Raw genomic sequence first — 72,089 nt, 5'->3', positions numbered from 1 at the left:
ACTGCATTACGTTGATAAGAGAAAGGAACATGCAACTTCTCAGATGTTTCCCAGTCCGACCCGACAGAGCCATGATCATAGGACGGTGTGGGTTTCTTGATCCGCAATCACTTGCAGATGGTAATTTTTTCATGGACTTTGCTTTTAACGGATATTCCAGATCACGTTAAAAACCAAGGATATTGAACGCCACATTGTGTGGATGTGTCACACACCGGCTGTGAACCACCAGCTTACCCGAATGCTTGTCATCCTGAGGCACACAGTCTTCTACCACCTGCCGTTTAACCTATAAGCCAGATGACAAGCTGCCTGGCCGATACCAATCAGCACACATCTTGTTTGAAACATTTGCTTCCGGTACCTGTTGAGGTTCAGACGTCGAGTCCTTGATTTCGTTCACACACTGGGGACACTAACTTTACTCAACACAGTTTCCCGAGGGACACTCAGGCACCCACTCCCGAAGTCGATCTGTGAATGTCCTGAGTTCGGTATGAACACTACCCCTTTTCTCTTGACCAAGTTAATTTGCTCACTGGAGTTGATACTAGACCACTTCGAATTTGATGATTAAGCCACCGATCCATTCAGCCTAGTCTGAGTTAAAGTCATAGATCATTGTGACTTTATCCATACGATACATTGCACATTGTTCACAGGCAAATTAGCGCCACTGATGAATTTCCCTTGATTTTATTTTATGAGAAGTGTGTGAGAAATTAAACATGTTGGGTTGAATGGCAATTTATAGGTGTGTTAGTGAATGGATAAATTGTATTTGAGCACATACGTGTTTTATAGTTGAAATTTAATATCAACGATAAGGCTTGAATTGCTTTACCTTGATACACAGCAGAAGTAATTGTTTACCTCTGCAAGTTTTTTTCTCTGTGCACTCTTTTTTGTCTGGTCTGTTTGTCATTTACAGATGATGCAATCTATGATGAACTACTGATTGCCTTTGTCTTTCATTTTTAAATTGATATTTATTAATACAATTGTATATTTGTTATAAGTTTTTCTGCCTGACAGTTGGTTGAATTTTACGATTTGCTACCAGATTTATGCACAACATAATGTTGCACTTTTTTGTAATTCCTGTGAATTGAAAGGAATAGTGTTCCCCCCTGAATTTGAGCACTGCGCATTAGCACTTGTTGTGTTGCGTTATAGGTTTTCACCTTGTTGGGGAGAAGCTGGACCCCCACCAGGGCAGTGGGGGGCCAGCAGCCATACCCTCACCAGCTATGGGAGACCCCAACACCTCCCATATGGCCCCCAGAAATGCAACAGAGTCCCAAGCAGGCAGCAGCATGTTCCAAACTGCATTTATTTCTGGGCAGCAAAAAAGAAAAAAAACACGCAGAGCATCGTGCACATTGAGAGTTCAGGCGCCATCTCCCCCGGGGCTGGCTTGCAAGCCAGCTTTGTAATCACACTGCAGGCTGACCTCACAGAATTGGATCAGCTCCCAGAAACCTATCTCCTCCTGCTATTGGCTGCTAAGTGATAGGTTACCTATGTAGCCCTTATAGAGAGCCTGACAATTGGGTGTTAGCCTTTTTGCGTCAGTGGGTTGATTTAGCTGTGCCAGCCCCCATTACCTAATTCTAACTTGTTACATTATGACTTTGTTCCCGCTAATTGGCTGGGCTGAGCGATTCTTGTTACAATTATGTTTCAAATGTTCTGTGAGTCCTTGAGAAAATGTCTTTCTTTCCAAGAAAGAAAAAAAAAAAAACACTGGGTTGCCGTGGTTTATTCGCATTTGTGGAGAATTAAAAATGTTCGTCTGCAGAAAGCAATCTTATCTTGAATGTGCGGCCTTGGCAGTTCGGAGGTTTTGCGAGGGAGGAGCATTGCTGAAGGCTTCTGCAGCCAGTGTTCAGTGAGAGAAATGAACTTGGCTGTAATTTTCCTGAAACATGGCTTTACACTGTGCAATTAGACCATGTTAATTCATATAGGCATTTGCAAGCCTTTAAACAGGGATTTTTGTGTTTGTAGATTCTGATATTGCAGCATTGATTATAATGTAGCATGGAAGTTGCACTGTTGGTGAAGTGGGTGTGTTTCACATATTTGTCACCCATAGGTGCGCTGGGGCCTGGTTCAAATGATAAGTGCGCTCCTTGTTCTTCCTGCTGTTCTTCTGTATATGCGCCTGGGGTGAGGGGGCATGGGTTTGATCTCGATTTTCCCTCTTCAGTCCCCCCTCTGGTCGACTTTGTCAACCACACCACCAAGCAACATTCACCTCCTTCTGGTCTGCATATCTTTGTCAATTCCTTGAAGTGTCCATAATTTTCTGCATTGTTGTTGATGAACAGTACATATAGGAGTGTTCTCCTTCTGTGTTCCACCGCACTCACTTCCCTTCATACTTCCTCTGATCACAGGGAGTGTCCACCTTTATTACTGCTGGAACCATGTTGCACACCGCTATCTTCTCCCTTAGTCCGGCTCTTCCTTTCACCATGTCTCTTATTTGCATTCCGATGTCTTCTTCTGTTGTTCTCTTACATCTTGCAATGTATCTCTATCTTGCACAATGATGCTGTGCTCGGTACTAGGCCTTCCGTTATCACCTTCAATCAACCAGGCAGTCATGATGACATCCATTACCATGCAAGCACTAGCTAGTTCTTTGCTTTCTCTTTTCAGATGCATTTTTGCTGATCATTCTTTAGTATGCTGGTACTTCACCCAATCATTCTTCTGTTTCGCTCGAGAAGTAATTCCCCCCTCTTTTTACTCCTCTGTCTGTTTCTCTTCTTCCGTTGTTTTCCATCTTGGTGAATGTGTCACTCGTCACATCTTCCTTGGTCATCACCAACAAGGGCATGCTGATGCGCACCAATGAACACTCTCCTCCCCAATTCAGTGGTAGTTTCTCTTGATCTTTAGATGCATGTGCTCAATAGTAGTCCATAAGCAGTGATGTTCCTGCTCTCATCTCGCAACTTCTCTCAACCTTCTTGCATCCAGAATGATTGTCCACTTCTTGTCACTGTTGTGCTTGTAACATAACGCTGGTACCTTAACAGCACACGTCCTTCTTCATTCTCCACCCAAGTGACTATCTTCGCTCTTTTGTCTCACTCCGTTAGGTACTTATCATATTTTTGTCTCTTTTATTTTATTTTTTCTTCTCTCTTTTTGTTTTTCTTTCTTCTTTTATTATTTATTTATTTATTTTTTTCTTTTTTTTTTTTTTTTTTCTCTTGCAGCTTGCTCACTGGTGCATTTGCTTGTTTTTTCTTCTCTCTCTGGTCACTTTCCACATACAGTTGTTCTCCAATATGTAATCATCTTCCATAGGGGATTACCCCCCCTTTTTTTTTATCAATCTCAATGTTTCTGTCTTCCCTTGCAATCTTCTTCGCACCTTGGCATACATGGGCGTCGTGCTCTGCTGTAGTAATTTCTGTTGTAATCAATTCTCTTCCGGCATATGTTAAAGAACAGTCAGGACAGCTCTCTCCAGTGGTGTCCCTACCAATTTTGTACATGTGTGCATGTTGTTGGTCACTTCTGCTATGTGTGTTATGTGTATGTTTTACTCCCTTTGTGTCTGCCCTTAATTCTCCTTACTTTAGCAGCAGCTTTTCCTCACCCACTGACGCCGTAACTCTTCATGCTTAGGTTAGGGAATGTTAGCAGGGGATACAGCGGTAATGCTCACTATTACAAATAATTTTCAAATTACCACCCCCATTATTTCGTTCATCATTAATAGTCCCATCGTGAAGGTAAAAGTCCTTATTTGCGTGCCCATAACCACTTACGCTGCTGGGTCCTTGCAGCTGATGAGATGATAAAGTTGCCCGCCTGAAAATCGCAAGAAAGGCGTTAATACGTTAGTACTTGTTAGTAACCTCAAGCTCCGCGAACTAAACAATCACTAAGGGCAAAAATCAAACCTCCCCCTGGACATTTCCTGTTTTCAAAATTTCTCAATATGGGTAGGGAAAATCTTGGGCTGTTTATTCAATGGAAGCAAGGAAATATACTTCAGGGAAACATGCTCTAAGGGGTCTGAGGTTCTTGATAGGGTGGGCAATTGAGTGGGGAATGCTTCACGATGTTTTAATCAGTAGGCCTCACAGTTTCTAATGGAAGATAACATTAAGGAAATTTCCTACACATTTCTAACAGCATACATACGCAACAACCTGCATGTGCGGGGAAAAGAGAAGGAACAAAACAGTGTTACAGCTGTAGGTGCACAAAATGTAATATGAAACTCAATTAAACTTTGGAAATGCCTGTGTCAATCCCTATTCTAGTTGCGAGTGTGCGTTGGACCATAGGATGGCCATGTTTCCCTAACTCGGGAGTGTTCGTGCTATTTTGCAGTTCATGAAAATCTCTTGCGTTGGCCCTGTTGATCGTTGCTCCCTCGTTGCCAGGGTGGCCACCGCTTTGTAGGGCTTGACGCCTTACACATCTAACAAAGTCTGTCAGGAGGGGAAAATGTCCCACTGTAGTCCATAGCCATTGGGTGTTGGTTGTCCGTTGTCTTCAGGCCTGCCCTGGGTCCTTTATATCTGGCGAGAAATGAAATGGAAGCGCTTGAGACCTGAGAATTTACATATTCTTCAATTTCTTGACCTAACCTCTCTGCACTACTCTCACACTATTCAGTGTCCTAGTGGGAGGAGCCAATGGTACACCTATGCACCATCCTGTCACCACCTGGTGGCGTTCAATGGCGGTCTGACTGTAAATTGTTACACAATTCGAAATGTACCCAGAAAATGGGTAGGCACTTAATTTATGTGAAGATACTCATTACACACTTGGATCATATATACGCAATTTAGGTGCTAGTGTACAAATGGGCCTTTGGATCTTTATATTTACTGTGCTTTTGTTGTAAGCTATTTATAGTGCGTGCCTTTGTCCCGTGGGGCATCAGGCACTGACAAGCTAAAGAGGGAAACATCAGGGTGGTACATTTGTCATATAGGGTGGCTGTGTTTCTAAATTAAGTGCACCATGTTACTTAGTTAAGATAATCGCAGGGTTTTTAAATGTTTTTTTTTTTTTCTATGGCTCCTCTCTCAACTTCTCAGGGCGTGCCTCGCAGTGAACTGCAGGCACTTTAAGCTGGTACTAATGAAATTCGCTACCAATTATTCGCTACCTGTCTCTCCCCACGCTTTTTTATTTATTTATTTATTTATTTATTTCCTCTTTTCTTTCAAACCCAACCCTCACAATTTACTCCCATTCTCTCTATCCCACCCCATGTCCACTTTTTAAACCCTACCTACTCTGTTAATTACTCATTTAGTCTAGTATTTTATTACTCCACTACTGTAATTACTGTTACATTTAAACAATATATTTATCCCCCCATTATCTGCTCTCAAATTTTAATACAACCATCATTCTCCAGTTCGTGCAGCAATGACCTCTTTCCCTATGTGTGTTGGCTAATGCATTTGTGCCAGTGCTATTTTCAAAAGCGCTAGTGGCATTACCACTTGCACTGTGTTATTTTGTCGCCAAATTCATTCTGTTGGGAACATGGATCATCCATCCTTTACCCCTATTTCTCTCCTCCCGTGGTGAACCGTCAATGAAATGTAGGCCTCCCCCTCAAGTGCACCTTCTTCCACCTTGTGTGTCTCATTTAATTGTTCTGTGTTATTCGTGTATTCATGAGCCCAGTCTCCTCGCTGAAAGATGTGTGCTCAAAATGTAGCTAAATGTACTCTCTTGTGATGTGCTATCATTATGCACCCCCCTCTGTACAGTGCACCCACATTATGCTTAAACAATCTTCCTTACTTTCAACATGTGTATGCCTGGTGTTTAACAAGTTATGGATTTCTCTGTTAATAAGGTGGTCATATCCACATCGCTCATGATGTCACAAATGTCTTTTCCCTAATGCATGGCCTAGTCGCCCCACTGTCACCCGGAAAAGAAAATGTTTTGATACCTATCACCACCCCTATGCAATTGTCCTCTGCATTATTGAGTGTGCGTGAGTGTGTGTGTCGGCGTGCGTCTCGCCCGCTCTGTCTGGGAGGTGGAGCATGAGTGTGTGTGGCAGAGTGAGTCAAGTCAAGTTTGTCTTGGGCTGTCCTATTAGCGGTATAATGTCAATCTATGTCCTTTGAAAGGTTTTTTTCCCATCAGGAAGACCCCTCCCAGTCATGTAACCGGTACCATTGCTATTGTATCAGTGTTCTGTATGGGTGCTTACTGCTGTGCAGTGCCCCTGGGTTGTTATTCTTGTCAGTCCTGGTGTAGTGGTGCTGTCATTTGTTGTGTCTGTACATGTAGTGGTGACAGTGCCTGCGTTGGTGCTTGTGGTGTCTGCTGAAATTATCCCGTCCTGCCCCATGTATCCTCCCCACATGGGCGGTGCATATTGTGGTGGTTGTTGACACTGCTATTGTGATGCTTGTGCGTGTGTGTTGAAGCTGTTTTTAACTGCCCCTCCCATTGCATACTTTAATAATTTATTTTGTGCCTACTTGTCCTCATCTGCCTTTCTCTGCCCCTGCCGTTTTATTTATTTATTAACCGTCTTCTCTTGCCACAATCTACAATGCACACAGTCAATGTCTAGCGCGCTATCCTCCCTTCCTCCCTTCCATAACCCCATGCATGCTGCACCACCCCTTACTGATCCTCTATCATGTTTGGCTGTGCTGTCTCGTTCAGTCCTTCTCTCCTCCTCCAATCCCTCTCTTCCCTTTCCAGTTCCCCCTTTCTGTTGCTATTGTTACTCCTTGCACCTCCCCGTTATCTTACCTTTAAATTGAATTCCTCTGTACCTGTGCCTTCAAATCTGCTTCCATGCATTGCAGCCCTCCCTTGCTCACTCCTGTGCTGCTAGTGGGTTGTTCTGCACCTTCCTGTTTGTTCGTTTTAGTGTATTGTGATTGTGTGTGTGTGGTGTTTAAATGTCCTTCTGCTGTTTTCAGTTCTCTCATGCAATGCATTCCTTGCTTACCATCTGTGTCATCAAATATTACACTCACGGAGGTTCAGAAGGGTGAGTCCCCTCTTCCCTCTGCTCGTGCTAGTTCAGCATGAGCTGACCCCTCGCATCTTCCCTTTCCTTCGTGCACACAGTTCAACTGTAGCCATGTGCTTTTAAAGCTATTCCCGTGTATGTGCTGTGTATGTGTGTCCTTAGCGATTGCTGCACGCTTCTGGAGAAGCCGCCTATGAGCAGCCATGGTCTTTTTTAATTTACCTTCAGTACTTTTGAATCTTTGCACACTATGTTTTACTGACTTATTTCAGCATGGAAGCTGTGTGCTACACAACAGGTGAAGGGGAGTCATTTCTGTATTGTGTGATACATTTTACCTCTATTCAATTTGAAAATTTCGATAGTCCGCTGTTCAGGGAACAAAAGTTAGAAGATAATTGAACATTTTTCAACTTCTGTGAGCCTTCTTTGCTCCGCACCTTAGCCAGTGCACTCCACGTGCAGCCCATCTTCACCAAACCATTGCCTTCTCCGGCACACCCCCACAATCTTGCGCATGTGTCTTCCACACACCGCCTCTGGGTCACCTATTCCCCAAATCCAAAACCACACCACTATCTCCTCACCATCAAAACTCTGTGTCCTATGCATCAATCTGAAGGTGACGTCACCAAACTAAAAACACAGTGCAAATGAACAGACAAATGTGCATACACAGAACAATAACCCATTTCTCCCAACCCCACAAAAATCCCAAAATAAAACCTCACAATCCCCACAGCTGTCTTCCTGTCTCAACTGGAACAAGGTAAACTACAATAAAAACTCTTATAATTGGACTGCACACGCTGCGTCGCCTCACGTGTGATACGCTCCTCACCAGGGGACCTTAACCAGCCAACTATCATCCACACACTGAACTAAAACGCTCAATTAGCAGGGAACCTCATCTACTCATTGATCTATAACGTCAATTCATAGGAAATCCAGACCCCGTACATGAAATCACCATCCAGACCAATCAGCGCGGCACTCCTGTTCTATATGTAGGGAGTCACTACCCCACCCAATAAGCTCAAAAACACAAGAAGAGACCACTGCCACCGCCCCAGTCCCAACTACAATTCACGTGCCGATCACCACCAATGCGCTGAATTTTGCGACAATGTACAATCACCCATCACCCAATTTACAATGCCTCCCCCAGTTTCTACCCAAACAAAATAATTTAACATTTCTGCAACATACTGATCAACAATGCATCATAATACTTTAAACATTTCCCCCCCTCAAAGCCCATGTTGCTGGTTGACTTACATTTCCTATGCTGCACTGGCATTTTCTCTGCTGCTGGACACCCCCTCAAGGCGCTTCACCGGACCCCTTCTCCTGCAGGGCTCTCACCTGCCCTCAAGCGGGGTATTTCCAAGTGGCCCCTGAAGCCTTTAGCCGGTTACGCGTTTTCCGGTGGTCTTCAGGTGCAGGCGAGGGTCCCACAGCTTCCTTGAGTCGGCGGCAGGGAGTTCAGTTCAATGCAGGGCTTGCGCAGACAGTGCTCATTCACCCATGTTACAATGAGCAATGAGCCTCACAGAGGGCACCAACTTGTTGGGGAGAAGCTGGACCCCCACCAGGGCAGTGGGGGGCCAGCAGCCATACCCTCACCAGCTATGGGAGACCCCAACACCTCCCATATGGCCCCCAGAAATGCAACAGAGCCCCAAGCAGGCAGCAGCATGTTCCAAACTGCATTTATTTCTGGGCAGCAAAAAAGAAAAAAAACACGCAGAGCATCGTGCACATCGAGAGTTCAGGCGCCGTCTCCCCCGGGGCTGGCTTGCAAGCCAGCTTTGTAATCACACTGCAGGCTGACCTCACAGAATTGGATCAGCTCCCAGAAACCTATCTCCTCCTGCTATTGGCTGCTAAGTGATAGGTTACCTATGTAGCCCTTATAGAGAGCCTGACAATTGGGTGTTAGCCTTTTTGCGTCAGTGGGTTGATTTAGCTGTGCCAGCCCCCATTACCTAATTCTAACTTGTTACATTATGACTTTGTTCCCGCTAATTGGCTGGGCTGAGCGATTCTTGTTACAATTATGATTCAAATGTTGTGCGAGTCCTTGAGAAAATGTCTTTCTTTCCAAGAAAGAAAAAAAAAAAACACACTGGGTTGCCGTGGTTTATTCGCATTTGTGGAGAATTAAAAATGTTCGTCTGCAGAAAGCAATCTTATCTTGAATGTGCGGCCTTGGCAGTTCGGAGGTTGGTGAAGTGGGTGTGTTTCACATATTTGTCACCCATAGGTGCGCTGGGGCCTGGTTCAAATGATAAGTGCGCTCCTTGTTCTTCCTGCTGTTCTTCTGTATATGCGCCTGGGGTGAGGGGGCATGGGTTTGATCTCGATTTTCCCTCTTCAACCTATTTTGGGTTATATTGCTTGTGTAGCAGTATAATACGTAGGTTTGCCCCTCTACCTCCATCATTGTGTTAAAAGTCTTACACGACTGCGCTTTCTGAAAGGACAGTTTTGCTCCGGATTTCTGCAACTGGGTCAGAACATAGTGTATTTCAGCTATGTGTTCCTCCACAGTTGAGCTCTTGATCAAGACATCATCTACAAAGACTAGGTGTCCACTTTCTCCCAAGTCGGGCATGGCCTTATATAGAAAGATGTTAAATTTGTTGCCAGAGTTTATGTATCCAAAGGGGGTTTGGGTCCACGTGTATTGCTACCCCCAGAACATAAAGGCGAGCTTGGGTCCTCCCTACTCACGAGTACGTTCCAGTCACAGGCATCAGCGAGATTGATTAGTTCTTCAACCATCTGCTTAAAGCCTGCAAATGCCTCAGTTTTGCAATTTGTCGGTATCCTTCAATTGGGTGGAGAGATCTCTTGTTATGGTGTTGGCCTGGACATGAGCTTTCAAGGATGGGAGGTAGTGAATGTTGACTTGAAATACCACCTCATCCTTCCTGATGTCACAAGTCACCTCTTACCCACCATAAGGGCAGGAGGAGTACACCAAGAAATGCCCCCCTTGTCGGATGAAAATCTTTTCCAGGGGGATATTGTCTTCAAAATTGTAACAGTCATTTGGAGTTGGTCCCATGATCTCACTACCTAAGTCAATAGAATAATGTGGAGCATCAACTGCCAATCCAATAAAGGTGTCTGAGCCCAGAGTGATACTTCTAGAGTCACCGTTATCCACCAATATTCGAATGATGTCATTTTCTAGGTCAACTAGGGGTGTCGGATGTAAATACAAACCTTGTTGTTGGAGGTGACCATTTATATTTATATAAGCATCCTTGTTTTTGAGGTTCTGTCCTCGCTTAATTTTTAGGGGAATTATATATTGTCGTACATGTCCTAGGATGGTGACCTCTTCTCCCATTTGAGCTTCAACCGCATACGGCAGCAATTGAGCTGACCAAAATGTTTTCTCAATTTTGACAAGGCCCATGGGGTTACCCCCCAGTCGGGACCAATCTTTGTAATTAATTAGTTCCAAATTAATTGAGAATCAATTGAGAATGTCACTGCCTAAGAAAAAGGTGGAGGAGACATCTCTCACAACCCAACAATTATGTTAGATGCTTTTGTCACCAATGGAAATATTTAGCATGACCGGCTCATGTACCCTGCAAGCATATGTCCTTTAAACTCACACACAAATGCATCACACATGATGTCTTATAAGGCACCTCAGCCTTATCCATATGTCCTAATTTTCTTTTTAATTTCACAGTTTCAAAAGACATGAGTATCACTTCTGGATTGTCCACATGTTTAGGGCAGTTACATGAGAAAACCATGTTCAAACTTTGAAAGTCCAGTGAGCATTTCTCTTAGCATACTGTCATTTGGATGAGGAAAAAATGGAAAAAGGAAATTATATTATTTCTTGTAATTTGCAATGTGCTACGTTTCACTTTATCTGCTGGAGCACAATCTGTTTTTTTTTACATTGAAGATAATATACACACTGCTGTCTCTTTAAGTAACAATGCAGCTCGCCATGGATTGAGTGAAATGGCATTGTCTGTCACATGTCTTTCTTTTCCTTGCTGAAAAGCTTTGCACATATGTTCGCACTTTTTATTCAGCCCACTTTCTTTCCTCGTTGATCTAGGCCTGTTTATGGTTCAATAGGCCTCATGTCTGACATTTCTGTGTGTGCACTTAGTTGAATGGGCATTTACAAATCACTCTAGCCTCCTTATTTGTGGCCTTCAGGGGCTATATTTCACCCCACAAGAGGGGCACTTTGGCTCACACAAGGACATTACATGCTATGACATTCAGGATGTAAAAGACATGTTTATTCACAATGCCAGGAGGTCCCTGCCTGCAATAGGCATATTTCTGGCCAACGTCCCCCACTCAGGAGAAAAAACATTCAAGAGAATTCACCACCTATCAGAAAGTATCCAAACCAACTCGATAGGGACCTGCCAAACGATTCCCAATCGTTGATATTCACCCGTGCAGGATAGAAGACAGGAAGTGAACGTGAAGCATGGCTAGCAAATTCCCCTAACAAAACATTCCATGAAATTCTAGTCTCGAAATAACCGAATCTAAAAGTAAATAATTGCAACAAAAAAGCGCACTATCACCTGCCATCCATGCTGGCCCTGATAAGAGTCTGGAGCACCAGCCAGCAATGCAGTCAAACAGTTCTGACTGAGGATAAAACTCACAGAAGTGGAAGTCAAGGAACTTGAATGGACTTTCTGAGAACATCTGGAAAGAACCATCGACAGATGAAGCCAGCAGGAGTGGCACGCTATAAAATCCAAACATCGCTGGTAATGTTAACCATTTGCAACCAGTGTTCCCCATTACAACGGTAGAGTCTGATTATCTCATAAACGGAATCACGGTTTTTGTCAGTACAAATGGCAGTCATAGTACAACTGTCAGTCGCCTTTAATCGCATCATAGAGGCACAATCTGAATGCTCTGGGTATATCTACGTCCAAACAAGGCATGCGGGACGCAGGATTGTGTAGTTGTTATGTTTTGTCAAATAAGAGTAGACACGCATGTTCTGTTCTTAGAATCACTGCGGCTGTTGTACTCCAACATTCGGCGGCCTGTCTTACTTGTATTCCCCATGGGCTAAATGGAAAACTATTCGTCTGGATTTAGCACCGCATACACCTCTTCAGCCAATGTGTGCATGTTTTATTGTGTAAGAGTGCTTAGGCGCAGTGTGGTTTACCTCGGCCTATTCTGGTCCCTGTAAAGTCAATGTAATGGGACAAATGGAGGACGTTTATGACCTTACGCCTGTAATTTAATGTACAGTGACCCTCTCAGGGCACCTTTGCTGTCATGGAGATTTAACTGTCAGGCAGCCACAGGCAGCCACATGCAGCCTTTGATCTTCTTGCCGAAATGACTGCCATTAAAGCTAAATTGAAACAAAACCTCTGAATCAGTGGCGGCTGGTGACTTTAAAAGGTGGTGGGGCTTAAGTTTGCGGGTCCGAATTTGGTAGTGAGCGAGCGCAGTGAGCAAGGCCAACCCACACCAAGGGTGGGGGAGATTGTCCCTCGACGAAAAATCTTTTGTAAAATGCCTTCCAAAATGTCCAATTTACTGTCCAAACTCACAGAAATATGATATAAATGGCATTAGGTTTTACATACTAATGGTGTTATATTATTCTTATGTGTGCAAGTGTGATGGTGTATTTTACAGCAGCTTGTATTTGAGAATAGCTGGTACTATGTTGTATTGTACAACATAGAAATGGCATATGATGAAATGGCATATGAGGAGGGTCACAAAGCCTGTAGTTGTTGTTTTGTTATTTGGCCACCCATTGCCTGCTAATGGTCCATTCCCCCACAGTTCCTGCCCTTCCCCGCACAAAACACCTCCTCACTGGAACTCTGAGCTTGCCATCAAACTTTGTGCTAAAATGTGCCTGCCAGCAGTGCTTTATGAAAGCAGTCTTCTGAGAGTTAATGACTTACAGGGTAATTCATAGAATTTCGCAGAAAAGTGTCGCAAGCGGCTGGCGCAGAGTGTCCGCGTGCGATTGGCTGCGCCAGGCGGTGCGCTAAAACCGATTTCCGCGCACAGCGTATTCATGGATTTTAGGCTCCCAAACCAGCCGTGGCGCAGAGTATCGCAGCGACCCTGCAGCAGCGCCAGTAACGCCCCCAAGAACGCCCTCGCGCACGGAAAAGCCATCAAAATCGCTAAATCATCGCAAAGGGCTGCGCTAACCCTGGACCAGTTTACAGGGCTGCCAAACAAGGAACGCAAAGCGGGTAACGTGCATATCAGGGGTACGCGTGAAGTTATACACGCGATTAGCCAGGGTGCCAGGGTACGTGTATTTCAGGGGTGCGCGGGAAGTTCAACACGCGATAGTCCAGGGAACGTGTATTACAGGGGTACGCGGGAAGTTCAACACGCGATAGTCCAGGGAACGTGAATTACAGGGGTACGCGGGAAGTTCAACACGCGATTGTCCAGGGAACGTGTATTACAGGGGTACGCGGGAAGTTCAACACACGATAGTCCAGGGAACATGAATTACAGGGGTACGCGGGAAGTTCAACACGCGATTGTCCAGGGAACGTGTATTACAGGGGTACGCGGGAAGTTCAACACGCGATTGTCCAGGGAATGTGTATTACAGGGGTACGCGGGAAGTCTTACATGCGATTAGCCAGGGCACGTGTAATACAGGGGTACGCAGGAATAATCACACGCGATTTGGCAGGGTACGTGAATTACAGGGGTGCGTGGGAATTATCACACGCCAATTTGCTGGGTACGTGTATTACAGGGGTGCGTGGGAATTATCACGCGCGATTATGTTGGGTGGGTCCTCACAGGTGTTCCCTGTACACCCTCCACGGCCCCTGCAGGCAGCCCACAAAACAGGGGACTACCCTGCACACCTGCTCATGTCCCCCTGCACCCCCACCCCCCAGCCACCAGGGGCACCCACCACCAGGCCCCCACCCATGTCTCCTACCACCCCCACCCCCCAGCAGTGCAGGGGCAGCCTCCACCAGGCCCCCACTCAGGCCCCAACCCATGTCACCCACCACCCCCACCCCCCAGCAGTGCAGGGGCATCCTCCACCAGGCCCACACTCATGTCCCCTATCACCCCCACCCCCCCCCCGCCACCAGGGGCACCCTCCACCAGGCCCCCACTCATGTCTCCGAGCGTGCTACGTGTATTTCAGGGGTGCGCGGGAAGTCCCACTCGCGAATAGCCTGGGCGCGTGTATTTCAGGGGTGCGCGGGAAGTTCCACTCGCGAATAGCCTGGGCACGTGTATTTCAGGGGTGCGCGGGAAGTTCCACACGCGAATAGCCTGGGCGCATGCATTTCAGGGGTGCGCGGGAAGTTTTACACGCGACTTCAGCAGGGTACGTGTATTTCAGGGGTGCGCGGGAATTCTCACATGCGATTTGGCTTGGTACGTGTATTACAGGGGTGCGTGGGAAGTTACACACGCGATTAGGCTGGGTGGGTCCTCACAGGTGTTCCCTGTACACCCTCCGCAGCCCCTGCAGGCAGCCCACAAAACAGGGGACTACCCTGCACACCTGCTCATGTCACCCACCAGCCCCACCCCCCACCATCCAGGGGCACCCTCCACCAGGCCCCCACCCATGTCCCCCACCACCCCCACCCCCCCAGTCACCAGGGGCAGCCTCCACCAGGCCCCCACTCATGTCTCCCACCACCCCCACCCCCCCAGTCACCAGGGGCAGCCTCCACCAGGCCCCCACTCATGTCTCCCACCACCCCCACCCCCCAGCAGTGCAGGGGCAGCCCCCACCAGGCCCCCACTCATGTCCCCTATCACCCGCACCCCCCCAGTCACCAGGGGCACCCTCCACCAGGCCCCCACTCATGTCTCCCACCACCCCCACCCCCCCAGTCACCAGGGGCAGCCCCCACCAGGCCCCCACTCATGTTCCCTATCACCCCCACCCCCCCAGTCACCAGGGGCACCCTCCACCAGGCCCCCACTCATGTCTCCCACCACCCCCACCCCCCAGCAGTGCAGGGGCAGCCTCCACCAGGCCCCCACCCATGTCTCCCACCACCACCACCCCCCAGCAGTGCAGGGGCAGCCCCCACCAGGCCCCCACTCATGTCCCCTATCACCCCCACCCCCCCAGTCACCAGGGGCACCCTCCACCAGGCCCCCACTCATGTCTCCCACCACCCCCACCCCCCCAGTCACCAGGGGCAGCCTCCACCAGGCCCCCACTCATGTCTCCCACCACCCCCATCACCCCAGTCACCAGGGGCAGCCCCCACCAGGCCCCCACTCATGTCCCCTATCACCCCCACCCCCCCAGTCACCAGGGGCACCCTCCACCAGGCCCCCACTCATGTCTCCCACCACCCCCACCCCCCCAGTCACCAGGGGCAGCCCCCACCAGGCCCCCACTCATGTCCCCTATCACCCCCACTCCCCCAGTCACCAGGGGCACCCTCCGCCAGGCCCCCACTCATGTCTCCCACCACCCCCACCCCCCCAGTCACCAGGGGCAGCCCCCACCAGGCCCCCACTCATGTCCCCTATCACCCCCACCCCCCCAGTCACCAGGGGCACCCTCCACCAGGCCCCCACTCATGTCTCCCACCACCCCCACCCCCCCAGTCACCAGGGGCAGCCCCCACCAGGCCCCCACTCATGTCCCCTATCACCCCCACCCCCCCAGTCACCAGGGGCACCCTCCACCAGGCCCCCACTCATGTCTCCCACCACCCCCACCCCCCCAGTCACCAGGGGCAGCCCCCACCAGGCCCCCACTCATGTCTCCCAGCGTGCTACGTGTATTTCAGGGGTGCGCGGGAAGTTCCACACGCGAATAGCCTGGGCGCGTGTATTTCAGGGGTGCGCGGGAAGTTTTACACGCGATTTCAGCAGGGTACGTGTATTTCAGGGGTGCGCGGGAAGTTCCACACGCGAATAGACTGGGCGCGTGTATTTCAGGGGTGCGCGGGAAGTTTTACACGCGATTAGGCTGGGTGGGTCCTCACAGGTGTTCCCTGTACACCCTCGACGGCCCCTGCAGGCAGCCCACAAAACAGGGGACTACCCTGCACACCTGCTCATGTCCCCCTGCACCCCCACCCCCCAGCAGTGCAGGGGCAGCCTCCACCAGGCCCCCACCCATGTCTCCCACCACCCCCACCCCCCAGCACTGTGGGGCACCTGCCAGCAGGCCCCCGCCCATGTCCAACTTATGTCCCCCACCACCCCCACCCCCCAGCACTGTGGGGCACCTGCCAGCAGGCCCCCGCCCATGTCCAACTCATGTCCCCCACCACCCCCACCCCCCAGCACTGTGGGGCACCTGCCAGCAGGCCCCCGCCCATGTCCAACTCATGTCCCCCACCACCCCCACCCCCCAGCACTGTGGGGCACCTGCCAGCAGGCCCCCGCCCATGTCCAACTCATGTCCCCCACCACCCCCACCCCCCAGCACTGTGGGGCACCTGCCAGCAGGCCCCCACCCATGTCCAACTCATGTCCCCCACCACCCCCACACCCCAGCAGTGCAGGGGCACCCTCCACCAGGCCCCCACTCATATCCCCCACCACCCCCACCCCCTAGCAGTGCAGGGGCAGCCTCCACCAGGCCCCCACTCATGTCTCCCACCACCCCACCCCCCAGCAGTGCAGGGGCAGACTCCACCAGGCCCCCACTCATGTCTCCCACCACCCCCACCCCCCAGCAGTGCAGGGGCACCTGCCAGCAGGCCCCCAACCATGTCCAACTCATGTCCCCCACCACCCCCACCCCCCAGCAGTGCAGGGGCAGCCTCCACCAGGCCCCCACTCATGTCTCCCACCACCCCACCCCCCAGCACTGTGGGGCACCTGCCAGCAGGCCCCCACCCATGTCCAACTCATGTCCCCCACCACCCCCACCCCCCAGCACTGTGGGGCACCTGCCAGCAGGCCCCCGCCCATGTCCAACTCATGTCCCCCACCACCCCCACCCCCCAGCAGTGCAGGGGCAGCCTCCACCAGGCCCACACTCATGTCCCCTATCACCCCCACCCCCCCCGCCACCAGGGGCACCCTCCACCAGGCCCCCACTCATGCCCAACTCATGTCTCCCACCACCCCCACCCCCCAGCCACCAGGGGCATCCTCCACCAGGCCCCCACCCATGTCACCCACCACCCCCACCCCCCAGCATTGCAGGGGCAGACTCCACCAGGCCCACACTCATGTCCCCTATCACCCCCACCCCCCCGCCATCAGGGGCACCCTCCACCAGGCCCCCACCCATGTCTCCCACCACCCCCACCCCCCAGCAGTGCAGGGGCAGCAGGCAGTCAGGCAGCAGCAGGTGGGAGCGTGCTCGGGGCTCTGGGGGGCAGTAGTTCGGCCTTCCGGGCAGGAGCGTGGTATTCCGTGTGCGTACGCGTGGCCAGCTTGGTACGGAGTGATTTGGCACGTGAAAATCCTGCACGTCAGCGTGAAAACTGAGGAAAGGCCCTCAGCGCGTAAGCGCGTCTGTGACGTGACCCGCACAGGTGTTTCCCACACAGCACGTGATGACAGAGCACACGTGGAAAGACTGCACGTCAGAGTGTAATTGCGTGTGATTGGTGGAAATGGCCCTACACGCAGAAGTGACAAAGCGTGTGATTGGTGGAAATGGCCCTACACGCAGAAGTGACAAAGCGTGTAATTGGTGGAAATGGCCATGCACGCAGAAGTGACAAAGCATGTAATTGGTGGAAATGGCCCTAGCGCGTACACGCCGCGTAAGTGACGCTGGACGTGTGGGCCTGTATAAAAGGTACGTGTAGAACACGTTTTCCTTGTACGTGCTTTTCGTGGAGAGCGAGTGGGTGAATTCTGTACTTCTTGTCGTTTCACACGCGATTTACTTCACGGCGTTTCAATTTCGTATTCCCTGTTACCTCTGACAGCTTTTTCTCTTTTCTCTTTTACTGGTTTACCTGGGCCTGTTCCCTCAAACAGTGTTCCCTTCTACTGTTGTCCTGTCTCCTCAGACAGCGTACAAATCTTCTTTTGGCGGGGGTGTTGCCAACCAAACGTGCTCCTTTTACACGCTCGTTTACCAGGCAGACGGTGAGTCACGCACGTATCTAACATCTGTGCTTGCCCCGTGTGTAGCCTACCCCTTCAGAGGTCATTCTAGGCTGCGTGTGACACGCATACGTTCATTCTTGTGTTACTGGGTGCCACAGCGTAGTGCAGGTTTTTCTTTCTGCACACGTGGTCTAGGAGGGGTTGCGTGCACGTCATCTCCCTTTTTTGGGCCTCCTGTGCGTTGCGTGACCCGTCATCTTTCCCCAGGGGTTACAATCAGCCTTGCTAGAGCACTAGGGTACAATTACCATCTGGTACCCAACCCCTTTGACCCCCAATTGCCCAGGACAATAGTCTACATCCACTCCCATACGCACATTAACATCAGTGCCATGGCTGGGAGGCGAGGATTCCGTAAGGGTGGCAAAGGTGGAAGAGCCACAAGTGGTGGCCGTGGTGGATCCGGTAGGGGACGTGTTCGTAACTTGCAGGGTGAGCCTGTCCCCCCATGTGTGGAGGACCAGTCACGGGCACCCATAATCCCCCCCCCCTCCCGTAGAGGCTGATGTTGCTGACACCATCCATGCTCAGCCCTTGTTGGACCAGCCCATTGTGGCACCAGACCTGGCTGACTCCATGGCTGACTTCCAGGTCAGCAGGGCTACGACACGTGCGCTGGTGAACGTTGATGCCATCATGCCACGTGGATCTGGGGCAGCAAGGTCATCTGCTGCACCAAGGAGGCAGGGCGGAGAGGCTGCAGGGGCAGCTGCGGCTCCATCCACCCCAGCCCTCACACACCCAGCCAGGACAGTGTCGGTCCTAGTCCATGCTGCTGACATTCCCCCTGACACCATCACACTAGAGCCAATGCCTGCACCAACTCCCATGCTGAGTGTGCAATCCCACACTCCTGATACAGAGTCCACCAGGGTTCCTGCCCCTAGTGTCCAGAGCGGCGCAGGACACTCAGGATCACCACCACCTTCCAAGCGGAAGAGGAAGAGTGCTCGTCCGGCACAGGCTGATGTCCCAGACACGGCTACACAGTCCGGCCCGTCCCGGAAGCCCAGCTTCATGGATGACGAACTGAATGCACTTGTCGAGTATGTGTCCGGACATGACAACGAGATGGTCATTGTTGCAGGATCCAAGACCACACCTGCACAACGCCAGGCACACTGGCAGACCGTTGCAGACATCGTAAGTGCCCTTGGAATCGTGAGGCGCACAGCCAATGATTGCTATAAGCGCTGGAATGACCTAAAGCGCAGGGCAAAGAGTAAGCTGGCCTCAAGTCATGCCGCAACTCTAGTGACTGGAGGTGGGTCTCCAGTAGTAGACATGGAACTCACTCCACATGAGTCAGTCGCTGGGACCTACGTCACGGAGGAACAGATCCAAGGCGTGGGAGACCTGGCTGATTACGACGCATTGTCCGGTGAGTGCACATGCATGTGTGTGTCATCCATGTGCATGGTGTGTGTGTGAGGGCTTCTGTTTGTGTGCCAGGTGAGAGTGTGTGCGCCTGAGTCGTATGGGTCAGCCATGTGCTTCATGCAATACTTCCTGCGCAGCTGCATTTGGCCATAGCAGTATCCCTTCTGCCAACAGTAGACATCTAGCCCAACTGCACGCCAGTTGCCCTTGAAGTGTCACCTTGCCACAACATTGTTGCTTATTTTTCACTGTTCATTCAGTCAGATTGTTTGCATTCCCCCACTTTTACTAGCCATGTCGCTGTCCACTAGTCACATGTCTGACATGGCAATGGTGAAGTGGAGTGACTTTGTTACCTGGATATCATTTGTACACACATGTCCCTGTGCAATTGGACCATTTCAGACTGGCAGCTCCAGGTGAAAAATCTGACCTGTAAGAATTAGAAAAGCAATTACATGCGGGAACTGGACTGAATGAATAGGTGCTGCCCTCCTCTCCATCTTCACTCAATAGCAATGGTACATGCCATCTGTGTGATGGCATGTGTGTTTCACCTGGCAATCACAGGCCAATGTGTGATGCCACTGCCAGGCAGCATGCAGAAAATGTGTTCATTTTCCATCTTGGTGTCATCAGTGTGTGCCATTTGCCTGCACTTCATACGCAGTGAGGGTGCATGCATGGGAGGGTTTTAGTCATGTGGGACATGTGTCAAACAAGTACTGGTTCTCTTGCTTCTCAGCCCTCATTGTGTGCCATGGTGCTAATGCCTGTTTCCATTTCTTTGTTTTCATGTCTTTGCAGGGGAAGACGCACCTGATACTGCTGGGGTTGTGGAGATGGTGCAGACCCAGGAGGGGTCCGAGGGCCGACCAACCACCAGTGAGGGATGTGGTGTGGTGGTGGGGGAGAACCCACAAGTGCTGCAGGTCGTGCTCTCAAGGGGTGTCTCTGGCTGCACCTCCCCCGAGCTGTACTCAGGTGTTGATTCGGATGAGACCTACGTGCCGTCGCAGGTGAGTGTTCCAGGGAGGGATTCTGTTCTGTCTCACCCACCTGCACCAGGGTCAGAACCCTCCATGGGGATGTCAGTGTTGGCAGCTACACCTTCGGTGGTTACGGATGCAGGGTCACACTCCGCGACATCTGATCCTGTTCCTGGGCCAGCAGATCAGAGGGGGAATGCAGTCCTGCAGCCTCAGGCAGTGCAGGCACAGCAAGGCGCAGTTCGCCTTGCCCCAGAAGGTGTGGTGCCCGCCGACGTGGTGGCCGTACGCCACCCGGCAATACCGCATGGGAGCAATCCATTTACGGTATGGCAATCCAACAGGCTGCATCATCCGAGATGATGGCTCAGGCCATGGATAGGGTGGCCACTTCCATTGTCCCCCCAGAAAGGCTGATGGAGCGAGTAGAGCAGGCAACCGACTCCATCTGCCAGTCACACAGGGAGGACATGTTGGGGTCCAACAGGGACAGGCGGGCGGCACTGGCGACTCTGCAGGAGGCCATCTCCATTGAGTCCCAGGGCCACAGGGAAGCCCTGAGGCAGGAGCTCCTTCACCTCAGGACGACTCTTGTTGAGCTTGAGGCTTCAACACACCAAAGGACAGAACAGCAGCTGGAGCGTCTCACCCGTACGCTCTCAGCTGAGATGCAGGCAACGAGGGCGGAGGTCCGGGCATCCCGTGAGTTGTTGCATGGGGACCTCCGCACACTCATCCTCCAGAACCAGACCTACCACACCCGCATGCTTGCAGCCATGGAGGAGCAGACTAGGGCCTTGCGTGGGCTGCCTCCCATAGTGCAACCACCTCCGGATGCAGCTGCACAGGGTGATAATAGCGACAGTAGTGATACTCCCACAATAGGGTAGCCGTGTGGGCCATGAGCCCATGGAGGTGTTTTATCTTCCCAGGATCCACGCAGGTGGGTTCTGGTGTGCATCCTGTCCTCGGACCTCCTGGGTGGCCTCCCCAACCCCCCCGGGCCCATCAATGGCCATTTTTGATTGTTTCTTATTTTTATTTTTATTTTGATTTCTTTTATTCCCAAATTTTTTGGGACGATCTGTTGGCTTCCGTGGTTCCTGTGGGCATACGCTGCATTGTGGCTAGGCACATGCAGGCTTGTAATATATTTGGTTCCGATGCTTGGGTTTGAGTCACACACACCCCTCCTGCTTCCCGTTTCCATGGGCTTGCAAAGGGTGTGCCCAAGTGACAGTGAATTACACAGTGACGTTGGACTCCCATGAGCTGTGTGGGCAGTCTGTAGTCAATACTGTGTATACATTCCTAGTGCATATTGCTGTTGTGTTGTACACTGCATGTTGCATTGATGTGTAACTCTTCTTCTGTGTCTACCTCCCAATTTGCAGGTCCCTTCCTCATGTCCACACAAGGACCTCTACTCTGGAGATGGGGTCCATGTTGGCAGCAGTGCACCTACAACTCTACATGGCGCCAACACTGCACAGTTGGTAGTGGTGGGAGTGCAGGCATTTCCAGGTGGTGAGACTACTAATATGTAACATTTGTGATGTCATGTTAATGGTAGTACGTGCTCAAGTATGTTGTTGGTCCGGCATTGCTGTGAGCATTTCAGGTGTTGCAGGTTTCTAATAAGGACACTGTACATAGTGAGACTGATGTCATGTTGTGGGGATTACTTTGTTTACCTGCAATTAGCATGACATGGCACGGTGTGTCGTGTGGCGGTGCTGGGGTTGGGTTGGCTGACATGGCACTGTCCTCTTGTTGCATTTTGCAAGTGGGTATTCATTTTAGCTGCTTCAATGTGTAACTTCACAAAACTGCATTGGTGGTGTCTGTGTGGGTAGGGATGCACACATTGTGACACTTCCAGGTGAACAATCTCAGGCTGATATGGTATTCACGGTTCATTCTCCAGACATTCAGGATCAGTGTCAGGTTGAGTCATCATTGATTGTCAGATGGAATGTGCCAGGGCAGTGTGCACTCCACCGGGGTGTGATTTCTATGTGAAGTAATTAGCCACTAGCTGTGTACGGGCTGCCTCCCCCCGTGCCCTTTCCCCTCCCATGCGCAGCGGCTGTGCATGTGGTTGGGGATGTGGGGCCACCACCATGTCCACGGCCAGGCCCCGGCGTGTTGCAACGTTGTGCAGGACACATGCTGCCACTATGATCCTGCACACTACTGGGGGAGCGTATAACAGCTGCCCGCCAGAACGGTCAAGGGAGCGAAAGCGTGACTTTAGCACTCCGAATGTGCGATCCACTATGCCCCTGGTTGTAATGTGGGCTGTGTTATATCTTACCTGGGGTGGCGTGGTGGGGTTCCGAATTGGCGTCATCATGTGGGGGCTGAGAGGGTAGGCACTGTCCCCTGTGGAGGTGGTGATTGGTATCATTGGTGGGGTTGTGACCTTGCTCAGTATCCAACATGCATGCATGTGCAGTGGCATACATACTCACCAAGCAGCCATGTATCGCCATGCCGCCCAGCTTCTAGGTCCCGGCTTAGGGTGGACATTCGGTAAATGAAGCTGTCGTGGGTGGAGCCGGGATAGTTGGCATATACTGAGGTGATGATTCCCTTGGCATTACATGCTACCTGCACGTTGATGGAATGCCAGTGCTTGCGGTTCCTATAGATGTGCTCAGATGCCCTGGGGGGACGTAGAGCCACATGGGTGCAGTCGATGGCACCTAGCACTTTGGGGAATCGTGCCACAGCGTAAAAATCCAGGGCGGCAGCATGCCTTTCTGCAGGTGTTCTGGGCAGGTATATGTGCCTGCGGACTGATGGGCGTGCAGTGATGATGTTCAAGACCTGGTGTAGGCAGCGTGACTGGGTGGCCTGTGACACCCCACCCACTATGGCACTTGTCCGCTGAAATGATCCAGTGGCTAAGAAGTGCAGTACATTGAGGACCTTCTCCAGGGGGCTGAGTGCTTGGGAGCACAGGGTGGGTGATGTGAGGTCATCCTCCCACTCACTCACCAGGTCCAGTATAATGTGTGGTGGAAACCTGTACCTCCCATACACCTGGTCATCAGGCATCCCGAAAAGGCTGGTTCTGGGTGTGAATATTCTGGCCCTGACTATCCTCCTCCTCCTCCTTTGGTAGCCCACTGCCACTGCTGCTAGGAACGGTATGTTCATCCTGGCATCTGAGCTTGTTATTGTTAAAGTCCGCAAATTTATGCTTTGCGCGTGTTCTAGACGAGCTTGTGACCCGCGCACCCCTGGAATCCAGTTCCCAGTCCAATAGCGTGTGGAAATTCACACACACCACGGGATACAGCGTGTGACCCGCGCACCCCTGGAATCCAGTTCCCAGTCCAATAGCGTGTGGAAATTCACACGCACCACGGGATACAGCGTGTGACCCGCTCACCCCTGGAATCCAGTTCCCAGTCCAATAGCGTGTGGAAATTCACACGCACCACGGGATACAGGTTCGCTGACGTACTTGCGTGTGTAAGTGCCCGTGCACCCCTGAAATACACGTACATAGGCCAATCGCGTGTACGCGCTTTTTTGTCCAATTACACGCGATGACACTCTGACGTGCAGTATTTCCACGTGTGCCCCGTCATCACGTGCTGAGTGGGGAACACCCGTGCGGGTCACGTCACAGACGCGCTTACGCGCTGAGGGACTCTGGTCCAATAGAATCGCGTATGCGTGCTGACGCGCTTACGCGCTAAGGGCCTTTCCTCGGATTTCATGCTGACGTGCAGGATTTTCACGTGCCAAATCACTCCGTATCAAGCTGGCCACGCGAAAACACACGGAAGACCACGCTCCTGCCCAGAAGGCCGAGTTACTGCCCCCCAGTGCCCCGAGCAGCCTCCCACGTGCCATCTGCTGCTGCCTGCCTGCCTGCCTGCTGCCACCGTGCCCTGCCATTTGGTGCCTGCACATCAGCCATCTGCAGGGGTCCAGTTGCTGTGTCCACCCCTGCTGGAACTGAAGACTCCCGACTGGGATTACATCGCTCCACAGCCCAGCCCCAGGACCCAGTTGCCCACCCACACCTGCCTCTGGGGTTGCCATGTCGGGCACTTCCACATCTGGCACCAGTGGCAACCCCAGGCCAGAGGGGCAGAGGGGCACCAGCTTCACTGTCACCGAAGTTGGTGTCCTGGTGGAGCATGTCCTGGGGCAGTATGATGCCCTCTTTGGATCGTCCCGCGCCAGCAAGGAAGGACGGCAGAGGATCTGGGCCGACTGTGTGGTTGCCATCAACGCGGAGGGGGTGGCAACCCGCGACGTCCTGAAGATCAAGAAGCGCTGGGAGGAATTGAGGTCCAGGACCCTTGTGAAGGCCCGGCGCCTCGTGGAGGGGGGCCGGGGCCGCATGAGTTCCATCCAGATGAGGGTCCTGGAACGCGTACGCCCAGCGCTCCACGCCCAGATCCTTGAGAGGGAGGCCCGTCTGGAGTTGAGCGGTAAGTGTCCAAGCATTACTGTGTGAGACAGGGCATGTTGCGGTGTGCTGGTTCTATGATACGTGCCTGTATGTGTGCCATAGGCCATGTATGCATGTATGTGTGCAGGGACATCATGGTAATGCATGTGCGACCAGTGATGTGTGATCCACATGGTTGTTGCATGTGTTGAAATGCCGCATGGGGAGCCCTATGCAGATTTTGAACATGAGAGCATGCCAGTCTCTGTACCTGGACATGGGTGGGGGTGAGGGATGGGTGCTGATGCCAGGTACATATATGGTAGCCATGTCTGTGTGCCTGACCTGCGTGTCTGTGACTTGTGCATGCCATGGATGCATGACACATGTGTGTGACAATGCACAGATTCAGTGAAGCAGCCAAATTACCCTTGTATCCGCTGTGTTTGGTGTGTTTGGGGCCAGATGGATGTGACTGAGGTGAAGTGTGTGCATGTGATAGGCATGAGCCATGATGCATGTGAGTTACATATCATTGAATGTTTCAAGAGTCCATTGGACATGCATGGAAATGTCCATGGCATGCACCATGCCTGTTACTGTGTGTGTTTTGCCTGGACTGACCCATGTGTTGTGGAGGGACATGATGGAAGTGTACTTTGACAGTGGTGCTCATCTGCTATTGCTTCCTGTCTAGGGGACCATTGTACAGTGCCCTGATGCTTGTGTTCTTTGTCTCCCTCTACGCAGCGGCTAGTGAAGAAGAGGGCGGAGACGGCGCTGTGGAGCAAGGTGGCGGGGATGCCCCCACGGCTGCAGCGGAAGGGGTGGGTGAGCCCCCACAGGGGCCTGCTATGGTGGGAGACGGTGAGGAGCCATCCAGGTTGGTGGTTTGCACAGAGGAGGAGGAGGCCGCCACTGGGGCACACATGGGGCCTGGTGGGGGCATCCCTGCTGGTGCAAGTGGTGCAGTCCAGGGCCAGGGGCAGGAGGCAGCACAGGTCACCGTGGAGGGGCCTGTGCATGTCGCTGTCCCTGACCCTGTGAGTGCACCACCATGCACCAGCAGGGATGCCCCGTCCCAGGCCCGTCCGCAGGTAGAGGGGATGTCCATGTCACCTGACTCCCCTCCACCTGCGGACGTGGGAACCCCTGGCCGTGCGGAGAAGGTCCTGATTGGGGTCGCGATGCGCACGGCTGTGATTCGTGATGCCGTGCGTGCTTCCCGGGAGGAGCACGCACGGCATCACGAAGTGCACCGTGCCGACGTGGCCCAATTGGGATCGGCAATGTTCGGGGGTTTCCTGCATGTGTTGGCCAATGTGGCGGCCCTCTCCTCCTCTGTGCAGGCTATCCACCAGTCGTTCTCCTTGCCGTCTTCCAGCCCAGATGCCACCAGGACCCCCTGTGGACCTGCCCCGACCAATGCAGCCAGCTCGGTGGGGATCCCATCCCTGCCACAGTTGGGAGTCGGAGGTCCAGCAGGGGTGGACAACACAGCAACTGGACCCCAGCAGATGGGAGATGTGACAGCATCATCAGGCAGGGCACGTGCATGACGGCGTCGGTGGTTTCCATCAGCCTGGATGCCGTCGTGCTGGCAGAGGCAGTGGCGTCGGAGGCAGCAGCGGGCTCGACGTGGGAGGCATCATGGCTTGGGGCCATCAAGATCAGAGGGGCAGGCATCGGCCGGAGGGCAGGCCAACCCTGGGATGGTGGTGTCTTCCGTGTGGGAGCAGTTGGTCCAGCGGATAGGTGCGGAGCGGCAGCGGGCGGAAGAGGAGCGGCTCACCATGGTCAGGGCGGAGTTCTCCATGCGTCGGGCGTTGAGGCGGGCTGAGTGCCTCGAGGAAGCTCGCAGGGAGTTTGAGCTGGACATTGGGTTATCCCTGCGAGACCTCGGGGCCAGGACAGAGTCCCGTCTCCAGGACATCGACATGGAGTTCGATGATGCCCTGCCCAGCAACATCACCGAGTGAGCCGCAGGACTTGCCCGCTGCCTTTGTATATAGTTATTTAGTTAGTTAGTGTTAGGTTTCCTTTATTAATTTTTGTTTTTTTGGACCGCTCGGACAATGGCCACTTTTTTGTATATATTATTTTCATTAGGTAGTAGTAGGTTTCATTTATGGTGTTGGGCTCATGGACCCTGGAATTTTCGTGTATATAGTTTGCTTTTTGAAGAAACATTTTTTTTATTAATTATTGTGTTCACCATGAGGAAATGGTTTTTCATTATTTTACTTCCACATGATTTTGCTTTGGACAACATTTGTTTTTGGATTACTTTGTTTTTTTTATTTTTACATTTGTTCTGGGACATGGACCATTTATTTTGTTATCCCCATTGTTGTTTGTTTTATTTTTTAACTTATTTTTCATCTTTAATACATGTTCTTTTTAACTTTCACTTGTGGTATTTTCTCATTGGTTTCATACATGTCATGATATGGGTTTTGACATTGACTTGCACCCATTGTGTATGTGTGTGTGACGGACATGTGTTCATTTACAGACTTGCCATTGGGGTTGTATCATGTAATTGCATTCACTATGTGGGTGGATGCAATCCTTGCCTGGGTGTTTGTGCTGGGTATGCTGCCCATTACTGCCATGATTGAGTATCGTCAGGACCTGGGGGCAGGGGGACATGTGTGGGTGCCTGGTTTAGGCTGCCCCTGCACTGCTGGGGGGTGGGGGTGGTGGGAGACATGAGTGGGGGCCTGGTGGAGGGTGCCCCTGCACTGCTGGGGTGTGGGGGTGGTGGGAGACATGAGTGGGGGCCTGGTGGAGAGTGCCCCTGGTGGCTGAGGTGTGGGGGTGGTGGGAGACATGAGTGGGGGCCTGGTGGAGGGTGCCCCTGGTGGCTGGGGGGTTGGGGTGGTGGGTGACATGAGTGGGGGCCTGGTGGAGGGTGCCCCTGCACTGCTGGGGTGTGGGGGTGGTGGGAGACATGAGTGGGGGCCTGGTGGAGGGTGCCCCTGCACTGCTGGGGTGTGGGGGTGGTGGGAGACATGAGTGGGGGCCTGGTGGAGGGTGCCCCTGGTGGCTGAGGTGTGGGGGTGGTGGGAGACATGAGTGGGGGCCTGGTGGAGGGTGCCCCTGGTGGCTGGGGGGTGGGGGTGGTGGGTGACATGAGTGGGGGCCTGGTGGAGGGTGCCCCTGCACTGCTGGGGTGTGGGGGTGGTGGGAGACATGAGTGGGGGCCTGGTGGAGGGTGACCCTGCACTGCTGGGGTGTGGGGGGGTGGGAGACATGAGTGGGGGCCTGGTGGAGGGTGACCCTGCACTGCTGGGGTGTGGGGGTGGTGGGAGACATGAGTGGGGGCCTGGTGGAGGGTGCCCCTGCACTGCTGGGGTGTGGGGGTGGTGGGAGACATGAGTGGGGGCCTGGTGGAGGGTGCCCCTGGTGGCTGAGGTGTGGGGGTGGTGGGAGACATGAGTGGGGGCCTGGTGGAGGGTGCCCCTGGTGGCTGGGGGGTGGGGGTGGTGGGTGACATGAGTGGGGGCCTGGTGGAGGCTGCCCCTGCACTGCTGGGGTGTGGGGGTGGTGGGAGACATGAGTGGGGGCCTGGTGGAGGGTGACCCTGCACTGCTGGGGTGTGGGGGTGGTGGGAGACATGAGTGGGGGCTTGGTGGAGGGTGACCCTGCACTGCTGGGGTGTGGGGGTGGTGGGAGACATGAGTGGGGGCCTGGTGGAGGGTGCCCCTGCACTGCTGGGGTGTGGGGGTGGTGGGAGACATGAGTGGGGGCCTGGTGGAGGGTGCCCCTGGTGGCTGAGGTGTGGGGGTGGTGGGAGACATGAGTGGGAGCCTGGTGGAGGGTGCCCCTGGTGGCTGGGGGGTGGGGGTGGTGGGTGACATGAGTGGGGGCCTGGTGGAGGCTGCCCCTGCACTGCTGGGGTGTGGGGGTGGTGGGAGACATGAGTGGGGGCCTGGTGGAGGGTGACCCTGCACTGCTGGGGGGTGGGGGTGGTGGGAGACATGAGTGGGGGCCTGGTGGAGGGTGCCCCTGCACTGCTGGGGTGTGGGGGTGGTGGGAGACATGAGTGGGGGCCTGGTGGAGGGTGCCCCTGGTGGCTGGGGTGTGGGGGTGGTGGGAGACATGAGTGGGGGCCTGGTGGAGGGTGCCCCTGCACTGCTGGGATGTGGGGGTGGTGGGAGACATGAGTGGGGGCCTGGTGGAGGGTGACCCTGCACTGCTGGGGTGTGGGGGTGGTGGGAGACATGAGTGGGGGCCTGGTGGAAGGTGCCCCTGCACTGCTGGGGTGTGGGGGTGGTGGGAGACATGAGTGGGGGCCTGGTGGAGGGTGCCCCTGCACTGCTGGGGTGTGAGGGTGGTGGGAGACATGAGTGGGGGCCTGGTGGAGGGTGCCCCTGGTGGCTGGGGTGTGGGGGTGGTGGGAGACATGAGTGGGGGCCTGGTGGAGGGTGCCCCTGGTGGCTGGGGTGTGGGGGTGGTGGGAGACATGAGTGGGGGCCTGATGGAGGGTGCCCCTGGTGGCTGGGGTGTGGGGGTGGTGGGAGACATGAGTGGGGGCCTGGTGGAGGCTTCCCCTGCACTGCTGGGGTGTGGGGGTGGTGGGAGACATGAGTGGGGGCCTGGTGGAGGGTGCCCCTGGTGGCTGGGGTGTGGGGGTGGTGGGAGACATGAGTGGGGGCCTGGTGGAGGGTGCCCCTGGTGGCTGGGGGGTGGGGGTGGTGGGTGACATGAGTGGGGGCCTGGTGGAGGCTGCCCCTGCACTGCTGTGGTGTGGGGGTGGTGGGAGACATGAGTGGGGGCCTGGTGGAGGGTGACCCTGCACTGCTGGGGGGTGGGGGTGGTGGGAGACATGAGTGGGGGCCTGGTGGAGGGTGCCCCTGCACTGCTGGGGTGTGGGGGTGGTGGGAGACATGAGTGGGGGCCTGGTGGAGGGTGCCCCTGGTGGCTGGGGTGTGGGGGTGGTGGGAGACATGAGTGGGGGCCTGGTGGAGGGTGCCCCTGGTGGCTGGGGTGTGGGGGTGGTGGGAGACATGAGTGGGGGCCTGGTGGAGGCTGCCCCTGCACTGCTGGGGTGTGGGGGTGGTGGGAGACATGAGTGGGGGCCTGGTGGAGGGTGCCCCTGGTGGCTGGGGTGTGGGGGTGGTGGGAGACATGAGTGGGGGCCTGGTGGAGGGTGCCCCTGGTGGCTGGGGGGTGGGGGTGGTGGGTGACATGAGTGGGGGCCTGATGGAGGCTGCCCCTGCACTGCTGGGGTGTGGGGGTGGTGGGAGACATGAGTGGGGGCCTGGTGGAGGGTGACCCTGCACTGCTGGGGTGTGGGGGTGGTGGGAGACATGAGTGGGGGCCTGGTGGAGGGTGCCCCTGCACTGCTGGGGTGTGGGGGTGGTGGGAGACATGAGTGGGGGCCTGGTGGAGGGTGCCCCTGGTGGCTGAGGTGTGGGGGTGGTGGGAGACATGGGTGGGGGGCCTGGTGGAGGGTGCCCCTGGTGGCTGGGGGGTGGGGGTGGTGGGTGACATGAGTGGGGGCCTGGTGGAGGCTGCCCCTGCACTGCTGGGGTGTGGGGGTGGTGGGAGACATGAGTGGGGGCCTGGTGGAGGGTGACCCTGCACTGCTGGGGGGTGGGGGTGGTGGGAGACATGAGTGGGGGCCTGGTGGAGGGTGCCCCTGCACTGCTGGGGTGTGGGGGTGGTGGGAGACATGAGTGGGGGCCTGGTGGAGGGTGCCCCTGGTGGCTGGGGTGTGGGGGTGGTGGGAGACATGAGTGGGGGCCTGGTGGACGGTGCCCCTGGTGGCTGGGCGGTGGGGGTGGTGGGTGACATGAGTGGGGGCCTGGTGGAGGCTGCCCCTGCACTGCTGGGGTGTGGGGGTGGTGGGAGACATGAGTGGGGGCCTGGTGGAGGGTGCCCCTGCACTGCTGGGGTGTGGGGGTGGTGGGAGACATGAGTGGTGGCCTGGTGGAGGGTGCCCCTGCACTGCTGGGGTGTGGGGGTGGTGGGAGACATGAGTGGGGGCCTGGTGGAGGGTGCCCCTGGTGGCTGAGGTGTGGGGGTGGTGGGAGACATGAGTGGGGGCCTGGTGGAGGGTGCCCCTGGTGGCTGGGGGGTGGGGGTGGTGGGTGACATGAGTGGGGGCCTGGTGGAGGCTGCCCCTGCACTGCTGGGGTGTGGGGGTGGTGGGAGACATGAGTGGGGGCCTGGTGGAGGGTGCCCCTGGTGGCTGGGGTGTGGGGGTGGTGGGAGACATGAGTGGGGGCCTGGTGGAGGGTGCCCCTGGTGGCTGGGGTGTGGGGGTGGTGGGAGACATGAGTGGGGGCCTGGTGGAGGGTGCCCCTGGTGGCTGGGGGGTGGAGGGGGGTGGGTGACATGAGTGGGGGCCTGGTGGAGGCTGCCCCTGCACTGCTGGGGTGTGGGGGTGGTGGGAGACATGAGTGGGGGCCTGGTGGAGGGTGACCCTGCACTGCTGGGGTGTGGGGGTGGTGGGAGACATGAGTGGGGGCCTGGTGGAGGGTGCCCCTGCACTGCTGGGGTGTGGGGGTGGTGGGAGACATGAGTGGGGGCCTGGTGGAGGGTGCCCCTGCACTGCTGGGGTGTGGGGGTGGTGGGAGACATGAGTGGGGGCCTGGTGGAGGGTGCCCCTGCACTGCTGGGGTGTGGGGGTGGTGGGAGACATGAGTGGGGGCCTGGTGGAGGGTGCCCCTGGTGGCTGGGGGGTGGGGGTGGTGGGAGACATGGGTGGGGGCCTGGTGGAGGGTGACCCTGGTGGCTGGGGGGTGGGGGTGGTGGGTGACATGAGTGGGGGCCTGGTGGAGGGTGACCCTGGTGGCTGGGGGGTGGGGGTGGTGGGAGACATGAGTTGGACATGGGTGGGGGCCTGCTGGCAGGTGCCCCACAGTGCTGGGGGGTGGGGGTGGTGGGGGACATGAGTTGGACATGGGTGGGGGCCTGCTGGCAGGTGCCCCACAGTGCTGGGGGGTGGGGGTGCAAGGGGACATGAGTTGGTGTTCATTAGTTCAAGGAGACATGTGCCTTTGCTGGGGGGCATGCCCATGTTGGGTGGGCTGCCTGCGGGACATGACCAGGGATGCAGGGTAGTCCCCTGTGGTGTGGGCTGCCTGCAGGGGCCGTGGAGGGAGGACCCACACTGTCAAATCACATGTGGGACTCCCCGGCACCCCTGAAATACACGTACCGTGCAGAAATCGCGTGTAAAACTTCCCGCGCACCCCTGAAATACACGCGCCCAGGCTATTCGCGTGTGGAACTTCCCGCGCACCCCTGAAATACACGCGCCCAGGCTATTCGCGTGTGGAACTTCCCGCGCACCCCTGAAATACACACGCCCAGGCTATTCGCGTGTGGAACTTCCCGCGCACCCCTGAAATACACGCGCCCAGGCTATTCGCGTGTGGAACTCCCCGCGCACCCCTGAAATACACGCGCCCAGGCTATTCGCGTGTGGAACTTCCCGCGCACCCCTCAAATACACGCGCCTAGGCTATTCGCGTGTGGAACTTCCCGCGCACCCCTGGAATACACGTAGCCCGCTCCCCCAGGCCCGATCGCGTGAGGAACTTCACGCGAACCCCTGTAATACACGTAGCCCGCTACCCCAGGCCCGATCGCGTGAGGAACTTCACGCGAACCCCTGTAATACACGTAGCCCGCTCCCCCAGGCCCGATCGCGTGTGAAACTTCACGCGAACCCCTGAAATACAAGTAGCACGCTCCCCCAGGCCCGATCGCGTGAGGAACTTCACGCGAACCTCTGTAATACACGTAGCCCGCTCCCCCAGACCCGATCGCGTGTGAAACTTCACGCGAACCCCTGAAATACACGTAGCACGCTCCCCCAGGCCCGATCGCGTGAGAAACTGCACGCGAACCCCTGAAATACACATAGCCCGCTCCCCCAGGCCCGATCGCGTGAATAACTTCACGCGAACCCCTGTGATGCACGTACCCTGCTGAAATCGCGTGTGAGACTTCCCGCGCACCCCGGTATACACGCACACGTATTTTTTGTCAGCGGGTGTCCGTGTTTGTGGGTACCCCTTTGCACGTCATTTTTCCTGGAGGGCCACAGTATGGGACATTCATCATGGCAGTATATAGGTGCTATTTGTTGGCGCACATTTCTTACAGCCGCAGAGACGCTACCGCCTGCTTTCTTGTGGCGGTCGTGTTTGTGCCTGTGCGCTGGTTTAAGCGTGCGCTTTTTTCCCCTATTCTATTCCATGAATACGTGTTGTAGGCGAGCGTGTGGGCGTTCCGCGCACTTGTGCCCTGTACTTCCCCCGTGACGCCCACGTTTTGGCAAGTTGTTCCCCATTCTGAGTGTTACGCCCGTGTTCCGCCTACTTTTGTTGCGTGCGCCGCGCTATGTGCGAATTTCGCTGTGGCCTGTGCGATTTTCGCTGTGACCTGGCGCACGCTGTTAGATGGCCTGTGCGCCAACGTGCGCCGCACACTTTTTTATCGCACATCCGCTGGTTTTCTCGCGCACGGCCTTCCATGAATCGACGTGTGCTGCTTTTCGTGCGATTTTCGCACTTGCACTGCGATTTTCGCTATTCCACTGCGATTCGCACGTTTTTGCCCACTTGCGCCGTGCTAATTATTCCATGAATCGGCCTGTTAATTGGAGTTGGAAACCGGCTACGGGTGTAATGAAAATGTCTTAACCAGGTCTGCCTCCAGTCTGGACCGTAATTATGATTGGGGTGTCATATTGTTATGATATGATTTCTTCAAGTTTAGAGCATTTAGAGGCTACCCTTTGCACCTTTCTTTGTACCTAAATACTATGACCGAGAGATCAATACTGTCCTTCCTCAAACACTGGAGTCAGACTCAAGCTGCTGGGTCTTTCAGAGGGATGTGCACTGTAATTGGATCAGAGTAGAGATGCAGAGAGTCATCTGTCCATTCAGCACTGCCACAGCTGTCAAATGTCATCCCTTTGTACAGTTCTCACTGCAGGAGGGGCTGTGGCTCTTTTTCGGTTCTATGCTAGCCCAATGCAAATGTCCATTTAGCACATGAACATTGAAGTCTGTAGACACTTCTTTATGCTTATATGCAAAGTAAAGAGCCGTGTCTTGTGTGAATCTCCTGGAAATGGGGTGAAATGTGAGCAGCGAGGGAAAGGAGAAATGGAGCCTGTGAAATTATTTTCTTTTTCCTTGTTCCAGACTTTAAAGGATCTGCTAATGCCATACATTCCTGCAAATTAATATTATTTAATATGGGTTTGTTATCTGATGATATGTAATTTATAGTTTTGAACTTAGGGGAATCGGGAGCTTGGGTATAGTCGCCTAGAGCTAAGTGGGATAGACTGGTAGCTTCATCATGGTGCACGCGAAACAGTCACACGTAAATGCATGCAAGCTACATAGGCAGGGCAAGTGCATGTTTTAGGACCTCGTTCCAGAATAGGGACAGATATGGCAAGCTAACCACACACCAGAGCCAAGGAATATACTTTACTATATTGAATGTACTGTACTTCAGAGTGACAAGCAGTGTGGACCTGCAGAAGACGAGACTGAATAATATCTTTGTTTAACCGAACATGCATTATTTTTAATCTGTCAAGAAGAAGGAAACAGCTCAATTTCTCCTTCATGTCCCAATGTATAATAGAGGGACACTATTTCATTGTCTGTATATGGCCTTAGGCAGTTGTTCGCCTGTAGCAGCAGATTTCAAAACAGACTTTTTTGTGTGTGTCTGTAATTTCCCATTTTATAAAGAAGAACCCTTCAAATTGTTCTTTTTCCATTTGTCGTGCTTCAAACAGGCAATGCCCATGTAATTTGCAGCCTTGCAGCAATGCTATTCTGTGATCTGGACGACTGGCTTCCTTCTTTCTGGAGACCACACCTCATACCTGTCTGTGTTGGGTCACTGTGGGGCACAAACCCTATTTCAAATAGGTGACCCTAAAGATCAGTGCTCTACCAGGGGATGCATGGACACCATCCAGAGCATTGCTTGGTTTTCTGTCTCCGCCTGGCAATTATTCTAATGCTCACGACTGGAGTCTGACACACGGCATTGCTCTACATGTAATGCTCATGTGGTGCTGTATTATGCATGGCTATGCCATTAATATGATCACTAGCAAAAAATGTATTTTGAAAGGACACACCAATCACATGATAAATACATGTACCGCGACTGTGTAATTGGACAATTACGCTTGTGTGGGCTCGGCTTTAACATTTGCAATTGCTAGAAAACGGCCCTGTGCCAGGGCAGTGATTTTGTAGGCTGCAAGAGGAACCTTCTGAAGAGATGAAGATAGAAAGAGAGATATTGCTTGTACTTTGAGCCATCCCGGGGCTGCACTCTCTGCAATTTAAACATCACAGTCAAAATAGGAGCATGCTTTTCTCAGCGTCGGCAGTGTGAATTTTTAGTGCCTCATTGGTTCGGAGGGGGGCTCGCAGATGGTACACTAGAGCTGCATAGTGCTGCAGCCCGACACTAGGCCATTACACCAGAAATGCCAGAAATTATAATATCCGTGTGACCTGTTCTCAGTGCAAACTAGTGCTGCAGCCCGCTCCCAGGGCCGCACACTAGGCCATTACACCAGAAAGGCCAGAAATGATAACATTCGTGGGACTTGATCTCAGTGGTGCGTCAGCTGTAGGAGAGAGAGAGGTTAACAAAAACCAAACTTCGCAGGAGATGCAGTTCTGTGGTAAGTGATTAGTGTATTTCTCAGAATGTACATGCGTTGACAAATTAATGAGACTGTGGACAACCATAGTGGCATTGATTTGTCAACTCTTTGAAAATGCAAAAGGTGAATGCATATGCCGCTTATAGCGCCAATGCCATGGTACTTGGGGGCCCGGCGCTATGCACATTGGAAACGGATAGCAGTTACTAGCAGAGTTCCTTCTATGTGTTAGTGACTATCAGCAGAGACACAGTAAGGTCGGTTTTCTGGAGAATCTAACAAAAAATGCAAAATGCTAAGCAGGTTAGGTTTGTAATATTCAGCTTGAGTGACTGCCTAGATTATTTACCACTGAACACCAGTCTTTTCATAATGAGGCAAATTCCACCTCCCACTACAGAATCATTACCTGGCCATTCCCCCAGCCCTTTTACTGTATAAAGTAACTTCCCACCCAGCATTGCTCCCATTTCACTTTTCCCAAAAATTAATCCGCAGCCAAAGCCCTGCTGGCCAGGAAGTATGGGTGATTAGCATGTGTACTGTGAAGTGGAGTAAAAGTGGATACAGTATGTAATTCAATCCAGGCATTCAGCCCATACATTTCATTGTTGTCAAACCTTTAAACGATTCAAAGCATAAAAACAGACTTTGGGACTAAACGGCACCAACAAGAACACAATTATTAAACTAAAATCAGCTGTCCACTGGACACAATATCTCGACCGCAAAGGAATTATCCACCGTGACTGTATGTCCCCCTCTCAGTCGTGTCGATGTCGCCTATTCCCTGCTGCATCATGTCCACGACCACTCCTCTTAGAATGGAAGAGGAGGAGGACATGATGCAGCCAGGGCCTATTATGGCGTTGACATCGACACAGCCACTAGGCCCTCCCTGTCCCTGCTGCATTCCCCAGGGCAGGGCTCCAGGAGAGCACTGTCCTCCTGGCCTGGGGAATGATTGAAGGCCAGCCCAGGCCGGGCACAGTCTTTTTCTGAGTTCGAGTCGACCTTTTACTTACCGCAGTTACCAGCACACATAGGCTGTTGGACGGCCCTCTGTCCAGACTCCTGTTCTGTGGTCCGGCTGGCTGGGCAGCTGAGCCTCTTCTCAAATACTCAGTCAGCACAAAGTCAAGTGTGAGCCTGAGAGAAGTTCTAGAAGGAACGAGGCAACACGGACGTCACCCAGACGCCGGCACCCATCCATCACCCCCAGCCCCACCCACACATGAATGTCATTGGCTGGCAAACAGCCAATGACATTCAGGAAATACCTGTTGCTATGCCCAAGTCAGAGGCTTGTTGGTGGTGCGCTATTTGCGCACAGATTATATACTGGCGGGGCCACCCCTCTAGCGCCCCGCCAGTCTCCTATATTGTGAGATGTAACGTAGAATGCGTGGAGCTAAGAGCTCCATGCATCTACAATACAACTGAAGATGCGTAAAAGTGGACGCGCCCCTGTGTTGTTGGGCCAGGCCCAGTCATCAACATTGCAGAGCGCTCTGAGTCATACCGTGCTCTGTAATGTTAATGATTGGGCTTTGGGCCTCTCAGCAGTCACATTATTTATGCTTTCGTTTTTTTTTGCTGCCACAGAGATGCAGCGCTGCAAAAAGAAAATCCCCAAAAAGAATAAAATACACAGAACTTGTTCAGTGTCTGCACTCTGCAGCACACTATGGGGGGGCTCTGGGTGGGGGGGCGGCGCCCCCCCGCCCTATGTGAGCGGCGGCCACTGCTCTGAATTGGTGTGGCCATAATCAAACTCAAATCGCCGACATCGCTTTGTAATCTCTGGAGAGTTAACTTGTGAAATATCTCAACTGTGGACAAATCTTAGCTATTTCTTCAGTGCAAGGAACAAAGTCCAGATACACACAGTACGTGTATGCAGCGATTCAGCATGACCACCGAACATTGCATGCGTGCAGGTTTAACAGGGACAATGGGACAAAGTCTGCCCAGGCATGTTGAATGTTCCCAAATCAGATGAAAATGACTTTGGCGCCTTGCAGCAGCACACATAGACACATAGGCCCTCATTACGACCCTTGCGGAAAGCGACTGACCGGAGCGCCACAGCGTAAATAGCGTTTCCGCCATTGCACGAAGGAGCAAAGTGCGGCCCATTCCGACCCATCGGGCACGAGCACCACGCCACGGCGGAAGTGCAAAGTCCGCGATGGCGGAAATGACCCCAAAACGGCCCACACCGCCGCCGTACGGCGCCCTAGGTGCAATACCGCCACCCCTCTTAGCGGTCACCGCAGTGTGCGCCTACCGGAAAGTACGGTGACCGGAAATATACGGAAACGGAAGTAAAAACATGGGCCCGGAACGGGAAACATCCCGGCGTACACCTATAAAACCACTAAAACCACACAACCACTAAAATCACTACCCTGAAACACACCCCAACCCGTCACCCACCCTAGCGAAACCAAGACAAATGGGAAAAGTAGCGAAGAAAGCGTGCGACCGCAAGCGGCAGGTCCACTTCTCCCGCGAGGAACTCACCGTGCTAACAGAGACCCTCCAGGAGAATGCTGCCGTCGTCTTCTCCACGCAAATGACCAGAACGGCACTTGCAAACAAGAAGACCATATGGGCTCTGGTGGCACAGCGGGTAAGTGTGGTGGGGACCGCACCCCGCACCCCACAGCAATGCCGCAAGCGATGGGACGACCTGCGGATACGCGTCCGCAGCATACTCTCTGCCAACCGCAACATTGCCACAGCCACCGGGGGAGGTCCTGAATCACCCATCAAGTTGACCCCCTGGGAAGAAATCTGTGCCTCCACCATCGGAATGGAGAGCATAGAGGGAGTCGGAGGGATGGAGAAAGGAGTGCAGACATCCGAAGATTCAGGTAGGTGTACCAGATAAAACAATGCCAAATCCACACAGTCCATCCATGTGAAGTACCATGCGTCCACATAGTGCAACAGAAACACATGTCCAGGAGAACGGCCACACACATCGGCCTGATAGCGCACGTTAAAACCCACAATAAATACATAAATAATTAAAAACCCCTAATACACGCACTACACGTGCAGCAGGCACACCCTAACTGCAGGCTGCCAAACAACTGCACCCTCACTCCACACACAAATCAAAGCACCTCCAAGGACCCGACCCAAATCACCCTCACGTACCACCCCAGAGCATGTGATACAATGCCATTCCAATTCCCACAGACCCATCATTAACCCTCGCCCTCCTTTACTCCACCACAGGGTCCGATCCAAACGACGAGCTACAGGACACCCCTACCAGCACACCTGCAAAGAGGGCCAAGACCAACGGCCAGAGACCCTCCACCTCAGCTGCACGCATCAAGACACGGCAGCAGCACAAATCAGGTGGCAGCACAGAGGAGGGAACATCAACAGGCACCCCAGCAGCCAGCATGCCCACAACACCACCACCACAGGTCCCCCCAATGGATGCCACAGAAGGCACTGCCTCTGGTGGCAGCAGCACCATAGGTGACACCCCATTGATGGCAGCATGCTCCGACACAGAAAACGGGGATGTCGAAGTCAGATCCATCCATGACCTGTCCCAATCCCCCTGTCTGTCCCATCCCGTACAACATGAGGATACCACGCAGGGGCACCCACAAGACAACGACTGGCCATCCCCCACAAGCCCTGTGGCAAGGCAACATGAGGACAACAGCCCCTCTGTGACACCCCCGCAAATGGCCATGGCCCAGCAGAGGCAACAGTCCCTCGACCAGTTAATCGTGCAACATCAGCAAATGGCCACGCTCCTCAAGGACCATGCCGATGAATGTGGGGGCACTAAGGCAGACATAGAAACATCAACTGAGACACTTAGGGCAGAAATGGAGAGAGGCACAGAGACGCTGAGGGCACAAATGGAGAGTAGCACCGAGAGCCTGAGAGTCCAAATGGAGAGAAGCACCGAGAGCCTGAGGGGGGAACTGCATGCGACGTCCAAAGACGTATGTGCCGAACTTGCCGCAGTGCGCCGTGTGCTCACTGAGCTCTCGCAAACCCTTAGGGACATGCATGGACGTGAGCAGGCAGACACATCATCCGTTGCAAGTTCCGTCCAGGGCAGCCCCCAACGTAGATCTGGAAGGAACCTGCGCTCCACAGGCAGGGGTGCCCCTGATACCCGCAGAGGGGGCTTGCAATAGCGACAGCCCACTGACAATGAGCATCTTTGGACACTGGGGTTCGTGGGGGAGGTAGGAGGGTGGAGGGGGTGTGTTGGGCTCACTTGGGTGGCGGGTCGATAGGGTGTTCAACATGACATCACATATGCCATAAAAAGTGCACGATCAACCAATGAGATGTGTGGACATTGATTTCTGTGTACTAGGCCATCATAGGCGTACAGTCCATATTGTGCATGTCCCAGACACGCACAGTGCCACGAGTCCCGTGTCCATGTATCAGCCACCAGGCGTGAGTGCTAGAAGCATACATCAATGAGATGCTGACGAATGTCACGGGCCTCCGGTGCCTCGCAGACTCCATGAGGTGCTGCCACATCCCCACCCTCATCATGACCATCATCATGTGCTTGCAGTTCTGCGTCAGGGGGCATGGGCACATTTCTACGTACGCACATGTTGTGGAGCATGACACATGCCATGACCATCTTTGCAACCTTCTCATGGCGGTACAGGAGTGCCCCGCCAGACCTGCTGAGGCAGCGGAAACGAGTCTTCAGTAGGCCGAATGCCTGTTCAATGACTACACGGGTACGTGAGTGGGCATGGTTGTAGTCCTCCTCATGCTGGTCCCGTGGGTTCCGGACTGGTGTGAGGAGCCATCTCTTCAGTGGATATCCAGCATCACCTGTATGTGGACGAGAAACGTATGATGTGGAATGCCATTGCTACGTACGCACACCCCCCCCTTCCTGCCAGGTCATTGCCAAATCACATTCCCCACATAATCATGCATGTAATGAGACTCACCGAGTAGCCAGGATCTGTTCCCTGCGTGTCGCTCCATGTAGCGTGGTATTGTAGAGTTCCTCAAGACCATAGAATCATGGGTTGATCCAGGGAATCGGGCACAACAATGTGTAATGATCCTGTTGGAGTCACACACCATTTGTACATTCAGGGAATGAAATTGTTTTCTGTTGCGGTACTGGGCCTCCATGGCATGTGGGACGACCAATTCCACATGGGTGCAGTCGATGGCACCAATGCAACCCGGTATGCCGGCAAGTGCATGGAATCCCACTTTTGTGTTGGTAATTTCCTGCTCCGAGCGTGGTAGAGAGATGTAGTCGTCTGCGTGCTGCAGGAGGGCATCGAGCACTTGCAATAGTGTCCGTGAGAACAGTGGCTGAGAAATGCCATGCAACTGTCCGACTGTGTGCTGGTAGGTGCCTGTGGCCAGGAAGTGGAGTACAGACACCACCTTCAGTAGGGGTGGGATGGCGGTTGGGCTATCTATCATGCTGACAAGGTCAGCCTGTGTCATGTCCACAATGGCGGCTATGGTGTCCCGGTCCAGACGGTAGAGGGTGTGGATCTGCTCATCAGTGAGGTTGAACGGATGTGCTCGGAGGCGTGGGATTGCGGGCTGCCTGCGTGGTGGTAGTGGCTGTGCTGGCGGCCCTTGCTGGCCCTGCCTTGGCCTCCTCCTCCTCCTGCGTCTCCTTCGTGCGGCCGGTAGCACTTGGTGTTCGTCTTCTTCTTGGAGTTGGAGTAGTTGCAGTGCTATCAGGTCCCCCAGGGCCAACATCGCGAGTCCTGCCGGTAGCATTTCGGTGTGGTTGTGGGAGGAGACTGGCTGTGCAATTTATGTGTTTTCAGGCTGTATGGCCTCCACCTGTGGTGATTAATTCCACCTGTGCAAGCTGCTCTCCCCTTTGGCCGAGCACGTCCCGCGCACAACGCTGCAAATCTGGGAATGGCATCTTGCTATTGCAATCATGTATTTGTACCCGATGGCCGTGTAACATTGGTTGACATGTTCATTCTGCTGTGGTCCCATTGTTGCACATACTATCTGTGTAGTCGCGAACAGACTTGTGAAGGGTCAGTGGAACGTAGTACTCGAGTAACGGTGGGCCCTCATGCATCACTGTACCGAGTTGCAATGACGGGCGGGGCGTCCCATTTGTGGGTGAAGGCAGTTGCCATTTTCACACACAGCCGCACTCGATGGAATAATTAGTGATTTCAAACGGCCACAGATGCCTTTTCGGCGTGATGTTGCAAATGTGGAATTCCAAGGGCGGCGCTTTCGGTTTCCAGCTAGCGGCGAGGAGATGCCCACAGGTCTGACTGCAAATATAACGTTCTGTTGTTCAATGTCCTTGAGACAGGGCCCATGGCGAGGAAGCAATGATTGATATGAATAGTTTGGGATGCGCAATTGCTACGTGGGCGATGAGGCCGGCCGTTCCCACATACATGTTACTTCACAACACTGGAATTACGGGCTGGGGCACTGTGGATTTTGCAGGCTGCATAACGCACAGACTCAATGGATGTTTCTAATGTTATGTGAGTAATTATTCAGGCGTTTTGATTCCGGGATGAGGGAATGATGAATGGATGCATGGGCAGGTGATTTGATACAGAGTTTGCCATGTACAGGGCTTCTTGGGATCTATCCGCCTCCCCTACGCTATGTGATGCAGGGCTGCCATGGTGGGACCATCGTCTATCTGGCCTTGTTGAGCCCTCCCTGTCTCGACACGCCCTCAGACACTTGTGTCCATGCACATTAACATTCCCATCTGATGGATTCTGTTTTGACAGACGCATGCACAGGTACACTCGTTTGTGATGGTGTTTGCACCTCGATATAGATGGTTAGGAGTCGCAAGTGGTTTTGGGGTGGTGATGATCCTTTGGAGTGGGCTAGCATGCATATGGCTGTGGATTTCGTGTGATCATTGAAGTGAGTTGTTGGAATGTAGTTCTGATGGCCATTCTGTTCTTTTTCTTTTCTTTTGGTTGACAGGTATCTCCTCCCCTTTTGCCACTGCCATCTGTATGCCACTCCTGCAGATGGGTTTTACTCCCGACACCTGCTGCTTCGTGTTAATCAGTGGAGCAGCATTACGATCTTATGGGACGATCGCCAATGGCCCACATGCCCTTACGCAGTACTGGTGGCTCGGAGCAACATTTCGGCCTTTCAGCTGGACTAGTGCCTCCCCATTGGGACGGCCCTGCGGTTCTGTGCGCTTCCATGTTGCCTTTTCGTACGTGAATGTGGCTCTGTGTACCATGAGGGAACAGGACGACACACAAGTAGTGGCTGGTCATTTCTTGCGGATGCAGCCCACAATGGTGATTGGTGTTTAGGAGTTCATGGCCTGATGGCTGTATGGGCTTGGTGACTTTGATGTGCATTAAATTTCTATTCTGATTTGGCCCGTGTAGCGTTTTTCTTTGCAAGTGATGTGGCATATGCCTATTTGGGGGGCGATGTATTGTGAGGAGATCTGCATTGGGTTCCAGCTTTGGAGTTTAGTTGCGTGGTACTGTACTGGGCGCGTTTGCCTACTAAGCCCGTGAGGTCAGGGATGGGGGCTGCCAATATGACAGTTTGAATGTTGTCATGCTCAGGGGCGGGGGATTGGGTTTTGTGTAACAGATGCCGGTCAGCCAGGTGGACTGGTGGAATGATGTGATTCTCGGAATATGGCTGGTCACAGGTGCCTGTGTTTGCGTGCGTTTCTTGGTGGGGGACTGTGGTCATGTCCATTGGGATGGCTTCTGTATTCGTGCCATCTGTGCCCTGCAGCTCCCATTGGCCCCTCTTGTGTTTCTTTTGTTCGTTGCCATGCATGGGTGACTTGTACATTTCAATGGTTGCATTGTGGCTTCATTGCACCTACGGGGAGTTGTACTTTGTGGGCAGGGAGCGGTGTACAGGCACTCAGTGGGGCCGTTTACGGTTGATTCGCGATGCCGTACTTCTCACCATGGCGGAATGGTACATTACGCCATGCCTGATGGCGTTAGGTACATGTCCGCTAGGGTCGGAATTGGCGTACCGTTGCGCCATGGTGGTGTTTGCAGTTTCGCATGGCGCGCGCGCGCGTGCTTGGTGCAGTTAGCGTTGGCGTTCACTACGGTGTCGCTAATGGCTTCGTACTTTGCGGTGACGGGTCATAGTCGCACCGAGCGCTATTCGATGGCGGTATTGCATTTCCGCCATCGTTTTCCGATTTCCGCAAGGGTCGTAATGAGGGCCATAGACACTGGCCTCATGCGAGCATGTGTTAGAGAACAAATACTGAGCCCCTGTGCTTTGTATTCTTCACACGTCGGGCATGTGAATTAATCCCTTGCATTGTCATCTGCGGTGGAAGGCCACATAGAGGTGCTAGTAACTTACTCAACATGAAACTAAGGCCTGCCTTAGACTGACCCTCTGCTGCCATTTGTACTCGGCTCTGAAAACTGCTGCTGCTCTTGCCTATTGGAACGCACAGCTGCCTGCTCCTGAGGCCAGTCTCCGACACCTGTGACTGACTCGTGGGTCCCCTTGCTGCCACCTTTGACCTCCCCATGCCATTAGGAACCTCCCAGTATTGTGGGTGGGAGAACCGTGTTCTCTTATGAGGTATTGACCATCCTCGTAACCTCCATAGTCAAGAGGGAGACTCGTCAAATACCACTGTGAGTCCCTCACCACGAGAGGCCGATCACCAAGTCACCTGAGCTGAGGTCTTAGGCAGAAATGGCCTACACCAACGCATGCTTGCTGGGCTTAGGCTGTCTGAGGACTGGAGAATAGAAGCGGAGCTGTGATTCAAATAACATGTGCACAACACATACATGCCAGCAACAGGCATGTTTTTGTGTTGGGGTGAACAATTCTCATCTGTTTGTTTTGGTGCCCTGATGCTATCACTTATAGAGTTGCGAGTGTCTGCTGAGATCCACTTAAGCGCTCGTCTAGAAGCGGTCATGGTCACAGTCATTACAGACATCAGTGACTTCTTTGCAGAGGAGCACACAGAAGAATCCCATGTCAGGATTAGGGATTCTCGTCTGACGTGAACAAGCAACGCCAGACCTTTTACTGTTCTCGACCATGCCCCAGGATAACACATTTTCTGTGGTGTTCAGCGAAGCCCTGACGAAATTCGTCCTGATTGGCGGATTATCCCATGGGGCACTATTGTTTGCACACCTCTGACCTGCCGCCTCCATCATACTCTGATTCCTCCCTTTAGTATTTGTCATTGAGCCTAGATGGTCCAGGCACAAACATGCCTAAATCCTCTACTTTTTCGGGCTGGTAGTATCTAAAAAGCCTTCAGTGCCACTAGCGACTAAGAGAATATGTTCTGGGTGTATTCATCCAGTACTTTGTACATTCTAGTTCCTCGAAGTCCGCACTGCCTATAACAGGGCAGCATTTAAACGTTAACAAGGTTGTTCTAAATACAGTTAGTTGGTAAGGGTAGCAAGATACAATGGGTCGATAATTCACCAAATAATAAAACCCCCTTTGGGTGTCAGAACTACAAAGATAATGTTTAAGTTAATCTCCACTGACGTTACCTAAGCAGCTAAAGCTCTTTTACCCAGCACTGATATATGGAACACTCAATTTACCGTCCCCTGTCTTTGCAATGAATAGAACCAGCTAATGTGATGGGTTGAAGGTGGGGAATTTATCAAAACAACTGGAATTGCTCTGGGCAACCTTCCAGACCACTGTTTTTAATTTACCCCATTTGCGCCATTGCAGAAAGCACCTGCCATATGCAAATCAGTCTTGGCACATCCACTTACTGACTCATTTCCGGGCATGTTTGTAAACACTAGAACCTGGCCAGACATGTGTGCACTTATTTGCAGAAACATTGCGTATTTGATCAGGCTACACTGAATCTGCATGCATATAAAAGATCACAAACTCTATCTCTGTGACTTAAACCCTTTCTTAAATATACAAATCTTTCAGGAGTATTTAACGTTTCTTCCCCGTTGCTCTTTCCACTCCTCTGCTGCCTTTTCTATTCTCTCACAGACTAAGGTCTAGATACCTCTAACCTTGGCACAATACACCACTCTCCGACCAAACCTCAGCACTGCTTGATTGAAGCAGTGACTGGCAAACAACATTTTAGCATAACTTAACATAAAATAAGTGAGTGCTAAATTCTGTGCGGTTAACAAGAGTGTTTAAAGATGGAACAATGTTGAATTTCTCATTACGTCCGGATTCAGTGGCTCCCAATGAGAAGATCAAAAGAGTGCAGCTCACAATGTAAGATCACTTTCATGCTACCATAAAGTGGTGATAGTGTCTGCAATTCAAGATGGGACCTCCCTTGATAGATCCATATGCACGCTTAAGGTAAGCACAACATGTGTCTATCTATTCCAATCTTATTAGATGCAGTTCACATAGTTAAGATAAAGTCAGTTGGGGTCATTACCCCCAAAGTAGATATTGCATGGGGGGATTGGATAATTTCCACCATCTAGTGGGAAATGAAAATGCCTTCCACAATTGACAATTGATTAAGGCATTTACAATGGACTCCAATGGCGTCCATCTGCTTTAACCACTTGTAGAAATCAGGAGGATTCCATAGGAAGCCATTGGCTTAGTGTCAGCATATCAATGCTATGTTGATGTTAAACGCTCTGTTTTTGAGGCAGAGCAAGGACATCATTATATAAAGAGTTTTCAATTGTGTAAAGCTTTGATAAAGTAAACCATACACCATAGGCACATTGCTAATAACTTCCAAACGCATTTGAATAACAATAGACTAAGGGGTACTCCATGGCATGATAGAGATGGTAGGTCGAGGAAAATCTAAGTTTATACCATAAACAGGGAGATGAACATGCTTTTACACTCTTTGTGTGAACTTAAAAAGGCCTACAAGAAACTGTTAAAAAAGAAAAAAAATAGAATACACTGTAAAACAGTGGGATCAACTTGAGCTGGCAGTCCAGTGTAATGATAGCAAACAGTTCTGGAAGCTGGTGACTAGAGGCTTTGAGGGCCCTTTTGAAAACAGAACAGAGTATATCTCGGCCGAGGTGGCGGTCACTCTTCCAGAGAGCCTTCTCAGTGGACCTTAGCAAGAAGTGTTGACCTGGGCGCTGAAGAAGTAAAGTTCAGTGCCAAGGAGATTGTCTCGGTTTCGGAAACTTCACCCTCAGGCACAGCAACAGGTCCTGATTAGATGAATTCTTATATTATTAAGAGCTTTTCAGACTGGTGAGATCTGATTCGATTTAAACTTTTCAACGCAGTGATACTTTCTGGGGTATTACCTTGCTCACAGTCCCAGAGCATTATTGTCCCCATTTTTAAGAAAGGGGACCATAATGATCCCAATTGTTATAGATCTTTTTCTCTGCTCGATATTCTGGGCAGTGCATTTGCTAAGAGTCTATTTTCTAGGGTTGAGCATTGGGCTGACTCTTTGAATCTTCTGAAATCATCCCAGGCTGGTTTCAGAAGAAGAGGGTATTCTACAATCAATCACTGTTTGGTGGTCTCTACATTCATGAATAAATACTGTTTAGTGAGAGGTGGGAAGCTTTATGTGGATTTCATTGACCTGGAAAAGGCCTTTTACTCAATCCCAATGCATAAACTCTGGGTCAAGTTTTCTGAACTAAAAATGCTGGTTGGACTTCTGAATTTGCAACAACTCTGCTATGGAGACATGTATTCCTCTGTGCTCTATCCTCTGATGGATGACTAACAAACCCATTCCAAACTAATAAAGGTGTGAAGAAGTGCAGTACCCTAGTTACAATTTTATTTTGTATTGCATTTGTCAGATTTTAACCCAGAAACTATAAGATCTACAGTTAATCCGCTCTCTCTGCATGACACTTCTTTTGGATCCCTTCTGTATGCGGATAACACTGCCCTGATTGATTTGACTCCCGGCAGACTGCAACAGAGCCTTTTTTATGCCAAAACATAGTTGTCTGCACATGGCCTTAGATTGAATAAGATGAAGTCCAAGGTTTTGGTCTTTGGTAAGAGGAGAAATCATTCATCTTGGTCCCTTGATAGCGAAATGATCAAGGTAGTAAAATCATTCTGCTACCTCTACACAGTGAGTTAAGTGGTGTTGCCAAGTGGTTATTCCACGGAACAAAGTCGAGGAAGTCTGTTCTCCCTGCCACTGACTTCCCACACAGCTTTTAACTGGTGTCAATGGTGAACTAACTATTGATGCCCTCAAACTTGACATTGCATGTGAAGTTGGAAACATTTGGGCAGGTTGATGTTCATCCTGCAGCATGTTATCTCACCATGTATGTTACATGTGCTGTGTCAAAATATGTACCGTTTTTCCTCTGTGATTTTTGCTGCAAGTACTCCTCCCCCGATGCTGACACATGCAGAGGAAAAGCTACCACTTTTACCTTAAAACATGGGTCCTTAAAGAAAGCCAGCAAGTACTTATTGGTACCTTTAAATCAAACTAACCTGTCCAAACTTTGCTATGTTGGACAGGTTCAGCTATGTACAGATTGCCATTTAACCCTTGATCCCCATTTTTTATGCAACAAAGGTTGACGCCTTGCTATATTTGCACAGACATATTACACCTGGAACAATTCAACCTTCTAAAATACCTTCTGTAATGTTTGGGGGGATGACAAGACCTTGTTTGATGTGGGCGCTGACAGGATTAGTAATCCATAATTGCAGTTATTTGCTAATTCGTACGGCCGTGGTACGCCGAATACCACGGCCGTACGCTCCACTTCCAGGCAGAACCCAGCAGAATCAACATTGCTCCAGGCATCAAATGAGGCCAACAACCCTCACCCAGGCACCAGCAACTGGACTTATTATCCACAAGCTCCACTACGGGCCCACCAGCTCTATTACGAGCCTACTACCACTCCCACCTTGTCTTTGAAAAAGACTTCGGTCGAAACGCGCGTCAGCTTTGTGTTTGACCCTTTTCCTGGCACAACATGCCACATGAATTATGTTGTTTCTGAACAGCAATTAAACACCATGCAACTTAACTCAAGACTGGACTATCACTAGATTGTATTACAACTCAAGACTGGATATTCACTAGATTGTCAGAATTAGCAAATAACTACAATTATGGATTACTAATCCTGCCAGCGCCCACATCCAACAAGGTCTTGCCATCCCCCGAAGCATCAAATCACTCAGGAACCTTTGGAGTTGGTTTCCAGACAAGCCTAGTGCTAGGCTGCAGGCAAAACCACAACCACCAAGAAATGGTGCGCAGGGGACCTGTTGTCCCGACAACAAGCATCAAACCCCTTTGAAACTACCTTCTGTAATGCCCAGCAAATACATTACAGCTTTGTATATTGACTAATAGGTGAAATAACATTCTTCCCCATGAGAAATTTTTTATTTCATAAAAACATACCACAGGCTATGAGCTGTCACTATGTTAGCACAGGCACTCTTATAATCGTTTATCTTTCAAACCAGTACTTTGTACATTTAGCTGGCATTTTAAAACCTACATCCAAAAAGTGGTCACAGTTCTAACATTTAACATTTAGGGTCTGATTCATGGTATTTTCTGCACAGCAAATAGGACTTTGTGCACCAAACTGTGTGCAAAATCCCATTAGTCGATTCATGGAACCGACTGCGCAGGACTTTTTTGTACTTTGCAGGGTCTTTGTGCAGGCATGGCATGTCGCTGTGAGCAGTCAATCGCTATGCACAAGACACCTTGAAGAGCATGGGCGTGGCCTTCGCAGAGGCCAGAGTAGGGGGCTGACCATGCAAAACGGGGAAGAACATGGGAAAATGTGGGCGTTACAAGGGATGGGCTGCAGGCAGTCCAACACATGCCCATAAATGCCCAAAACAAAGCGTATTCATGGATCTGACCGTGCAAGCTCTTGTCGGGGAAAGGACCCCGCAAAGCCCTCAGTCTATCCGCCACCCAAAGGCAGGCATACGGACACTTGTGCATAGGAATCACCTCTGGTGAGATTGCATGTTGGATTTAGGGGTGCGTGCACGCAGAAAGGGTTAGGAACTAATTTAGGGGTGTGCGTATGCAATGTAGCGGGGTGAATGAACACTTCATGGGATTTCGCATGCAGATTTTCCAGAGTTTTACCTGAGTTATGGAAATGTGTACACATGTTGTCGGGTGCCAGTAATAGTTATGGCCTACCCCGTACAGTGTCACTGAGGTGCAGTCCTTGTTGGCGGGGAACTGCATGCACTGCATGTGCTTGCACAAAAGGAGCACACAAAGCTGGCTGCTTCTGTCTCTTTTTGCTTTGCGTGGGGGCATGTTGTGGCTGTTCCGGCCACGACTTGCGTATACGGTCACTTTGCACAAACAATTCTATGAATATACACAGCGCAAAGAAAAGCTTCTGTGCACAGGCTCTCACTGAGGCGTTCCCGGCACGCAGTCTTCGCAGGATCTCTGCACACTTTTCCAATAATCGGGCCCTTAGAATGTTGCATGAGTGCAGCTTTACAGAATGTGATGCTGTTTCTGTTGTGCTACAACCCTGAAGGGGCCCGAAATCGCCTTTGCAAGTAACGTTTCATTACTTTGGGAGAACCTCTTCTTCTCCCACAACTCTGTTCTGCTTATCTTGCATCCTTCCAGTGGCAGGTAGCAGAAATTTAGGTGCCATAATATCTATTTGCAACCAAATTAATTATCTTTGAAATATTCTGTATAATTTGCCTTAAACCCCCACCTTACCTTTATAGACAAAATAAGTTGTGGCCTTGCTGTAGCATTATAGCACACAGATTTAAAATCCATAAAATGTCAACCTTTAAAAAAAGTAGGCAAAATAGAAATTCCCTGTGCTTCCTTCCACCTCTTTCCAAACCAGGAACCATTAACACTAGCCAGCCACTGTGTCACTGATTGTGAAATTCCTTATCAGGAAATATCCTGTGTTAATCCATATAAGCACTTCTCATGACCTAGAAAGAATGATACTACCATGCTTATCATGTGTTGTGTTGGTGTAGTAAGCTACCACTGCAGACAGCGTAGCTTATGTGGAGGTGATTCTGTGGAACACCACCCTCAGTGTTTCCGTTATTATATATACAGATGTGCCATCAACAGGAAAAGACACAGGGTCATCAAATGCATAGATGTTTGATTCCTATCTAATGGACACTTCACCTGTGGGAAAGGATGATGACCTGCACAGTGTTGGTTCAGCAAGTTGTCGGTATGGATAGCAGCACATGCATGTGTGAAGTTTGATAGAGTTTTTAATGGAACTGTGGCTTTCGTCTCTAAATACAGGAGCTGCCTCTCAGTGCTGCTGGCCAGTTCACATCTATCTAAAAGAACAAGTTAATTGCAAAAAATCGTGGAACAATGTCTACCCATCCCTAGCATGCCAGTTAGGATGATGAAGATTATTTGTTTGTAGGTGCATGTTGGCAAATTCAGATTTCTGACATAAAACCCCTCCAAAGTTTTCCCAGGAAGGAAATAAGTAGAAGCACTCTGGTGTCGGTGTTTTCTTGGGCACGGTTCCACCATGCCCAGGTTCACCATGTGGTGAGTAATTTCCAGACACATGCCCTGGCGTGGCAAACACCTTCCCCCAGCTATCTCTACTTTCTGCACTGCGCCCCATAGAATACAGTTGAGTTGCATGATACATTCTGTCCCATTTTACACATAACTCCTCCACCGTTTCCTTCCTGAGCATCTTATCCATCTCCCCTCCTCATCCCAACTATCTACCCGACTTTGCTCCTACCTACTTCTATGTTGTATCATAACTCTCTTTTCCTCTCTTACAAAACACTTTAATGACATACCCTCTGGTGGGGGCACTATACAAATGCATGATAACATAGGCTATCACATTGTTGTGTCATAAATCACTTTCTTTCTTGCTTTACATCATTCCAACATGTTTGTGTCACAGCACAGTTTAATACTGCGTGCCTGTTACAAGTGATACAGGGTTGCATCTGCTGAATTGTGTCCCATTAGTGTATGAGAGCCAACAATCCAACAGTAGTAGAGGTGAAACACAATGCACACTTGGGACAGCAAATTTAAGGGGCATGTATTTGATAATCTCAATGCCAAGACCACCTTCAGGGCACTACATGAGACTAATGGTGCCTTGCAGTCCACTGCCGAGAAAGTGGGCAGGATTGATCTGCTGCTTTGCATCTTCTGCAATAATGTGCCAGTATTCGGACGACAGCAGACCCATCAAAGATGGATCTGGCCGAAGGTGACACACATTAAAAACTGTCAAGGTCATGTATACAGAGTGGATGGGTCATTGACAAATGAACAGATTATCACCAAAGTATTTTAAGCATTAATGCGCTCATGCATCATGCAAAATAAGACATGAATCGAAAGATTGCACACACACCCTCCCATCCTCAAAATTCATGAAGTCATGAAGTCCTGGGTCGGGTGATCAGTCTTTACCCATGACCTAGGCATTCTTGTGGAAATATTAGATTTGAAAGAAAGGAGATCATCCGAGTCTTTTATAAGGCCCATGGTTTTTTGTGAATGATACTAGAGGCCTATTATTTTAGGAGAGTGCTACCATGTTGGGCTAGATGACTAGGATAATGGACCTTGTGAGGTGGATTTGGCTATGGATGTCTTGCTCTCTTCACTTACACAGTACAGGTCCAGCTGAGTAATGATATTTATGGGAGTGTATGATAGGATATTGAAGGCTGTTACTAACATACAATCAATTGCTGACTGATTGCGAGAATAGATGCTGCATACCCATTCGTAGCAAATCACATAACCATCCACGCTGCTCATTTTTCTAGCTTTCAAACCCAGTCGGGGGTCCTGATTCTATAGGGGGGGTGCATATATTGAAGATAGCAACTGCCAGATCCCTGACGTTAGTGGCCACAAGATCTGAAGTACACACTGGTCGCAGGTGATGTCCTCAAGATCCTTCCATTGGGTGATAGATGTATTGCCGTTTTGTGATATGCAGCAGCACTGCCCTAGTTATCATGGCTAAACCCTCTTGTTGTCTGTGCTCTGGTGCATCCACTCTTTATGTGAATGGGATTGCATCCTGATCTATGGCACACCTTTGTTATCCTCATGCCACTGCACATCCCCCTTAGCATCAATGTCCAGTATTCAAAGTAGATCAGCCTACAGTTTCCTTCCTAGGACTTCATCTGGCAAATTACATCACGTGATGGGTACAGTAGAAGAGTGAGCTCAGCAGGTTTTGGGGCACTTGTCAGCCAAGAACATGGCTCTTCTTCCTGCAGACGGTCCAACGTCTGTAAGGCAGTAGTGTTGTTGTAGGGGTAAGTGAATCAGTTGCCCAGTTGTGGTGAGCAAAGGTATGTGTTTGGCTGATGTTCCAATCACCACTAGATGTGGACCTGTCTTTGTCACCCTACAGAGGAATACTGCAGCGCCTCTGCTGGAAACGAGCACACACCTGTGGTCAGACTGTTTGCCATTTATCTACGGTTTGGTGTGACCAATGAATTACATGTCCATTGGACAGCACTTTTCTGGTCCTTGTTATTCATTATGCCATTCATTGATATCAGGTGCTCGGTTCCAAAGTATTCAAATATACTGTTGAAGGTTACAGCTTACGTTATAAATGAGTCTGTCACATGAAAGTCCAGTGTAGCAAATGTGGTATCCCACAAACATTAAAGGAATAGTGCGCTCACAAATATTATTGTCCCGAGTGTTCGGGCATGTGATTTTAAGCATATGTTGATCGATTGTAAAAACATTTCCTATGCACCGTACCTTAGTTTTCCTCCCTTTTACACACGCAAAATCAGGCAGCCGGGCACATCCATCTTGTGCTAATCTTATCTGTTTATCCATCGCCCTAAATTCAAGTGCCCCTACGGCACTAAATCATATCCCCCGCCCCTGAAGCTGACATCACCATTCCTAGCGATATTCTCAGCCTATCTCTATGATGTTACTGTGCAGCGTAGCCAAACGCATCCAGTCATCACCTACGTCTTGCCGTCAATTGATGCAGAACCCAGAATATCAACACACATCCTCTCACAGCACAGCGCGTCCCAATTCTGAATACAAAACACTTTTTTTTAAAGGAAACCACAATACTCTGAAATTTATAATGTGCTTTTATTTCACAATAAACACTGCGAGAACATCTGCAAATTTCCATATTCAACCAAATTTGAAATTTCTTTCTTTGTTTTGATCCACAAATCTTTATCGTGAGTCAAACATTTGTGTATAAGAAGCGCATTGGACGCGCCGTGAATTGCAAGGCTTCGGCATCAGCTTGTTGCTAGACCACCATAAACGATGACAGGTTGCTCCTTGTCACTGGGACCGCAAAAGTGCATATCGACCCGGGGTGATCGCCCCACAACAGCGTGATAGAAATCCTGCCATTTTGGTGTATCTGAAACTGTCTGCTGAAGAAGCCATCAATTGGTATCTGGAAACTATGCCATTCACAGAATGTCAGGATGTAGCTGTGTAGAAAAAATAACAGAAATGTGTCGCCATTCTTTATTCTAATTTATTAATTTACCCATTAATTCTGAACTGTGTGAAAACTAATGATGAACACAAATGTGAAACAATGGAAACACAGAGAAAACATTGTGGAAAGTTGGAGTCTACGATGTGCTTGAGAGGTTAGTGCTATGGAGTATGTTTAGCTTTCAATGGGATGCAGATGCGGAAGCTGAGGGAAGAAATCAAAGAACACATAGACAGCATTTTAACGGAATATTAGCGTGGAATTTGGCGTTCGTGGAACCCAGACATAGACTTCAAGCATTTGGGTACTGGACCGCCCATGTGTCCAGGACAAAGACAAGTACACACAGGTTATTTTTGCGTGTCATTGCAACATGCCACAAACAACAACCCATTACCATGTTAGCCAGCAATACCGGTCATAAAATGAAACCTTGACCCGATTGTCTATAAACTCGTCTACAGTAAAAACGTACATAATATTCGGCATTTCCATTCTCTCGGCGTAACACACAGTGTCCGTTCAGATCAACACATTTTCATAGAATGAAATTACATGTTCCTTTGTCCAGTTTTGGAATGGTGAATCTTATCATATTCATTCCATTCCAAATCCTCCCTTTCTTCCAAGGACGAAAAACAATCAAACCTTCTTAGAAGTGCCTATGCTAAGCTTACTTTTGGTGAAGGAAAGCCACAAATCACAAGCAAAAATCAAACGCAGTGACCTTCACTCCCATGGGAGCGATTAGCCCTGCAGACCAATGTGGCATTTAAAATATTTTCAAAAACCAAACTAATTGTTTGCTGGCATCCACCAATGCTGGACAAAATTTATAGTGATTTACTTATTTTATGAAAACAGTACCAGTTAGTGTTCTCCTCATTGTCACATCTGTGTGCACCTTTTTTTCAAGAAGGAATGTGCTCTCTGGATAACTTGAGACACTCACAAGTCATCAATACAAGTGCCCTTCCAGCTCCACTGAACTTTGTGCGCACTAACAAATGTTGGAGGAGAGACAGTATATTCCGCCCCCGTGAACCATTCTTGTACTGGTCAAATGGCATCTAATCGAAGGTGGGAGACAACTTCACGCCTCCTGTACTTATTTGCATCACCCATGTTTCATAAAGTATATTAACGCTGTGCTAACGTGTATGCTTTGAACCTCATTTGGTTTACTTCCAAATGCCTTATTTTTAGAGTCCCTCTGCTCCTCTGGTGAACCGCTCACTCTATCAGCATGACACACAGCCAGCCCCCACCACCTGTCAGCTCAGCCCATCTCCTGTTCTCACGGCAATGCAGCTATTCATTTTTGCAAGTAGCGAGTCTTGAACCCTGACAAAATGTGCTTGTACGAGAATGTCAGACCAAACCCTTCTCACACCTTAGTGCACAATCCGTCTCTGCTGACTGACTCATGCCATCTCCAACCCCTCCTGCCATGCCACTGTCCCTGAACCCATGACCACTGTTCCCTTTAAATGTATCTGGTCCCCAGACTCTACCCCGCACCACCTCAAATTCACCTCCCATATACCTAATCAGGAGTGGTCATATATTTTGGTAACACTAACACCTATCCCCACTGTGTTTGAAATCGTAAGGCTCCAAAGGCCGTAAATCAAAAATCAGCCCTTCTGTTAAGGCATCCAATAGCAACAACCCCTAACACATGCCCCCATAAATATATACGTCAGAATGCACCTATTTCACACAAACAGCCCCCTTTCATGTGTTGTTTTGCTTACAGTCAGTAGTTCTTGCATGCCAAGTTTGTTATCTATCCTAGGTCTCATTTCTTCCTAGGATGCTTATTTATTCTGCTATTTGCACTTGTGCTTGCTACGGCAACTGCAAACCCCACATTTGCTTTCATGCTGATATTCATCTGACCATCCCCCGATCAGTGAAGGACCCATAAGAGCTCGCCGAAACCAGGAAGTGTGAAAGCACTGTATTGCATCTTCTAACAGGCACTTATTGCAAAACAAATTGACAAAGAGGATACATTTGAAAAGACAATGTGGATGCTTTATTTGGACAATTTATACTTTTAATAGCTTTGAAATTCAAGTTAAATATATTTCCATTGATCATGTACAATGTATAAGCATTGTTGAACATATAAATAGCTGCTAATCATTTGAATCATGAAGTGAACTGTTCCACGAGGTCTGCTTTTGGTGGACAGGGCACGTTTACAACGATTGTGGCAATGTATGTGTCCTAGGAACAAAATCATGAGTGATTTCATGAGTATGCATGTCCAACACAGTCAAAGTGAGATCTTTCACAAAATCGAATTACATTTCCTGGTATATTGGCTTGACCACCCATTTTTTGCTTATTTTTGCAAAGGCCATTGTGTAACAAAGCATACCAAAGTTTCTTGCAGTTCTCGATTGTTGTCTCCCCATATTTCTCGTTATGCACTAATATCGCTTGTAATGTTCGATATTGCAACCCGTCTATGCCAAAATGCAATCTCTTGGGCCTGTACTTTAGGCACATATTGTGGAAAACATCCAAATCTCAGATGTGACAGAATTCTGTGAGTCCCTTCAGGTCTCTTGAAAGAGTTTTATCAAACACAATCTTCTCAAGAACTTTATGTGGAGGTGAAGATGGAACCAATCACTTCTTCTTGCATTCCTGTTCCTCCGATAAAGGTCCATGTGCACATAAATGTAGGTTTTATGTCCATGAGTGAACGTTGGAACAGTGGTGAATCAATGAGCGCCATTTTTCAAGTAGAATTTCCATGGACCCATCACAAGTTTTGGAGCTCCATAAAAGATGGTTGCTGAAAGACTGGGACCACTGTAAAATATTTTCAGAATCCTTTTTTTTTTACCAGCAGCTGTAATTTTTTTATTGATTGATTTGGCAACATGCCATACATCAAATTGAAGGCGAATGTTTGTAAACTGCTCTCGCCTGGCCTTGGCTATTGAAACACGCCTTTCGGTGGCTATGAGGTCTATTTCCATTCCCCTCGATTGGAGATCTTCCAGGATTGTATAAAATCATGTTTCTCCATGGCCACTGAGGATTTACATTGGGACAATTGCTCGACTACAGAACTCACCATTTCGTTTAGTATCCATGTCCTGAAATTCGTATGTGCATTACTTTGCTGAAAATCTGGGGCTGTCACACTGTCCATCTCCAGCTAGCCTGAACCATTTGGCAGAGAATGTCCTTTCAATAGACATTTATTCAATTTTCCAGGCTTGTTTCCAGGCTTGACTAATAGCAGGGAATAAACATTCTCTTTGATAATTGTAGTGCTGCATTTTAGAAAGGAACTGAAGTCCAACAAATTGTCAGAAACTGGACTTACTAAAAGTAGAGCCACTGCAAAGTGAAGCTGCTGCACACAGTAGATTTCCAGCTGGCACTTTGCCCAGCATCAGTTGAGCGGACCATGAAAATATACCATGGGGCTGGGCACAGGGGGCTTGGAGTTTTTGGTTGGTGCCTTGTAATACACAAGTCACATTCACCAATTTTTCCCCGCATATTTTCCCCCTCACCGGATGGACACATTTCAGCATCAGTATAATCTCTACCAGGAAGCTGTCGAATACAATGTATTTGCACGCCTTTATTAGACTATCGTCTTGCTTGAATGTGGTATGTGAATCAACTGATGTGGAAAATTCGGCCAAACTGGACACACTGAAGTTGAGATCTTTGGCAAGTTACTCGATCAATTGCGTAGAAGCTTCAGTCTCTGTTAGTTCTGCTTGCGTTATTTGCACACAAATTGGAGAAACCATCAATGTCGATGGTTTATTGGGTTGCCCTTTTTTGTGGGTGTAGATTGTGTGAAGTGGTCAGTGAGTAATTCAAAAGACTCTTCCTTATATTCAGTTTCATCTTCATTTTGTCGAGTTCTCACATTGTAGCAATGGTCCAACAACAATTTGCTTGCTTTGCCAGTCACATTCAATTCATTTTCTGGCCATTGGGCATAAACATCTCTAGTCTGCTTACAGAATGGACCACGCTGCACCTCAAATAATAGTTGCTCCATGGTAAAATATGTTTGGCAAGCAGCATCTTTGGCTTCATTTGTTGTCTGTGTTTTATACTTCATTTCCTTCTGGGCCTCTAGGAGATGGGTTGTAAAAACATGTTCAATGTAAATCCAACATACAGTATATTGCACCTTAGATAAAAAATCATGTTATGAAGACAATACCAGGCCAAAACACTTTTATTAAACAAAAGTGTTTGTAAGGTACCCTTGTTTTCTTGAGTTTCTGTGAAAACGTGTTCTTCACTATAACGACCGCAATAGAGCAAGCTGGTCCACCACCTCTGACCATGTGCCTCCTCTTCTAATTCCTGAACTTGTATACATTCCTTGAATAGAATATTCATTAAAAAAACAAAAGTCAATCATATTTGAACTGAAAGTGTTTCATCGTACACATCGCTTACATACATACCCTCGTAAAGAGTGTACATCATTTTTTCAAAATAGACATTTTGAATTTCACGTGATTGATGGCAAGTCTACTCGATCAGAGATCACTGTGCAAAACCTACTGATTGTAATGTTGCACTCAATAATTTTGCATTGTATTCTGCATTAGGGTAGAAATTGTAATGTTAGAACTGAAATGATAGTTTTAAACAATGCACATTTATATGAATGTCACTTTCTAACAGTATCCGATGTAGGATTTACTTCCTTTCATTCAAGGGAACTGTCAGTACGCATACCTCAAACCCTGGGCCAGCTCCAAAGGATGATGTGATTGTAGTCGAAGTACCAGCATCCCCCTGTAACACAGTACTTGTTTTAGTATGGATGAAAACAGTGACATTGACACAATAGGATGCAGACAATGCTATATATAAATAGAAACCCATAAATGAAACATTATTTAAATAAACAACAGGATACGTAAACTATTTCACCTCATTTAAAATTCCATGCATAATACATTTGTGTAATAGAAAAGCAAAATAAAACTACCTGGTAGGCGCTCGAAGTTGTTGTTGACTGCGGAAAAGAAATGGATGCAGAATCTTGCTTCTTCATTTCAATGCATTGACACAAAGTGGTAAAAGGGAAAATTAGTTATGCATTAGATATGTGGGAAGATCCACTCTCAATAATATGAACTTCTGCAAGTCTATATGGCTCACCATTGGTATACTGGATGTGTCGGTGATGTTGTCACTAGCGAGGCTCTGTGCTTCAGTATGCTCCCGTAAAACAATTGACATGTGAAGCAACCAATTCCGAAAATATTATGCTTATTTCGAAGGGCACTATGGCATGGTTTTCTATAGTCATAATTACTTTCTATGATGCTCCTAAAACCAGGGAGAAATGTCTAGCAAAATGTGGTATAGTTATAAAGTAATACAATCTGATAAATATGCAAAGTTTCGTAAGAAACATTTACACTGAAAGCACCAATCCGTTCATGTAGTTACCTGTTCAGTACCCCAAGGCCTACAGCTAATTCATCATCCGGGACTCACCTGGTGCAGCGTGTGCATGAATAGAGTTGGAATTGCATTTGGAAGCAAACTACGAGACATTCTGAGTCAATGTTTTTTTTGTGTACTGCGATTGGTTGTACATATCCAGAGTAAAGTGCAGGCTGAAGATGCGGAATCAATTGGCCCTCAAGTCTCCCAACACATCCGGGGCTTTACTTTCAAACTCGTCCACCAGAAATCCACAATATCTGACCCATTTTCTTATTTGATCTATATTCCTCTGGAATGTATGCATTATTGTGCCCTTTGGTTTGTTGTGGGTCTTAGACCGGCAAAAATCAACCATACAAGCAGGCATTCAAACATATTTGACATGAATGCGTGAGAAAGATGGAATTATATGAATGTTTTGCATGCTATGCTTGTTTTGGTTACAGAAGCAAAAACTGTGTAGCGTAGTCGAATATACACTAGGATAACTTTCATACAGAATTGATTAATGTGACTCAAATCGTAACATGTTACTCATCCGTTGGATGTACTTTCATGCATCAAAAGGAAACATGCTTATAGACATGGCCTGCGAAGGATGCAATTGACACTGATGACATTTGCTATATCAAGAACAGAACAGATTAAACAGAAGACAATGGTAATAGCAATGAGATGAATGAACATTACACTACTGGGTACATTTGTTTGAAATAGATAGAAAAATAGAGATCAAAAAGAGATGATTAGGTGACCTGCCCTTACCTTGACTAAGAAACAATTAGATTCAGCAAGCAGGGTAGTTAGTAGCAGGAGAACAGGTAGCGCGATCAAGAGTTGACTTCCAGTGTTCACAGATGTTTTGAGGTAGCACGATCACGAGTTGACCTCCGGTGCTCACAGATGTTCACAGTTAGCACGATCACAAGCTGACTTGCAGTGCTCACAGATGTTCCCAGGATAAATATCAAGGGGTTTATAAAGAATTAGAAAAGTGGGTTTGTATGTGAATGAGTGACGTCTTTATGGCATTGTCTTATGCGGATAGCAGGGGCACGGCCTGCTTCAGGGGAGCACACCTGGAGACACAGGGACTGGCGAGGCCATGTGTACAATGGCCTCTGCGTGTAAGATACCTTTGAACTGTACATGGTGTTTGGCACCTTGCCCATTCCCACCCGGCTATTCCCCTCGGAGGGGGGCAGGGCCACAGGTGCAAACTGCTATTGATAGTGGAGGGGAGATGGATGGTCAAGAGACATGCAGACAAGGTCCGGAACACTGCTGAATGTAGACAAGCTTATGTGGATTGCAGGGGCGCGGCCTGCTTCAGGGGAGCCTGTCCGGAAACACTGGATCTGAGGAGGCCATCTGTACAATGGCCCCTGCGCGTAAGATACCTTTGAAGTGTACATGGTGTTTGGCACCTTGGCCGTTCCCATCCTGCCAGCTCCCTAGGGAGGGAACGGCCACAAGTGCGATCTGCCATTGATAGTGGAGGGGGGTGGATGGGCATAAGGCGTGCAGAAAAGGGCCAGAACACTGCTGAATGGAGACACACTTGTTTGGATTGCAGGGGCGCGGACTGCTTCAGGGGAGCATGCCTGGAGACACAGGGTCTGAAGAAGCCATGTGTACAATGGCTCCCACGCGTAAGATACCTTTGAAGTGTACATGGTGTTTGGCATCTTGGCCGTTTCCATCCTGCCAGCCCCCTCGGGAGGGCACTGCCACAGGTGCGAACTGCCATTGATAGTGGAGGGGGGATGAATGGGCATGAGGCGTGCATGAAAGGGCCGGAACACTGCTGAATGGAGACACACTTATGTGGATTGCAGGGGCGCAGACTGCTTCAGGGGAGCCTGCCCGGAGACACTGGGTCTGTGGAGGTCATGTGTACAATGGCTCCCACGCATAAGATACCTTTGAAGTGTACATGGTGATTGGCATCTTGGCCGTTTCCATCCTGCCAGCCCCCTCGGGAGGGCACTGCCACAGGTGCAAACTGCCATTGATAGTGGAGGGGGGATGAATGGGCATGAGGCATGCAGAAAAGGGCCAGAACACTGCTGAATGAGACACATTTATGTGGATAGCAGGGGCGCGGCCTGCTTCAGGGGAGCACACCTGGAGACACAGGGACTGGCGAGGCCATGTGTACAACGGCCTCTGCGTGTAAAATACCTTTGAACTGTACATGGTGTTTGGCACCTTGCCCATTCCCACCCGGCTATTCCCCTCGGAGGGGGGCAGGGCCACAGGTGCAAAATGCTATTGATAGTGGAGGGGAGATGGATGGTCAAGAGACATGCAGACAAGGTCCGGAACACTGCTGAATGTAGACAAGCTTATGTGGATTGCAGGGGCGCGGCCTGCTTCATGGGAGCCTGTCTGGAAACACTGGATCTGAGGAGGCCATCTGTACAATGGCCCCTGCGCGTAAGATACCTTTGAAGTGTACATGGTGTTTGACACCTTGGCCGTTCCCATCCTGCCAGCTCCCTAGGGACGGAACGGCCACAAGTGAGAACTGCCATTAATAGTGGAGGGGTTATGGATGGCCATGAGGCGTGCAGCAAAGAGCCGGAACACTGCTGAATGGAGACACACTTATGTGGATTGCAGGGGCGCGGACTGCTTGAGGGAGCATGCCTTTGAAGTGTACATGGTGTTTGGCACCTCAGCCGTTCCCACCCAGTGAGCCCTGCTAGGACAAGTGAGCGTTACCATGATTCACTGAAAAATTGAAACAACTATTCAGAAAAGTTCAGTTGTATTTTATTTTGTTGCTGATGTTGACGGCACAAATGTACTACACATTGTATACTTCGGGTTGCAGCACAGTGTGGGAAAATCCCCTGTACTGACCGCTGTCACTGGGGAATTCAGCTCGAATGGCACCAACAGCACAGGCAGGTATTACTCATCGAACGCGGTATCCAAGCCTCCCATGAATCAACCATGTAAATGCACAATAGGCCACCAACCCGTACCACATGTGGAAGAGAAATATTGTTTCTTGGTTGTACATGAAAGACACATAAGATGACCACTATGATTTCCCCACATCGTGAGTGATGTATAGAATTGCAAGACTATATTCTTTTTGCAGTGATAGATCAAAGTTACGACAATATAGGAGACAAATATGGAATGTTAGTGGTCTAAGTGACATCACTTCTAGAGTACACTTGCTTGAATTGTGAGGGCGAACTGTTGCGCTAAGTTCATGCCTAAGCACCATCATAATCCTCAACACAGACCTTGTGAGGCAGGTAGCCCTGAAGTCATGCAGCTTCGTGATGCATAGCGGTGGTGGGTCTTCTTCCGATATGTAGGCCATGCATCCAGAGTTTTCTCTGCAGCAGCAGTTCTCCTCCTGGGTTGGCATGACCTCACACCGATTGCAGGTACACCAGGTGGAAACGTGTTCCACGAGACTAGGCTCTGATCCAGTGATTCATCCTCCCAACTGTTGTCCGAAGCCCCATGGTTTCCGCATCTTTCTCTTTTGACTAATTCTGCTTCGGAATACTCCAGCTCGTACTGGTAGGGCTGTATTGTTGCAATTATATGACAAAACTAAAATATATAGTAATGTTAGTATTAGTATCTGTTCACACAGGCTACGAGCAATGAAGATAGCTGAACAGAGCAGAAACGAGCGCAGGATACACAAAAAAAGAGAGTGAAATTAATGAAAAAACAAATCTGAAATTGTCTGATGAGAAGTGGTCTGTTTATACTTATTGCTGAAAGAGGCGTCAACCCATTTCCATGGAGATATGTCATTAGCTGGCGCACATAGAACGTTGACACGAGGCGTGCATTCGAATTGTGAAATGGGCCATAAGCATCGAGTGATGTCAGCTTCAGGGGCGAGTGATATGATTTAGTTCTGCGAGGGCACATTTAGCGCGATACAGCAACGGATAAGATTAGCACAAGATGGCCGCTCCCAGCTGCCTGATTTTCCATGTGTAAAAGTGAGGAAAGCTAGAGTACGGTGCATAGGAAATGTTTTTACAATCGATCAACGTATGCTTAAAACCACATGCCCGAACGCTTGGGACAATAATATTTTTAAGAACACTATTCCTTTAAGACTTCTGGTCAAGTGACACATGAACATGTCACGGCTTTCTTTACGATGCTGCGTGTATGTGGGCTTGGAGTCCAAGATCCAGTCTCGCTTTCACCAATACCTCTGCTCCTCCCACGTGCAATAATGGGTGTGCCTTTTTCTACCATTAATGCAGAAACAAGCAGATGAGGGCCGCTGCCCTGGCCCTTTTTTCTCCTAGTCTACACTGCACAAAGACATGGCCACAACATTAACTGGGATTTAGTGTCTCTGCCAGATGATTTCCTGATTCTAAGAGATCTCAAATACATCAACATGACACATAAATGCGTGTTAGACCCATTACAGGAATGGATTCAGCCCTAGAAGATACTGGCAGACAGACATCTCTCTACAGATTCTTCTTTCCCGCCGATACACATGGCAGTAAATCTCTGGATTTGTGTTGGACTGGATTAGTGACTTTTTCACACACCATGGTCAATAGGTTTAGGGTCTTCACAATCAAAGAGCAGAGCTGTGTTATATGAGCTCACTTATGGCTCCTCCCATATCATTATGCATTCATGCACAAATGCGACATCAGCTGACAGTCAAGCACACCATTCTCTTTCAGATGTCTGCAGGTGATACCCAGATCCCATAAGGATAAAAGGAAGATCAAAAAGCATCGATCTCTAGATATGGTATGATATGATATGATGTTTTATTTATATAGTGCCTATACACAACGTGTTTCAAAGCTCTTCAAGGCGGGGGAGGGAGCATGGGTAAAATACAATGACATTCCTACAAGGCCTTGAGACATTAAGAATGGGAAAATAAAATATCATACTAGGCCTGACGACATTTCAGATAGTGCAAGAGCATTGAACACAAAATGAGGGGAGCAAGGGTGGGCGTGAAGGGAGGAGAGGAGCAAACAAACAGTAGACTAGTTACTAGGCCTGACGACCTTTCAGATAGCGTAAGAGCATTCAACCCAAAAAGGTGGTCAGAGGGGGAGGAAGGAGAGGAACATGGAGGGGGGGTTGGAGCAGAAGGGGGAAAATACAGCAACATGCAAGAGTAGAAGAAGGGAAGAGTGATAGCAGAGAGGATGGGGCAAGGAGGGAGGAAGAGGAGCTGGGGCAGGAGGTAGAGGCTGTAGAAGGCACATGAAGGTTCAGTTTATGCAGGAAGGTGAAGCAACCACAGTGCTGGGCACAACAATGTTTGAACAAATTTTGCAAGAAGGTGAAGCAACCGGAGTGCTGGGCGCAACACAGTTTTAACATTATTTGCAGGAAGGTGAAACAACTGCAACATTAGGCACAACAAAGTGTCGATATTTTTGCAGGAAGCTGAAACAACTACAGTGCTGGGCACAACAAATTTTGACATTTTTTTTGCAGGAAGGTGAAGCAACCACAGCGCTGGGCACAACGATGTTTGAACATTTTTGCAGGAAGCTGAAACAACCACAACGTTAGGCACAACAAAGTGTAGACATTTTTGCAGGAAGCTGCAACAACCACAGCACTGGGCACAGCCAGAAAGGTGGAAGTACAGATGTGGGGGAGAAAAGGTGAGATAGTCCTGGAAGGGAGGAGAGAGTCACAGAGGTTGGTGAAGGAAACTGACATTCAAGGAGATCGTAATAGATCAATTTTTTTCCAGTGTGATCTGAACGTAAAGAGTTCATACTCTGCCTCTGTTTACACGTGGGGAGGAGTGTAGGAAAGGCCCGCAGATCCAGCCAGGCAACGGACAGGAACAGACAGGGGCCTTTGCATTGGGTCTTTGGGAGAGGGGCTGGCCAGCTATGGGTATCAGCTGTTTAAGTAGCCCAGCCAATCCAGGGGTGAAGGAGGCAGTCCTCCTGCCTCTGTAGTCCGGCAGCAGCACTCTGGGGCCACCCGCCAGCCATTATGGAAAGGTTGCGCCGGGTTGCTAAAGAAGGAGCTCACAGGCTCTGTAGTACAGTAGGGCACATCCTCTAAAGGTGGAGGGGGGCAGATGATTGCAAGCTTTCTATTGCATTATCATTTCAATGGCTTCATTGTTTGGGAAAATCCCACCCTTTTATTGCAAAAAGGTCAAAAACAAAACATGTGTAAGCTTTTTTTTTATGCTTCTCTTCACACTAAGCTAACACCGGTGATAAAAGAATTAACTTTGAACTCAAAATGACTCAGTAATTCCTTGACCTGCTACAGCTCCACTGCCGTGTGGACTTCATCGAGGTCCTTAGCCTTTCTGTACTGGGTTACAGCAGCTACATGTTTATTGGCCCGCTCAAAGAGCAGCTCACAAAATTGCTTTAAATTCAAATGAACGCAGCAGAAATGTACCTTAACCTCAGGCAAAAGGATCACTTCCCTCCAACCCAGAAAGCACACCACTTGTATCTTGTATATCAGAGGATCATCCTTTAAATCATTTGATTCATGCACAGCTCATTTGGGAGCAAGGGGCCTACTTACCTTCAGAATACCACATTCAGATACATACCCACAAGAACTGTAGATCAAAGCACTCAGACTTAGACTGCCAATATATGGCTAGATGAAAGAAACATGGAAAATGCCACTTAAATCTCATGGTGCTCAGCTTCGGACCAATCTCACTCAGGCACATTTGGACAAACCGAATTGCAAAATAAAGAATCAGGAAGAAGTGGAAAGCAGATCTTCTCAAACAGGTTCTTGACTTCTGTCACCCCATCCCCCAAAATGTTGTCAACTGACACATTTCAGATTGAGGTCAGCCTTAACGCTAGTGTAGTTTTAGCTATGATGGCAAGGCTGTCCCCACTGGCCTTAGGCCTGTCCACTCTAAGTATTTGGTATCCCTCTGGTATGACTAACATGAGGGCTGGACTCGCCGCATCATGAAGCCAGGATTCAGTCACAGCTAAGCTGTCTAGATCATCCATAGAGAGTATATCTGCAATTTCAGTGGTATGCACCATGAGGGATCTGGCATTAATGATGGCTCCTGTGATAGTTATTGCTTTGTTCTGCCCTTGGGTAGAGGAGGGTCTTTGTTTAGGGTGTTTCTTTTGGAGTGAGTTTTGTACACAGTTTCTAAGGGTGGTGTGGGTAGATAAGAGTGTGAGGTTCTGGTGTTATGCCATATGTCAGAGTCTTGGAATGTAAGGCTGTTAGCCTTGGCTTTGTAGATCCGGGGCAGTCTTGCTCTAAGTCTTATATTTCTCTCCTGCGAGGTGCAGGGTATGAGAGTAATACAGGCTATTATTATAAGGGCACAGAAAAGTATTGTTCGTATTAGCATTAGTTGAGTCTTAGTGGTGGGCATGGTTTAGTTTGGCTATAAGGATTAGTTAAACCCCTTAAAACCCCAGAGGTGAGTACAGCCAAAACAGGCAAGGAAGTATTGGATAGGGCAGGTGCTAGATGGCTATGCTGGCTGAATAGGCAGTTAAGTTCACCGCAATAGACATTATAAGGTAGCAGGAGTAGGCAAATTCAGTACAAGGTCAAAGGGTATGTTCAGTTCAGTATCACTGGTCAGTAAATGCTAGCAACACAAGCAAGTTCTATACAAAATCGGTGGTAGTATACTCTAACAAGTGGGCAGGTTCAGCTCACAATCAATCAACGGTATGTGCTTATTGAGAATACATTCAGTTCAGAATCAATAGGCAATATGTGTTAGCACACAAAGGCAAGTTCAGTTCAGAGTCGGTGGCCATATATGCCACAATCAATCAACGGTATATGCTTATTGAGAATACATTCAGTTCAGAATCAATAGGCAATATGTGCTAGCGCATATAGGCAAGTTCAGTTCAGAGTGGGTGGGCGTATATGCTAACAAATGGGCAGGTTCAACTCACAGTCAATCAACGGTATATGCTTATTGAGAATACATTCAGTTCAAAATCTGAACTTAGGCGGTGGGAGGAATAGCAGGGAAAAAGACTGATTAATCAACATAAAGGTGAGCTTATTAGACGTCAGCATTTGGTGGCAATGGTATAGTGCAGGCAATTTGACATACTCGTGTGACGGTACAAGTGCGTTATTCTGAATCATAGTTAGTGCAGCATCACGGTTCGGATAGATTTGTTCCCGTTTGGATAACAATTGGGGGAAGGCTAGCATGCTCCTGCGGAAAGAGTGACACTGTAATTCAGCACCAGAACACGTCTAGCGGGTAGGGTGAGACTCACCGTTCATAGTTTGGTAGATAAGATGTTCTTAGCTGCTTGGCAACTTGGAGGTAGGTTGAATGGTGATAGCACACCGATGGGCAGATAGGGATATCAGATGTTTGGCAGGGTGCTAAATGAGCAGCATACCGTTGCATGGTGCTGGTTGCACTCGGTCAGCTCAGTCAGGAGCCGAGCCTTTTCTCAGTGCCTTCTCTCATGGGCCAGCTCTCGCCTCCCGTCAAAACCCCATTGGCTTCTTATAGTTGGAGAGGGCCAATCGCGTTGATCTAAAGGTCCTCTGGGCATGAGCCTAGTGTGGTGAGGAAGTAGCAGCCAACAAGGCAGCCATTTTGGAATAGATTGTAGCCTTGTGTCTTGCAATGGCGAATATATGAAAGGGTGATTATAGGGGGTCAGATCCTTCGTTCTAGCGGCTGGATGAAGAGAGCCTTCGTGGCTTTCCAGTCGCTGGTGTGGGATGTGCAATTAGTGCAGATTTCAGCATCTCGTGTAGGTCACCCATGAGGGGCTGAGGGCAAGTGGGTAATGCAGCCCACGCTTACCTTCCCATCCAGGCAGGATGAAGCTAATTGGTGTTGCTCCTACAACACTGGGGAGCAGGGCCAGAGCTCCTGCTCAGTTGGTGAGGTCCTGCAGCTGGAGGCTCAGTCAGGAGCTGAGCCTTTTCTCATTGTCTTCTCTCATGGGGTGGCTTTCGCCTGCTGGCGAAACCCCACTGGCTTCTTACATTTGGAGAGGGCCAATCACGTCGATCTAAAGGTCTTCTGGTGGTGAGGAAGTGGCAGCCAACAAGGCGGCCATTTTGGAATAGATTGAGCCTCGTGTCTTGCAATGCGAATATATCGAAGGGTGATTATAGGGGGTCATATCTTTCGATCTAGCGGCTGGATGGAGAGAGCCTTTGTGGCTTTCCAGTCGCTGGTGCGGGATGTGCAATTAGTGCAGATTTCGGCGTCTCGTGTAGCTCACCCACGAGGGGCTGAAGGCAAGTTGGTGATGCAGCTCACACTTACCTTCGCATCCAGGCAGGATAAAGGTAGTTTTTGTTGCTCCTGCAACACAGGGGAGCAGGGCCAGAGCTCCTGCTCTATTGGTGAGGTCCTGCAGCTGGAGGCTCAGTCAGGAGCTGAGCCTTTTCTAAATGCCTTCTCTCATGGGCCGGCTCTCACCTGCTGGTGAAACCCCATTGGCTTCTTACAGTTGGAGAGGGCCAATCGCGTCGATCTAGAGGTCTTCTGGGTGTCAGCCTAGTGTGGTGAGGAAGTGGCAGCCAACAAGGCAGCCATTTTGGAGTAGATTGTAGCCTTGCGTCTTGCAATTGCGAATATATCAAAGCATGATTATAGGGGGTCAGATCCTTCGTTCGAGTAGCTGGATGAAGAGAGCCTTCCTGGCTTTCCACTCGCTGGTGTGTGATGTGCAATTAGTGCGGATTTTGCCGTCTCGTGTAGCTCACCCACGAGGGGCCGAGGGCAAGTGGGTAATGCAGCTCACACTTACCTTCGCATCCAGGCAGGATGAAGGCAGTTGGTGTTGCTCATGCAACACATGGGAGCAGAGCCAGAGCTCCTGCTCTGTTGGTGAGGTTCTGCAGCTATACAACTATAGATGTACATGCGGAGTGTGGCAACACGGCAGATTGCAAGCATGAGAATCAAACGCATTACTATGGCAGGAATGGATAATACAGGAGATAGGAGTGAACATGGATCAGAATTAGAAATCAGGTTCCCGAAGCAGCTGACAATGTATTTATTTGCATCCATTGATCTAGGTCGCTGCTTAAACTAAAAGCAGAGTGAGCAACGATGTTTTGATCACAGAAATGTGTGCTGATACAGAGAGTAAAGATGTGAACTTCCTGTTCATAGGGGAGAAATAATAGGTCGTTTCATCAAATGTATGTGGGAGAAAGGAAGATGTTTTCCAGCTTTTCTGTGCATTAATTAATTTCTCGCAACTGTTTGCAAAAATACGAAACCATATGTTTACGGTTTATTTGTGTTCAATGTGTGCATGCATGTCTTTCATTAAACAGATGTTCAGAATTAGACAACGTTGTTTGGCATGATACTTTTATTTCTGTTTGCACTGATAGAAACATATTTCCACAAGTACATGTTGGGGTACTATTGATGGGCACATATTTGTAGTCATTAAACAAATCACAATAACTGAAGCCAATTAAGAAGTCAATTACTGATTTCAACAGTTGCATCAGATGATTTGCTGCCTGCATACAATACTGGAAATTCAATAATGCAAGGTCGTTTTGAGTCCCACATAATAGTTTGGTGTGAATCAGTATTCTCGCTAAAGGGATTGCAGATGTGGTTGTTTACATGTGGAAATAAATGAATACAACATACTCATTCCGTTTGCATGTTACATGTATGTTTATTAAAACGATGCATACTTGTTAATGGTTTCCAAAGGAGTGAAAATTGACCACGGAAACATGCAATTCCCAGAGAAACAGCAGAGTGAAGCATAGCACTCATGCATCAGCTCTGGGAAATACAACATTTCACCTTTAACCTCCGAAGCAGAAAGACCAATGTGACCAGCACATTTCTGGATAAGTCTTTGGCACCAGTTGGACTTGGCTGGGCATCACTTCAGGACTCTTTTGCCACAGAAACACCTGCCGCAAGGGGTGTGCCATGAGGAAATGTGAACATTACCTGCCTCGCATATGCAAAGGTAAGTAAAATGGGCTCTGAAAGAATCACCAAAGAGTGGATACCTGTTGAAGTTAAACCTGAACTTACTTCAGCTCAAGTGAAACGTCAAGGGGACGGCTTGAGAAAAGCCGCGATAACAGTGTTAAAAAACAGAAATTAGTGAGAAAACTGTGGATTGAAAACATTGCCTGGAAACAAAATGAAATAAACAAAAATAGGCACAATGTAATTAAACTATTACATTGTGTACCATCTTTAAGACCATGGTCTCATGAGACATCGCTGTAGTAGAGTATGTCTCTGAAAACAGATCTGACCAGGTATTTTTGTACGTTCACTCAACACTGATTGAGAATACTCTGCTGTCTGCAAGCAAGGAACTACTGACATTCCGCTAAGAAATAACCACATACAGACACAAAATATACAGAATTTGAAGATAAACAGCAACAAAAACATCCAGAGAATTGTGATTCCACGAAAAATGAATTAAGACGTGCAGTACCAGCTGAAAGATTTGAAGGAAACGTGCGGAGACACAACAAGACAATCTTTAAAGAAGTCTCCACAGTAAGAAGATCGGAAGTGAGGAAGAGTTGGCGCAGGAGTGATGAATAGCAAAAAAAGACCGTGGGTCAGTGTACCGATTCCTTAATATCATGGAACACCCGTGGCTTCAAGCATTGTTTTTGTGAGAGTAGTCTCAGCAAAGAGAATTACTCATTTTTATGTTTACAAGAGACCTGGCTACGTGATTGCAACATAAGCGACGGATTCACTATTCTAATGAATGCTGCTGGGAAGAACAAGACCGGCTGCCCATTTTCAGGTATAGTGACGATGATCAAGAACAGCGGAAGTTGGATGGTAATCATATCTTCCAATCCTAACCTGTTTGTGCAGGGAACAGTGTTACACTTGGCCATCCAAACAAATCCGGGCCGGATGCACTTTCTGATTCTAAATATCTATTGGAATCCAGTCAAGATATCTGCTAAGAAGTTGATTGATTCTGTAACCCTGTTGATTGATGAGTGTATCATGGAGTTTCATAACATTCACATCATAATATGTGGTGATTTTAATATTTCATGGTTTAACTCAGGAGGAGAAGGGAAACTAACAGAAAAAATGAAAAACAACCACGCCATCAAACGTGGCACACTTTGGGAAGAGGAAATCACCATAAGGAACTGTTTGATGTTGAATGTTCAGGTCGTAGGCGACATCCCAGCTAGTTCAACTTGGTCCAGGAATGGTTGTCACAGAACTCTCGACTATATCTGGGTGTCAGAGAACTTGTCATTCCTGACCACAAAAATAGAAGTTCTGAAAATGAACCAGAGTGACCATGATGCGGTGCACGTGAGCTGGCAGACGGAAAAAAACAGCTCCTAGCAAAAAAGCAAAAAATACAGAGGTAGGCCCTCATTACAACACCGGTGCTAAACCATGGCACTATTAGCACCATGGTTGGTGCCGGTATTGTAACGAGTCCGCCAATGTTCAATGGGGAATTACCACCCCATTCCAAGGTTGGCGGGCGGTAATTCCCCATTGAACATTGGCTCTTCCCCATTCCCATTTTTGCCCTATAGGGCTCAATGGGACTGGGGAAGGTGGTAA

This window comes from Ambystoma mexicanum, chromosome 3p (assembly GCF_040938575.1).
Source record: "Ambystoma mexicanum isolate Mex_15411 chromosome 3p, UKY_AmexF1_1, whole genome shotgun sequence".
Classification (NCBI taxonomy): domain Eukaryota; kingdom Metazoa; phylum Chordata; class Amphibia; order Caudata; family Ambystomatidae; genus Ambystoma; species Ambystoma mexicanum.
Note: the sequence above shows the minus strand (reverse complement) of the source record.